Below are 72,089 nucleotides of genomic sequence, written 5' to 3' on the forward strand. Positions count from 1 at the left end.
CCTGTGATCAGGCACACATCCTAACCCTTATGCATATTGATGACTTAGATGTGCAACACACGAAGTAAAGTATATCTTAAATCAATGAAGACATACATTCTAAGTGTGAATACATTAATGTGGAATTTGACTTCGGAGCGCCACGATAATTGTGCGCCGTGTCTGGGTCTAATACTTCCTATACGGTGGGTAACGCCACCACCAAATGTTCTATTTTGAAGTGTTTCACTCATGGCGTTACATTTGTTATGTCTTCACATTTAGCTTGGCTTCAATCTCAACATATCTTCATGATTATCTTCACTATGTTGATTATATAGATATATATATCTACTAGTGTTCTGTCCTCTACAGTATTCACTTATAGCTATGTCTTCTTGTTGAATCTTTTGAACTAAGTGAATGTGATCGGACCCTAACCTCTCTATGCTTTCTATCTCAAATTCTATCTCTCCAAATCATATGCATTCTATTGAAATTGTCGAATGTCTTCTCTGCGTCCTTGTCAGCAGAAGATACAGAGACAACCATTAAGTCCGTTTTCAATGCTCATTCCTCCACATGAAACCCGGAAAAGTAGGAACGACCACCCGACAATTCAGGCGTGCGTGGGACGTGGAACAAACCCCAAAATTCCACATAATGGCCACGTGTTCCTCAGATGCGAATCGCCAGGGGCACCTGTGTAATAACGTAGTGCCGCCCCTGTGCCTATAAATACACACTTCACAGCGGTCATTATCTCTTCTTCCACTCTCACACGAACCCTAGCGCCACCGCTAGCCCTCGACGACGCCGGCGACGAAGCGCTTCGCTGCCGCAACCTCTCCGACGCCGTCTTCACGCCGACCGCGGACATCGTCCTCTCCGCTGTCGCCGTAGGTGTCCTCCGTCGCCAAGTTAGGGCACGGAAGATTGAACTGCTCGGCCTCATCTTCCACTCCGTCTAGCAGTTCTTAATGTGGTAAATAAAACTTCCTTTTTACGGCACCGTTGATCCTATAGCTTTGTCACTTTCTACCACAAGCAGTTTCTATTCACACAAGTTAGATCTCTCTCATACTGCATCTCATAACATGCCTAGTATATTCACTTATGCTTCACAAAGTAGTTAGATTCCTCACTTGTACTGATCTGTGGATTCGTACAAATCTGGAACCAACTCCTTATCTATGAGTGAATGTCTTCGCACGATGAGGTCAATGTCTTCTAAACTGATTTATCTTCAAAATCTTCTGAGAATGCATATGACCTCTTCCCCTCCCCTCGCACCTTAATGCTTTCATAGGTACATGTCCGCGGGAGAATCCTTTGGTTCTCATAGTCTGCATTCATTTGCAGAATTCTTACAGCATCACATAAATTCTCCCGAAGCCAGTTCCTGTTTGACCAGCAAGCGAAAACCTTTGAAGCCTTTGAACGTGTTGAAGCCTTTGTTGGGGAACGTAGCAGAAATTCAAAATTTTCCTATGTGTCACCAAGATCTATCTATGGAGAGACTAGCAACGAGGGGAAGGAGAGTGCATCTACATACCTTGTAGATCGCTAAGCGGAAGCGTTCAAGTGAACGGGGTCGATGGAGTCGTACTCGTCGTGATTCAAATCACCGATGATCAAGTGCCGAACGGACGGCACCTCCGCGTTCAACACACGTACGGAACGGAGACGTCTCCCACGCCTTGATCCAGCAAGGAGGATGGAGAGGTTGATGAAGATCCAGCAGCACGACGGCGTGGTGGTGGATGCAGGGCGTCACAGTAGCAGGGCTTCGCCTATACTACGAGAGAGAGAGACGTAACGGGGAGAGAGGGAGGCGCCAGGGGCTGGTGTCTGAAGTTCCTCCTCTCCCCCACTATATATAGGAGGGCCAAGGGGGGTGGTGCGCCAGCCTAGGAGATCCAATCTCCTAGGTGCGGCGGCCAGGGGAGGTTTCCCTCCCCCCCAAGGCACTTAGGGGTGCCTTCCACTAGCGGGACTCCTCCCATATGGAAACCCTAGGCGCATGGGCCTATAGGGGCTGGTGCCCTTGGCCCATATAGGCCAAGGTGCACCCCCTATAGCCCATGTGGACCCCCGGGGCAGATGGCCCCACCCTGTGGGCCCCCGGGACCCCTCCGGTGGTCCCGGTACAATACCGATAACCCCGAAACTTGTCCCGATGGCCGAAACAGCACTTCCTATATATAATTCTTTACCTCCGGACCATTCCGGAACTCCTCGTGACGTCCGGGATCTCATTCGGGACTCCGAACAACATTCGGGTTTACTGCATATACATATCTTCACAACCCTAGCGTCACCGAACCTTAAGTGTGTAGACCCTACGGGTTCGGGAGACAAGCAGACATGACCGAGACGACTCTCCGGTCAATAACCAACAGTGGGATCTGGATACCCATGTTGGCTCCCACATGTTCCACGATGATCTCATCGGATGAACCACGATGTCAAGGACTCAATCAATCCCGTATACAATTCCCTTTGTCTAGCGGTATTGTACTTGCCCGAGATTCGATCGTCGGTATCCTTATACCTTGTTCAATCTCGTTACCGGCAAGTCTCTTTACTCGTTCCGTAACACATCATCCCGTGATCAACTCCTTGGTCACATTGCGCATATGATGATGTCCTACCGAGTGGGCCCAGAGATACCTCTCCGTTTACACGGAGTGACAAATCCCAGTCTCGATTCGTGCCAACCCAACAGACACTTTCGGAGATACCTGTAATGCACCTTTATAGTCACCCAGTTACGTTGTGACGTTTGATACACCCAAAGCATTCCTACGGTATCCGGGAGTTGCACAATCTCATGGTCTAAGGAAATGATACTTGACATTAGAAAAGCTTTAGCATACGAACTACACGATCTTTGTGCTAGGCTTAGGATTGGGTCTTGTCCATCACATCATTCTCCTAATGATGTGATCCCTTTATCAACGACATCCAATGTCCATGGTTAGGAAACCATAACCATCTATTGATCAACGAGCTAGTCAACTAGAGGCTCACTAGGGACATGGTGTTGTCTATGTATCCACACATGTATCTGAGTTTCCTATCAATACAATTATAGCATGGATAATAAACGATTATCATGAACAAGGAAATATAATAATAACCAATTTATTATTGCCTCTAGGGCATATTTCCAACAGCCTTTCAGTTTAAAGTTTATGGCTTCAGAGAAATCAGCAAGGAAGGGTGGCAGAAAGCGTCATGGAGAAACATCCAGAGATCTGCCAGATGACCTCTCAGAACTGTACAAGACAGATCCTGAAGAGGATTACAATCAGCGCAAGACCCGAATCCAATGGATTCGAAGATATTGGGCAGAACAATGGTTCAAATACCGATTTGTAACCCAGGAATATGCTGAGAAAAACACCATCAAGAGACCATGGGGAGACATCCTATACAAGAATCTTCTACCCAGGTCCAGAGATGAAGCCATTGAACAAGTCTTCTATCCCTGCATGGTCCGTGGGCCACAGCCTGCTGATGCACACCCATCGTCACTACTATGGTGTCGTGACGACAATCTGTTCAAGCGCAACTTCCAGTTTGCCCAGAATTCAACGAAGCAAAACAAGAAGACATTGGGACTAGACTTCAACCCTAGTCCCTCAGTTCCAAGGGCTGATGGCACACGAGATGCAGAACCCAATGTCATCGGTCCTTTCTACAACCTTGAAGGCCTCATCACCCACATCTTGGTTCAAGGGACTGCAGTGAATGATCCTGCAGCTGACGCTGAATCAGATGAAGCGCCTGCAGCGCCGAAGACAAAGAAGCTGAAGAAGCCTAAAGCTTCAAAGCCTGCCCCTTCACCAAAAATCTCACGGGCGAAGCCACTGGCAACTGCACCTCCTGAAGACAGTGTGCAGTCCGAAGACTTATCACGCATCTCCAAGCCCCAGAAGGTCAAGATGCCTCTGTCTCACACCGGCCAAGAGCTAACAGCTGCTGCCATTCTGCGCAATGATGCCATCGATCTGTCAAGTGATGAAGATCTTGCAGATGACGCTCTTGAGCAACTCATCAAGAGTAAAGAAGAAGCAGAAATCTTCAATGATCTGCCTTTCTTTGATGTAACCATCATCCACAACTTCATTGACGAGTGGTTTGACACGCCAAACATCAGCTTTGAAGATCTGCAACTACCCATTGGCCTTAGTGTCGCCTTCCAAGGCGCCATTGCTTCAGAGCTAGCTGTCGCCCAGCGCATTGTTGAACTGAAGCAAAAGATTGACTATGAAAAGGCTCGGTTCAAGAAGCATATGGCCAAGCTCAGCGTGCAAGAAGTGAAAAACTTCAAGATAATGATGCACGAGCTCAAGGAAGCCTTTGTAAAGAAACGTGCAGAAGCTCAGGGTTCGCGTGAGCGCATGAAGGCTCTGGCTGACAGATGTGTGCAAGCCTACAATGAGGCTGAGAAGCGCAAGGCCCTTGGGCGTCCTGGCATCGACCCCAGGATGGCCACAAAGAAGAAGAAGAAGCCTGCTACGGCTGAACCCGACGCACCAAGGCAGGAAGCAGTTCCCATTGTCTTCCCAACTAGACTAACTGACTCGAAGCTAAAAAGCCGGTCAACCGCTTCAGATCTCAAGAAGACGAGGACTGCTGAGGCTGAAGCCAGGAAGAGGAAACATCCTGAAGCCTCTCCTACTGCCCCCTCCAAGAAGAAGAGGAAGACCAAGAAAGATCGGGCTGCTCCCACAGAGCCTTTGATAGTTGAACCTATTTCTATGGTTTATCCTGACGCTGAACGTCAACTGACAATCCATGAGCCTGCTTCCACAGAGGCTCATGAAGCTGAAGATTTTCCAGCAGCTGATCCCATCGCTGTTGAAGACATTGGTCAACATGACCATGTAGAAGATGGTGCAGTCCTTCCTCAGCTCGAGAACAGCGAACTCATCAGCATTGGTCGTCCACTGACGCCAATTACACAGAATGCTTCATGGGCGGATCGCCCACAAGAGGAAGAAGACCTTGAGGCTCAGCCAACTCCAACTCCACAGGCGTCGCCTGCATTGCGCATGCTTCGCAAAGGTCCAAGGCCTCAAGTCTCTGCTGAAGACAATCCGGCTGCATCAGCCGCGGAAGAAGAAGTCCCACAAGTTGCCACTCCCCTATCCCACCAAGAAGCAGTTCTCAAGGAGAACGTGATTGAATATCTTGCGGCTCCCACCACCACCAATGAAGCTAATGTGGAGCCCTCCCCAACAAAAGCATCAGAAGACAGCGAAGCCACTGATCCCGACACTTCTGTTCCTGAGGCTGCTGTCGGTCCCCAGTTCGACTATCATGTTGAGCACAGGCCTCAGGTACAGAAGCCAATCCCAAGATTGCCAAGGTTCCCAGGTCCTGCATCAGCACCTGGCTCCTTCAATACCAATGGCTTTAGAGCAGACAACACATTCTTCAATAGCTCCAGGAACCCCTACTCAAGGGAAAGGATATCATCTGATCGGTTCTGGAGCTATCCGCAGTGAAGCTATTACTCATGCATTCGTCGCATCTTCCCACATAAGCGCCTTGACATTGAAACTATAGCTGGTCTGCCCTGTCTAGAAGAAGCTCTGGATTGCTTCAAGGAAGTTGGACTGCTGCCGTTCGTTACTGACCAAGAGCATTGGAATGAAGAGTTGCTGCTCCAATTCTATGCCACACTTCACATCCGCGGGTATAGCTGAGATCCGAACACTTGGGTCCTGGAGTGGATGACAGGAAACGTTCATCACGAAGCCAATGCCTTTGATATCATTGAGCTCACTGGTTTGCCCACTCCTGGCGATCTCTATGAGCATGGCTGTCAGCTTCATAGTGAAGCTATTGAGAGCATCTTTCAGAAGTCTGAACCTGATATGAGTCAGATGCTCAGCATGATGAAGCCATTGCCCCAAGATGCTGCTTATCCCACGGAGTTCTTTGTTGAAGACCTTGAGTATCTGCCAAGAACCATTTATCACATCATCAGGCGAACTCTCTGGCCCATCAAAGGGCACTCTCCACATGCCAAGCTTGAGGGTGCAATGAAGACCTTGGTCTTCTATATTCTTCATGGAAAATGCTTCAATGCACAAGACTTCTTCATTCGCCAACTTGCTGCATCAGGCTCTGATCTGTTTGGCTTGAAGTTCTACGCCCCATGGGTAATGCGGCTGATCAAACTTCACTCCGCTATCTCATATCAGCCATCTGCTCGCAATCATCGGATTTTTCTGCCTGATGTGGATATGTCAATTGAAGCCATCTATCCTGAGCCTGCCAAAGAACCTCTAAGTCTTCAGAATGCGGCGCATCAGAGTTTCTCTCAGAACATTGAAGGAGTTGAAGTAGTCACTCGTGTGTATCCTTTGGCTGGAACTACACGTGCACCACATCCTGCTTCCACTGAAGCCACTGATAGTACAACTGCTCCACGACCCAAGAAGCGCACTCGTGTTCTCAACAACCGAGAGCTTCTTGTGGCTCTTCATCAGAAACAGGATAGGCATCATGACTGGCTGAAGCGTCAGATGAAAAGCCTCTTGGTGGATGTTAATCGCGTTCACAATCTTGCCACCAAGAATGCCTTTGTTGCCCACGAAACCTCTCGCCGCACATGGAAAGGGCTAACGCTGATGTGTTCTGAAGATGATCTTCAAGAGGATGGCTTCATTGAGCGTTTCAAGTTTGACTCCACACCTCCTCGAAGGGCAGTGCTGGGACGAACTCCATCCCTTGAAGACTCTGAGTTCTCTTCCTCTGCTGCAACTGTGACTGCCAGAGTTATCGAGGATGAAGACGATGCTACTTCACCGCCACCTCCTTCAGCACGCTTCGACTCTGCTCCAAGCTCTTTAGCACCGCCAAACACCACCAACGACCCTGCTACTTCACCTACTCCTCATGGGAACGAGTAGATGCTCTATGTCTTCAAACCTTTTTGGTCCTTACTGACAAAAGGGGGAGAAGCATATGAGGTTGATAGTCTTCAAGCGGGTCCATATGGGCGGGTGCTTTATATTTTGCTTCGTGATTACAACTCTCGTTTTGCTACATTTGGTTCTTTGAGTTGTAACACTTAAACTCGATGGTCGTCTGCTACTTATCTGCCACCTTGTTTTGCGATGATAAATTCCGCATGTGCGACGATAAATTCCGCACTTAGATCATTCTGCAGACGTCCATTTTCCATTATGCATGTCATTATCTTCATATACCTTCACATGCATAGTGGATTGTCATCATAAGTTGAAGTGGATCTCCACAAGTACAACCTGCCATGTGCATTTGCATTCCAAAAGCAAATTACTTATATGCACATCTTCAAGGGGAGCCCTTGCAACTTATAAAGACAATTCCTTATCCTTTACAAGTTCACAGATTATATTCCCCGTTGAAAGCTTCAACTAGTTTGTCATCAATCACCAAAAAGGGGGGAGATTGTAAGTGCATCTAGTGCCACCCCTAGTTGGTTTTGGAGTATTGACGACAAACCTAGTTGAGGGACTAATGTGTTTGTGAGAATTGCAGGATAACACAGGTAGAAGTCCCTCATTGATTCGGTTTTCCTACCAGAGTGTTGTAACGCCCCGAGACCGATGCTCGAGAAGACTTCCATATATTCCGGGTTTCGCCTTTTGTTTCATTTGTGCTTGCCCTTTTATTTTTGCATTGCATCATGTCATCATGCCATCATCTCATAAATCTTTTGCATCTCAACTAAATAAATTGTGTGGATCTTCGATCCATTTAAATCGAGGGAAGAGTGACTTCTCTTTATAACATATCCTCCCAATATTAGGGAGCTATATTAAATATCCCATTAACTTGGAATCACCCATCACACAATTGCATTACTCTTCAACTCTTCTTCTATCTGACTTAACTTCATATATTTTCCTTGTCATCTCTATCCCAATGCCTTTGTCCCATGCATCATCTCCTTCTCTTTTCCTTCTAGTTCCTTTCTTTTGCAAGTGCCATTTTCCCCTTCTCTATTAATGCTCATTCTTTTCCTATAAATTCTCGACCATGCCCTCAACCTCTCTGTCAAATTTCAGATCCTTTGGAGTTGTTTTGGTTAGGTTCAAAAATGTCTCAAGTTTGAATCATATTTAAACTTGTTTTATTTTTCTACCTCTAAAGATATCCAAGGCAATTTTATCAAATAGAGTATAGTTCTAGGAGTTTGAGGATATTTTATATCCGAAAAACTTCTCTTCTAGCTCCCTGACCTTTTTCTTTTATTGAAACTGTTTATTTATATAAACAGAGGGTAATGAAAAGGAAAAGGTTTCCTGGACTGGGCCTCCCTAGGCAATTTTCCGCGCCGGCCCACCTGGATCTCCCGCACCCAGGCCGGCTTCCAAGGCCACTTCTCCTAACCCTAGGCCCAGCCTCTCGCTCCCCATTCCCTTCCCTCGTCTTCCCACCAAGCGCCGCCAGGAGAGGCCCGATCTCCATCTCCTGGCCGATCCCCTCCTGGTTCGGTCGTTCCCACCTGCGCCTCCCTCTCTCTCGCTCGCAGCGCCCTCTCCCTCGATCTCCTCCTTCCATGCTTCACCAGAGAGAGGAGCGAGGCACCACGCCCTGCCGTCCCCGCTCTGCTCCTTCCAGCCCCGCACGCGTCAGGGAGACGCCGCCGTCCTCCATGGCCGCTGCCGCTGCTGCGCCTCGTCGCCGGAGACCCGTTCCTCTACCGTGGCCTCCCTTTGCCAGCGCCGCGCCTCCGTCGCCCGGCGAGCTCCGCCACCAGCCGTGCCAGCGAGCTTGCCGCTATCGTCCGCCTCGTCGTGTTCCCCTCCACCTCCAGCGTGCCAAGTTCATCGTCGTTCTTGCCTGCGACCTCACCACGGCACCGCTGCCTCGCTGTAGCTGCTGCTTCGCTGTTCAGTGTCGCTGCGCCTTCGTTCTGTCACTTGTTGAAGGAGACGAGCAGCAGCCAAGCCCCATCGAGCTCATACACAAGCTGCCCGAGTCCTTGTCTAGAGCCGCCCAAGTCGTCGCCTCTTTGCGCCATGCAGTGTTACCATGGATGCATGCACCCCCGGATCGGAACCGCAAGCACCAAGTACACCACCCGCAAGACCCGGACTCCGAACGCCAAGTACTACTACAAACCCGAAGAACTCGGATGCATCAAGTCCCTGAGGAGACCCATTTTTTCGTCAAGTTCAACTACATTATGACGCGCCAAGTACCTCTACCGCTTTCTTTGGAACCCTAAGATCGCCAAGTACCTCGACACCCGGCGCCTGGAACGACTACCGTCGCCATGAGAACGTCTACTTCCCACAACGAACCGTGAACATCTACTTCCTCTACCGTTGCGAGAATGTCTACTTCCACTACGTCCCCTCGAACCCGAACTGTCTCGTTTGCTCACTTCGAAGGTATAACCGCCGAGACGATGACCCGTGGACCGAATGCATATGTTGTATGAAATGCTCGTGTTTGCTCCGTGTCGGAGTTGTTCGGTGCACGTTGCCCCTCTTTTGCCTTGCCACCAACATGTGGGAACCCCGTAATCGGGAGCACCCCACCATCCTTGCATGACACGCTCCCGTCACTTCCTTTTGCACCGGTATCCCCGTGGGCTACCGGATAACCGATATGTTGTCGTGGCACCATTTTCGGATTCGTCGTCGTGGCACCCTTTTCCTTTCCACCACGATGTCAAATGCTTCATAATAATGTTCTTGTCAAGTTTTAATAAAAAATGCATAAACTTGTTCATGTCATCTGCATCATGATAACAACAATTAAAATGTTTAAATTGTTGTTGCATTAAATTACTAAGGCATATGGGGATTTACCGGATTTGTTATTTGTTATGTCCGGCCCCATTTAAATTGTTTAGATGATATAGTTTTGTTATGCTTCACCTCTTGCCATGCTTAAACAACATTTAAAATTGTTGAGTACCTAACGAGAGAGAACTAAATAAGTCATGTGGTGTTTCGTCAATATGCAACGGAGTTGCATGTTGAGCTCCACTTAATTTGTAGGATTGTTTGTGCATTTTGCCATGCCATGCTTCATTAAACCGGACATGCATCATACTTGGTTGTGCATCATGTCATGTTTATTGTGGTGGATGTTTTACTATGTTGTTTGCTTCTTTCCGGTGTTGCTTCTTCGGGTTGGTTCCGATAACGTCATGTTTGTGAGGAACCGTTCGTCTACGTCCATTTGTCTTCTTCATGGACTCGTTCTTCTTCCTTGCGGGATTTCAGGCAAGATGATCATACCCTCGAAATCACTTCTATCTTTGCTTGCTTAGTTGCTCGCTCTTTTGCTATGCCTATGCTGCGATACCTACCACTTGCTTATCATGCCTCCTATATTGTTGAACCAAGCCTCTAACCCACCTTGTCCTAGCAAACCGTTGTTTGGCTATGTTATCGCTTTACTCAGCCCCTCTTATAGCGGTGTTAGTTGCAGGTGAAGATTGAAGCTTGTTCCATGTTGGAACATGGATATTTTGTTGGGATATCACGATATATCTTATTTAATTAATGCATCTATATACTTGGTAAAGGGTGGAAGGCTCAGCCTTATGCCTGGTGTTTTGTTCCACTCTTGCCGCCCTAGTTTCCGTCATATCAGTGTTATGTTCCCGGATTTTGCGTTCCTTACGCGGTTGGGTTATAATGGGAACCCCTTGACAGTTTGCTTTGAATAAAACTCCTCCAGCAAGGCCCAACCTTGGTTTTACCATTCACCACCTAGCCTTTTTTCCCTTGGGTTAGGCCAGCCCAAGGGTCATCTTTATTTTAACCCCCCGGGCCAGTGCTTGTCTAAGTGTTGGTCCAAAATGGACAGCCTGCGGGGCCACCTCGGGGAAACTTGAGGGCTGGTTTTACTCGTAGCTTGACCTATCCGGTGTTGCCCTGAGAACGAGATATGTGCAGCTCCCATCAGGATGTCGGCATATCGGACGGCTTTGCTGGACTTGTTTTACCATTGTCGAGGATGTCTTGTAGAACCGGGATACCGAGTCTGATCGGAATATCTCGGGAGGAGGTCTATTCCTTCATTGACCGTGAGAGCTTGTCATGGGCTAAGTTGGGACTCCCCTGCAGGGATTTGAACTTTCGAAAGCCGTGCCCGCGGTTATGGGCAGATGGGAATTTGTTAACGTCCGGTTGTAGAAAACCTGAAGTTGACCTTAATTAAAATGAATCAACCGCGTGTGTAACCGTGATGATCTCTTTCCGGCGGAGTCCGGGAAGTGAACACGGTGTTGGAGTTATGCTTGACGTAGGTTGTTCTAGGATCACTTCTTGATCATAGTTTCTCGATCGTGCTTTGCCTTCTCTTCTCGCTCTCTTTTGCGTATGTTAGCCACCATATATGCTAGTCGCTTGCTGCAGCTCCACCTCATACCTTTACCTTACCCATAAGCTTAAATAGTCTTGATCGCGAGGGTGCGAGATTGCTGAGTCCCCGTGACTCACAGATACTTCCAAAACCAGCTTGCAGGTGCCGTTGAACCGTGCAGATGACGCAACCAAGCTCAAGGAGGAGCTCGATGAAGATCGTGTTCGTTATGTTGTTTCCGTTTCCAGTTGATTAGTAGTGGAGCCTAGTTGGGGTCGATCGGGGACCTTGTCGCATTTGGGGTTCTTCTTTTATTTTGGTTCCGTAGCCGGACCTTGATTGTATTTGGATGTTGTAATTGCAGGATAACACAGGTAGAAGTCCCTCATTGATTCGGTTTTCCTACCAGAGATGACCCCTAAAAATGTATGAAGACATTGAAGTCAAAGGTGGCATATGAAGATATTCACATTGAAGACTATGACAAGAGAAGACACCACATGAAGCCTATGGAGCTCGAAGACTTAGATCTTTCGTAGTTCTCTTTCTTTTGTGTCGAGTCATAGGAACCACCGTACTGTTAAGTGGGGTCCAAGAGAACCAGTCAGAATGACTGTAGTGATGCCTTACCAAAACCTATGTCTTCGAGTGAAGACTATGAGAGCGAATCTTGTCCAGAGTCAGACAAGTCAGCTTTGCTTGCAGCCCAAGTAAAGTTGTCGTGTGAGTTTGAAATTTGACCGTTGGAACACGTGTCAGTTCCTTAGTGACCTAGGGTCATTTCGGACAAATCAGGTCGGGTTGCCAAGTGGCTATAAATAGCCCACCCCCTACAACCATAAACGGTTGACTGCTCAGATTGAGAGTACGGCTTTTGTCGTTTGAGAGCAACCCACCTCGAAGCCTTTGAGAGAGAATTCCTTGCGAGGATAAAGCCCTAACCACCCAGAGCTAAAGAGAATTAGGCATCACTTAAGTCTTCTTGTCTGTGTGATCTGAAGACTTATTACACTTGAGGACTGTGCATCCTCCAGCTGGTTAGGCGTCGCGTTCTGAGCATCCAAGAGACATTGTGGATTGCCGGTGAACGAAGTCTGTGAAGGTTTGGGAGTCTACCTTGAAGACTTACCAGAGTGATTGGGCGAGGTCTGTGTGACCTTAGCTCAAGGGGAATACGGTGAGGACTGGGTGTCCTGAGCTGCGTGTTCAGGACTGGGTGTCCGGGACTGTGTGTCCTAAGGTTTAAATACCTAGCCGCCCTAACCAGACGTACAGTTGTCACAGCAACTGGAACTGGTCCAACAAATCATTGTCTTCAGCGAGTCACTGGTTCCATCTTCCCTTCCCTTTACTTACTGTTACTCCTTGTGAAGTCATTGTATGTTCGCACTATATTTTGTCTTCACTGAGTGACTGCATGTTCTGTGTGGCTTCACAATATCTTCCTACCTGATCCTTACTACATTGCTGCTATTAGTCATTGTGCTTTCACTATTGAATACTTGACTATGGCTTGCCTAGTGTAGTCTACCTTCCGCTGCAGGGTAATAGGTTTATTTCTATTGTTTGTCTTCATAACTTCCACGTTTTGAAGACTTTCTTAAAAATCGCCTATTCACCCCCCCTCTAGTCGATATAACGCACTTTCAGTTCCCATTATTACCCAACCGCGTAAGGAACGCAAAATCCGGGAACATAACACCGATATGACGGAAACTAGGGCGGCAAGAGTGGAACAAAACACCAGGCATAAGGCCGAGCCTTCCACCCTTTACCAAGTATATAGATGCATTAATTAAATAAGATATATTGTGATATCCCGATAAGTAACCAATGTTCCAACAAGGAACGAACTCCATGTTCCAACAAGGAACAAACTTCAATCTTCACCTGCAACTAACAACGCTATAAGAGGGGCTGAGCAAAGCGGTAACATAGCCAAACAATGGTTTGCTAGGATAAGGTGGGTTAGAGGCTTGGTTCAACAATATGGGTGGCATGATAAGCAAGTGGTAGGTATCGCAGCATAGGCATAGCAAAAGAGCGAGCATCTAGCAAGCAAAGATAGAAGTGATTTCGAGGGTATGATCATCTTGCCTGAAATCCCGCAAGGAAGAAGAACAAGTCCATGAAGAAGACAAACGGACGTAGACGAACGGATCCTCACAACACGACGTTACCGGATCTAACCCGAAGAAGCAAACACCGGAAAGAAGCACACAACATAGTAAACAACCAACACATGAACATGGTATGATATGCGGGATGCGGTATGCGATGCATATGCATGATTTGCAAAGGAATGATTGAACCTTGCCTCAACATGGAAATCCAAGTGTGCCACTGGAAAGGTGAGATGAAATCGCTTGAAAACAATATAAAGATCACCGGAATCGGAGTTACGGTTTGGAAATGGCAAACGAATCAAATATGACACCGGTCTGCGATTTACAGTAAGTAGCCATCTAGATGCAATAAGATGAACAAGCTACAGCACCCAAACATGGCAACAAAACACATGGCAGGGATCTATTCAAGATTCTTAACAAAAGTCTAGCACTGAGCTACGGCCAATTCATCCATTAACAGGTTCAAACAAGCATGGAAAAAATGCATTTGGCAAACAGATTCCAGACTTAGTGAAATTAACATTTGTCTGGAATTTCAGATCAGATAGCACTCTTCGGAGCAACAAAACTACATGCTACAGGATCTGAACATGGCAAAGCAAGGCATGGCATGGAGCTACTCAAAGAGCTTAACAAAAATCCCTTAGTGACCTTGAGCTAAAAGGGATCAGAAAATACAATTGCAAGCATGTGAACATGGCAAAAACATAATCAGTTCTCAGACTTAGTGAAAACTGGAGCATGCTGAAACAGATATCAAGTAGGCATGTTAACGAGCTCGATGCACTCACTACAGAGCAAGGCATGACAATCTAAGCATACATCCATCAAGAATGCACATTATACAAGCTAGACATGGCAAGAACAATAACATAGCATGCACGGATCAACTACAACATCCTCGGCAAAATCGCTAACAAGTAGACAATCTGCCCAGATTCACGAAATAGCAAAAGTAGAGCTCGATTGACTCAAGCTAGGCTCTCCATAATTGCAAACAAAGACATGGATGGATAGATCACTACAAGATTAACAAAACATCCTTATTGATCATCCTCAAAAGAGGCACGGATCACTAGGAAACAACATGAACATATGGCCATATGAGATAAACAGCTCAAGGACTTAGTGGAAATGCTAAGTCCCTGAAATCAGCATTAACAAATGCCTCACTTAGCAAGCTTGTGCTAGTCACCACACACATCACAAAAATACATGGGTTGCATCTCTGGAAAGATGGCAAAACCCTTAACAAAACATATGTAGAGCACAGGGGGCATATCATGCACACAATAATCATGGCAAAAATGACAAATAGCTATTTGGTGTAGCAGATCTGACAATTATCTCAACTAGCATTCTTCCAACAGCATTTCGGGCATCAAGATGAGCTCAAATGAAAATGATGCAATGAGATGAAATGATGTACTCTCCGAGACAAACATTTTGATATGCTAAATGCATGAATCGGAGCTACGGATGCAAAGTTACGATGCGATGAACATGGGCATTTGAAACATGGCAATCTCGGGGACTTAGTAGAAATTGGACCTCTCCGAGAAAGTCAACGGGACGGAGCGGTGCGGGATGGTTCGGATCCAGGACGGAGGGGCGGCGTTTGGTTCATCTCCCGGTGGATCCGGTCCACCTTATTCTCCGGCGAGGTACGGACTCCGGCGAGGCGGGCTTGAACTCCGGCGATCACCGGAGTGGCAAAGGAGCGGCGGGTCCGGCGGGGCTTGGCTCCCCGGGTCCGGATCTGTCCAAGACGGCGGCGCTCGGGCCCCGTGGTCGAGCAGCGGCGAGAGGCGGAGCTTCAACGAGGGCAGGCCGCGGCGCTCCGGCGAGCGTGAAGCAACTCCGGCGAGGCAGGGAGCCCGTGGCGCGGGCAGGGCGCTGCGCGGGTTGCGGCGCTCCGGCGAGCGGCCGGGCAAGGCGCGAAGGCGGCGGGATGCGGTGGCCGGCGACGAGCAACTCCGACAAAGACGGCGGAGTACGGCGATGCTCTGGCGGCGAAGTCGGTGGCTGATGGCGGCGCGAAGGGAACGAGCGACTCGGGCGCGCGGCGGCGGGGAACGGGCCAGGCGGGCCCGCGGTGGGCTGCGCGGGCCGCAGCGGAGAGAATAGAGAGGCGCGGCTGAGGTGGCATAGTGTGTTTGGCTGTGGCGACGGGGAAGGCGACGTGGCGAGCTCTGGTTGGCCGGAGTGAGCTGGAGGCTGGACGCGTCCGACGGGCGCGGACATGTCCGGCGGCAGAGTGGGAAGAAGCTAGGGTTTGATCTGCGCGAGATTTCGGAGGGGATCACATATTTATAGGTAGATGGAGTTAGGAGAGTCCAAATGAGGTGCGGTTTTCGGCCACGCGATCGTGATCGAACGACCGAGATGATGGAACATGTTTAGGTGGGTTTTGGGCCACTTTGGAAGGATGTTGGGCTGCAACACACACGAAGCCTTCTCGGTCCCTCGGTTAACCGTTGGAGTATCAAACGAAGTCCAAAAGATACGAAACTTGGCAGGCGGTCTACCGGTAGTAAACCAAGGCCGCTTGGCAAGTCTCGGTCCAATCCGGAAATGTTTAATACCCGCACATGAAAAGAAGGTAGAAATGACCCTCAGAGGAGATAGGAGCGCCGGAATGCAAAACGGGCAACGGGGAAAATGCTCGGATGCATGAGACGAACACGTATGCAAATGAAATGCACATGATGACATGATATGCAATGCATGACACGCAAGCAATGACAAGGCAACAACGGCGAATAACTAGAGGACACCTGGCAAATCGGTCTCGGGGCGTTACATATATACTTTATACATGATACATGTGATGACTAAAGTCGGGTTGGCTCGAGGAGTACCCGCGGTTGATTCACGAATTGGGGGCTGGAAGGACATACTTTCCCGACGGCCCTCTGTGTGGATCTTTGTGGCGGAGCGACATGGCAGGTTGAGACCACCTAGGAGAGAGGTAGGCCTGGCCCTAGTCGGCATTCACGCATACTTAATACGCTTAACGAGATCTTGGTATTTGATCTGAGTCTGGCTACTGGCCTATATGCACTAACCAACTACGCAGGGACAGTTATGGGCACTCGACGTCGTGGTATCAGTCGAAGCCTTCGTGACATCAGCGACTGAGCGGCGCGCGCCGGATTGGACTCGAACGCCTGCTAGGCTAGGTTTGCTTCCGGCCGCCCTCGCAACGTGCAGGTGTGCAATGGGCGATGGGTCCAGACCCCTGCGCCATAGGATTTAGACCGGTGTGCTGACCTCTCTGTTGTGCCTAGGTAGGGCTGCGACATGTTGATCTTCCGAGGCCGGGCATGACCCAGAAAAGTGTGTCCGGACAAAGGGGATCGAGCGTGTTGGGAAATGTGGTGCATCTCTGCAGGGAAGTTAATATATTTGAATAGCCGCGATCTTCGGTAAAAGGATGACTTGGAGTTGTACCTTGACCTTATGACAACTAGAACTGGATACTTAATAAAACACACCTTTTCAAGTGCCAGATACAAACTCGGTGATCGCTCTCTAACAGGGCGACGAGGAGAGGATCGCCGGGTAGGATTATGCTACACGATGCTACTTGGTGGACTTACCTTCTGCTCTCTTCTACATGCTGCAAGATGGAGCTGGCAAGAAGCGTAGTCTTCGATAGGACTAGCTATCCCCCTCTTATTCCGGCATTCTGCAGTTCAGTCCACATATGATACCTTATTCCGTTTGATACCAATGCATACATATGTAGTGTAGCTCCTTGCTTGCGAGTACTTTGGATGAGTACTCATGGTTGCTTTGCTCCCTCTTTTCCTCCTTTCTATACCCAATTGCTGCGACCAGACGATGGAGTCCAGGGGCCAGACGCCACCATCGACGATGACTCCTACTACACTGGAGGTGCCTACTACTACGTGCAGCCCGCTGACGGCGACCAGGAGTAGTTTAGGAGGATCCCAGGCAGGAGGCCTGCGCCTCTTTCGATCTGTATCCCAGTTTGTGCTAGCCTTCTTAAGGCAAACTTGTTTACTTATGTCCGTACTCAGATATTGTTGCTTCCGCTGACTCATCTATGATCGAGCTCTTGTATTCGAGCCCTCGAGGCCCCTGGCTTGTAATATGATGCTTGTATGACTTATTTTTATTTGTAGAGTTGTGTTCTGATATCTTCCCGTGAGTCCCTGATTTTGATCGTACACGTTTGCGTGTATGATTAGTGTACAATTGAATCGGGGGCGTCACATCGAATTAGCCTCACTAACTAATCTTTACAATGACAATAATTCCCGTCATGGCCTTATGCGAAAATGTTGAGTGGGGCCCTTCACAACATTCATGAAGATTATTAAACTAAGCATTCAGCAGAGAATCTCATATCCTTATTACCGTTTGAACACTTATACATACCAAGGTTCATCCATATTCCCGAGAACTAGAGGTCTACTCATACATAGAAACATCAATCATCACACCGATGGCGACGGTAAACGTGGATGGATCAAGCGAGTAATACACGCAACAACACACAAGGGTTTGGGATTACAACGAGATGGATGTGGATGATGATTATGATGATGGTTGATGGAGGGTGATGATGCTAACGTCCGCTTGCACGTGGTGGTGAAGATGGCGATCTCCTCCTTACCAATTCTCCATCCGGAGGCTAGAGTTCTATGTTCTGGATGAATTTCTGGTGTCTCTGTGCGTCTGATCTTCGATGTGATATAGAAGGGTGGAAGTAGCCGACTAGGAGAAGGCGAACACACTTGTACGACCGCTGGTATGAGTGCTTGCGCTCATACCAGAGATCATTTTGCGCTCTGGAGGTCCTGCAGTGCCTCCAACTTCTTCTCAGTTGCTTCATTATTTTATGGTAGATAATAATCACTTTAATTGACATGATTTCATCATCATTTTCTGGAGTTCTTTTCTTAATGCTCCAATTGCTTCAGAAGACGTATCCTGAAAAAATCGTTAAAAAACAGTGCGCGAACGCGATAAAATTCCACAAAGCCTACCATGTATGCACAAAATAAAGATTAAAAACATCATATAATTTGGACTCATCACGAGTGCACTACAATTAACCCGAATCAATTTCGAGAGCAATTATCTAACGTGTACCATTTCAAGGGCTTCTGTAGAAGTCACTTTTTGGCCATGGGAGCGCGCCGAACGGTGTGCCAAGCGGCCGTCATATGTCACACGTTGGACATTTTCTTTGGATATTTTGTACGTGTTTTCAAGTTCTAGATGCTCATTTTTTGGTTTTTGCTTGGTTTACCCTGGTTTTGAAAGTAAAAGAAATTATGTCTTGAAGAAGCAGTGCTTTTTCGCGAGAAGCACAACATGTGTTTGTTCGAGATGCATAACTGTGCTTCCTAAAAGAGAAAAACACATCCTATGAGTGCTTCCGCGAGAAGGACAACCTCTGCTTCCATGAGAAGCATAAGTGTTCTTCACAGGGAAAACATAACCGTGCTTTCCAAAGAAAAGAAACATAGTTTGTACTTGTGCTTTCCGATAATGGAAAAGCACAATCTATACTTCCAAAAAAGGGAAAAGCATAGTCATGCTTATTTTCTTTGAAAAAGCACGATTTTGTTTTGGTTCCATTTTTTCCATTGCAATTTTTTTCTTTGGTTCCTTTTCTTGTTTCAACTTCAATTTTTTTGTTTTTGCTTTTCTTTCTTTTCGATTTCTGTTTTTGGTGATTTTTTGTTTAAAATCCATTAGCATGAGATCTAATTTTGAAGATATCGACGCGAGAAATTTAACAGTGAACATAGTTTGTGATTTTGCGCATGGTTCAAGAGATAAACCATTTTGAAAATGAATCTACAAAAATGGCAAATACTCCCAAATTACACCATTTAACGCAAATGCAGTGTGTCACTTGCCAACACTGACCTTCGATCTCGATCAACTTCTGACGGGAGCAACTAGTTAACGAGCGCTCCTTCGGGAGCCTCGCAACGATCAACGTCATTTGGCGCTCTCAGCCATTCGCCACGTGTCGCGCTCTGGACGTTCCCTCCGTTTTTTTTTCGCACGAGTTTTCGGCTTTTTAAACGGATTTTTCCCGGTTTTTTTGACGTTTTGGTTTTCTCCCAGTCTTCCTTAGCTTTTCGATAAAAAAGATTTTTTTTTCTTTCGCGAAAGTCACGGTTTTTTTCCGTGAGAGGCATGGTTGTGCTTTAGCGAGAGTCACGGCCGTGCCTTTCGGAAACGAAAAAAAACGCGTTTTTTCTTTTTTTTCTTTCGCGAGAGTCACGGTTTTGCTTCCACAAGAGGCACGGTTGTGCTTTCACGAGAGTCACGGCCGTGCCTCTCGGAAAGGGAAAAACAAAACACGTTTTTTGTTTTTTTCACAAGAGTCACGGTTTTGCTTCCGCGAGAGTCACGGCCGTGCCTCTCGAAAAGGGAAAAACAAAACACGTTTTCTGTTTTTTCTTTCTTTCGCAAGAGTCACGGCTTTGCTTCTGCGAGAGGCACGGTTGTGCTTTCGCGAGAGTCACGGCCGTGGCTCTTAGAAAGGGAAAAAAATACGCGTTTTCTGTTTTTTCTTTCGCGAGAGTCACGGTTTTGCTTCTGCGAGAGGAACGGTTGTGCTTTCGCGAGAGTCACGGCCGTGCCTCTCGGAAACGAAAAAAACGCGTTTTTGGTTTTTTTCCTTTTACGAGAGTCACGGTTTTGCTTCCACGAGAGGTATGTGTGTGATTTTGCGAGAGGCAAGGACGTGCCTCTTTCGGAAGGGAAAAAACCATGCTCCCGGTTCGGTTTTTTCGCTCGGTTTTTTTCGTCCGGTCTTTTCATGAAAAAAAGTTCGTCAAAACCTATCAACATGGTATCTAGTTTTGAAGATCTCGACGCGAGGAATCCAATGGTAAAAACGATTCAAGATTTGGACGCACAGTTTAGAAGATAAAATGTTTTGAATAAACGAATCTACGAAAAAAAGAGAAAACTCTCAGGTTGCAACAAGTGGCGCGCTGCATGTGCGTCACTTGTCGTGACCTGGGAAAGTGGAGTGTTCTTTGCAACGAGCCTTTCGACTTCTGACTGATTTTTCAGAACTGCTGTAAAGTAGCGAAATCACTAATTAAGGAGTACTCGTTGCAAAGAGCACTCCACTTTCCCAAGTCGTGACAAGTGGCGCACATACAGCGCGTCACTTGTCGCAATCTGGGAGTTTTCCCTTTTTTCGTAGATCTGTTCATTCAAAACGTTTTATCTCTTAAAACGTGCGTCCAAATTTCAAACTGTTTTCATCGTTGGATTTCTCGCGTCGAGATCTTCAAAACTAGATCCCATGTTGATAGGTTTTGATGAACTTTTTTTTTGACGAAAAAACCGGATGAAAAAAACCGGGCGAAAAAACTGGACCGGAAGCATGGTTTTTTTCCTTTCCGAAAGAGGCACGTCCGTACCTCTCGCGAAATCACAACCATGCCTCTCGTGGAAGGAAAACCGTGACTCTCGTGAAAGGAACAAAAAACAGAAAACGCGTTTTTTTTCCGTTTCCGAGAGGCACGGCCGTGACTCTCGCGAAAGCACAAGCGTGCCTCTCACGAAAGCAAAACCGTGACTCACGTGAAAGAAAAAAAACAGAAAATTCGTATTTTTTTCCCTTTCCGAGAGGCACGGTCGTGATTTTCGCGAAAGCACAACCGTGCCTCTCGCGGAAGCAAAACCGTGACTCTCCTGAAAGAAAAAAAAACAAAAAACACGTTTTGTTTTTCCTTTTCCGAGAGGCACGGCCGTGACTCTCGCGAAAGTACAACCGTGCCTCTCGCGGAAGCAAAACCGTGACTCTCGCGAAAGAAAAAAAAATAGAAAACGCGTTTTTTTTCGTTTCCGAAAGGCACGGCCGTGACTCTTGCTAAAGCACAACCGTGCCTCTCGCGGAAGAAAAATCGTGACTTTCGTGAAAGGAAAAAAAAGAAAACGCATTTTTTCGCGCAAAAAACAATTTTTTTTTGATTTTTTTAATCGAAAAGCTAAGAAAGACTAGGGAAAAACCAAAACGTCAAAAAACCCCGAAAAAAACCGTTTAAAAAGCCGAAAATACGTGCGGAAAATAAATAAAATTCGAAGAGAGCGTCCAGAGCGCGACACGTGGCAAATAGCTGAGAGCGCGCCAAGTGGCGCTGATCGTTGTGAGGCTCCCGAAGGAACGCTCGTTAACTAGTTGCTCGCGTAAAGTAGCTGTTGGGTCTTATAGCTTAGTAGAGCCCATTCATCAAAGCCCAGACACGAAGCCCGCGTTAGGTGTGACAGGCCATCTCGTCTTCTTCCCCCCCACCCGTGAAGTGCCTGAACACGTTCTCCTCCAGCAACAAGCGCTTCGTGGTAAGAGCATCCGCTGCGCTTTCGCTCCCCGGCAAATCGAGCTCATGGATGGGTTTTACGGCTGCTAATGAGTGTGGGTTCGTGCAGTTCAAGAGCTTCTCGGAGCGGGTGGGGGACATAGTCATCGATGTGTACCGTAGCATCGATAAGGTTAAGGCGGAGCCCTCGAGCGGTTCCTCGTTTTTCCTCGACGCTCTGATGGAGTGGAGGGTATGCATTTTTCTTTCTTTCTCCTGCTTTTTATTTATTTTGTATGTGCAAGATTCAACTCCTGGAGCAACGGGAAAGCTAATTTGCTGACTAGAACATTGGGAAAGCTTAATCGCCTTAATTAGTTTTTTTTGATAATTCTCATATAGTTTGGTTATTGTGATAGATGCACTTGAATGTTGACAGTTTGCAATTGGGAATATTAGTGGAAACAGAACTCAAAAAATTTAAATCCCACCAGCCAAGACAATTTTTCTTACCTGCTTTGTATGTATTTGACATATATTATGGTATTTCTATTATGTGCCTTGCATATTATTGGTAAAGTTTCGAATCTCAGGATCACAAACCTTGTATGATACATTATGGTGATGTCCAAAGGCTGCAACTACTCATGCCACATCATGATCCTAGATCTACTGCAGAATTTCAGTTACACATAACAATGAAATCCAAACCACTAAAGGAACATAAATTGACAAATGATCATCCCTTTGTTGTTTCAATATCCACAATTAAATATCCACCCAGCAGTTGACTTGTCTGAAAGTTACATCTTTTTGATTCCCAAACACAGGAACCAGTTCAAACTGTTTTCTTCACACAAACTAATAATCCAGGAGAATGGATACATCAAAACGGGAGAAATATATTTATGTACTTCCTCTGTAAACAAATATAAGAGCGTTTAGATCACTATTTTAGTGATCTAAATGCTCTTATATTTCTTTACAGAGGGAGTATACATCTTTACAGAAGCCACAACCATGCATATACTGTCCTAACCATCCCCCAATAATAACAACAGTAATTCACCAACATGCAAAACTCCTTATAGCCACTCGCCCACTCCAACTCATTCGTTGTCCCATTCCACGCTCCTTTAAGCCCACATAATCTGTGGAACAGTTTAATGATTCATCTTACTTTTCAGTCTTCCAGAATACTGATGACACAAAGACTTCGTGGCATAACTAACAAAAACATAACTCACCTTGCATATTACACATAACACATAGTAATAGAAAAACAAAGTAAATGAAGAAGATCACCCATTCAGTCTTCGTTGGTACCATGATTTGCTTATTGCGGTCAGCAGGCTAACATTCCGACTCGTTACAAATTGGAATATTACAACCCCAAACAGCTCTAACCTAAGCCAAGGCGTTAAAAACTCAAGTTGCCAGTTGCCATTATAAAACACTGATCCATGAAAACTGTGGCCAGCGTGTCATTTGTCGATCATTTCAAACTTTCTAAGCACTTGAAGACCTACACCTGAGGATGTGTTAAACTCTACATTGCAAATTGTAGATGACTCCCCAGTCAACTGAGAAGTCCATGCCATTGTGAAACCAAAAAGAACAAACTAAAATAAATATCAATTTAACCCAAATTATCTTCTTATCTGCACTTCATGCACACACCAATTTTTAAGTATACCTTGGCGGAACTATGCTAGTCCCCACACCCCTGTTCAACTCCAGATGACGAAGCTTGGAACTTTAGGAGCAATTGTAGACTTCTGAATTTCAAAGAAGTGTCCTTAGCTTCCTAAGCTTATAATTGTAGACTTCAGGAGTAACTGTTTCAAATTTCACAGGACGTCCTTAATCTTCCAATCAGTCGATGGCAATATTATATTTTAGATTAAGATTCTGCATTTAGGATCTGAAATGCTCTGTCAACATCTATATTTTTCATAGGAGGTTGAGGAACTACTTTTCAGATTTTAGAAGTGGAATGATAAGTGGTGGTCATCACTGAAATTTTTGTCAGCTGTTGGTTGTGATTTTTGAATGTCTGGAGTTTAGGTTTGTATGATTGTGAGACCGTGAGAGTGAGAAGTTGCTGTGACGATGATGTTTGCTCATTCATACCTATTGTGGCTGGTTGTGCAATGACCTGTAGTGATCTAGAATTAAGGTTCCTAACACATGTAGACATTTCTGAGTTTGTATTCTGTCTAGCTTCTGTGGAAGTTTATTCCGTGAATCGTACATCTTTAGTGATTGACAAACATTCTGCTACCCTCTTAATTTTGTCTTGTTCTTGTGATTTAGGAGCTGAATACTGCAGAAGACTTCATCTCGTTTTACGATGAGATGATACCATTGGTGCAGACATTGCCACAAATCGTATTGCACCGTGAGAAAATATTTTCTGGGCTGCTACAACGAGTAAATATGGCGGCACGATTGTCGCTCGAGCCAATATTCATGTAAGTGGGTCATCGTTTCATGAATCTATTTGAATGGAGTGACTTGGTGGTACTTAAAACATGTTATATGCCGTCGTTTGCCTTCCCATGTTTTTTGGATTTGGTTCACAGATAGAATGACTGGTATTACACTGAATATTTTCATTTGGGATCTAAGTTAGATGCCGCGTCCCACATTGTTTCCAAAAGCTTTCATGCAAAGAAAGCTGGAAAGGAACCCAAATTTGACATCCTCTTCGATCATCTGCCAGGACTTGCTGCTTTGGAGTTGTTGTGGACTTGTTTGTATATAGTTGTATGGCTGTTGTATATGCTATATCATGTGTATGTATGCTCTGGTACATAGTTAAATTGAGCTTACTGAACTGAGGCTATGTAATATTTTTGGATCACTTAAACTGTTTTTTGAACATTAACATGTGGGATTTGGGAAAGGTGTGCTGAACTACTCTCTCATGAGTGGATTGGTCGAAATATTGTATCGTCTGCAATCAAACGTACTAACTTATTCCTTGCTTATGATGCCAAGCCTGGCCTTCAAAGATTTCAAATGAGTGTCAGCAGGGCTATACTGAACTGCAATGCGCTGGCCCTTGCATGATGCAATATAATGTTTAAACTTCTTTGTTATGTGATACCTAAAGTAAACTTCCACCTAGAGTATCCCTCATTTAGTTTGCCAGTCCCATATTTCTTTTTTTGATTTTGAAATTTACTGAGGGGATCTTGAATTTCCTTGTTCAGTATTCTGGCGTCATTTTCAAATTTACTGTGGGTATAGTATCTTTAATACATAGCTCTGGACTTCAGTATCATGTACTAGAGTCAGCTTGTTCAAATGTTACGTTTGTTTTCTACATTCTTGTGTCTTGTTGGTGTTAATTACTATTTTAGCTATTATTGGAGGTCTAAAGTGATTTTTTGTTTACATGCAGGTTAATTGCAGAATTCGCCAGGGATATTCTAGAGGAATTTTTGCCGTGAGTTTCCTAATTCAAATAGTATTAATATTCATCTAGCATGATTGTTTACTTATGGCTTCATACTTCCTTGTTCACTTTGGTGGCCATTCTTATTTGGTTCTTTTTCTTAAGAGGGTTTAAACTTCTTCCCATTTTGTTGATTGCAGGTTTCTAGCAAGACACGCTAGTGCTATTTTGGCTCTCCTTAGTGATGGGGGTGATCGTGACCCTGAAATCCTGGAGCAGGTAGAATATCTTATTATTCTGATTTTAACATATTGTGGTTCAGTAAGACATAATGATGTGTTGCATTTCAGGTCTTCACATCTTGGTCACGCATAATGATGTACTTGCAGAAGTATCTAGTAAAAGATGTTGTTCAGATTCTCAGGTTAGTTTTTGCCTGCAAGAAATGAGATCTACGCACGTTTTTAAAACTCGAACCCATTTTATTATCTCTTCACCAGGATAGAGTAAACAACTTGCGTGTATCATATTTTTCCACCATCAAACTTACTGCAAATTCCTTATCATCTCTGAAGGATCACATCTCCGCTGAGATTTTTCCCAAAGGATTATGTGAGAGAATTTATGGCTGAATCTGTTTCATTTTTGCTGAGGAATGCACGTAATGATCAACTAACACAAGGTATTGTTCTATTTTTTTTTCTGTCCTTCTCTGAACTGGATAGCATGTTTAACCGTGGGAATAGTCCCGCCTTTGCTCGATTAGAGAAGAGTGGTGATGCTTCTGCCTGCCTACTGTGCGATGATATTGTAAATCTTGTCTCCAATTTGGTGGATTACCAGACTTCTGAGTTTAATCTTTCTTAGCATTAGCTTCATATTGTATGCAAGTACTCAGCAATTCAGTGGCTTATTTTTGTTGAGGCACATTATTTTATGTAAGAGTCATATCTAGAACACTTCCTTTGTGAAATACATATTGTTTGCTTCAGCCCCACCAGTTAAGCCAGACACTCTAAACTCAGCCTCCAAGTATTTATATTTTTGGGTTGGGAAGCGCAGGTGTGGGGAATGCTGCTATGATGCCAGACCTTGTTATGAGGTATATTATCTTCTGTTATATTAACTACCTTTACCCCCCCTTTTGTTTTTTAGGTTTAATGAAAGCTCTGTTTGAGGCTGCTAAAAAATCGTCACCTATACGGATAGACGGGGTGACTGCGTTGTTGTGGCACGTAATGAGAGGAACTTACACAAAGCTTCACTCAAGAGCTGGAAATGTCATGGAGTTCTTGTTGAGCAAGTCAATATGTACCACTATCGACAATAAATTCCCAGATGGTCAGATAACATCTTGTAGACGATGTACTGTTGTAATTTTTATGCCCATTAGCTGCATTGCCTTGTACTTTCACTGATCCTATATGTTGATTTTTTTTGTTGGATACCTCATTATCGTCTCAGTTTAATTGAACTGTACGCATCTATTGTTGATTCACTGAGTTAGATTTGTCTACCGTTCTAACCATGATTTAGTAACTGAAAATATCCTTTGTGAATTATACGAATGGCGATGTTTGTATTGCAAATGGCTATTTTCGTTTATATTGTCATCATTATTCAGTAATGTAATCATTGGATTAATACAATATGCAGGGTCTTCTACTACTCGTGAGGTCATAACTGGTGTTATCCATAGATTATGCAACGAAGTGGATCAGAAAGAGTTGACGTTGATATATACTTGCTTGTTTAAAGAAATCAAAAGCTGCATTAAGGATGACTGTTTGGGGCACTTGAAACACATGATTGATTTTCTTACATTTGCTCTAGAAAACAGCAAGCAGAGTGATATGCTTGGTAAGAGCTTGTCTCACCATCCATATGCTTTTTATTGTTTCGAGTTCTGTTGGTAGTTTTAATTAGAATATCTTTCTGTATTTTCCCCCTTTTCAGACAAGGCTGATGTTCTTGAACTTGTTAAGTTGCTGATCCATAAGTATGTTAGGCCTGGTAGCAGGACAGGAGAAGCTTCTTCATCTGAGTTTCTTGGGAGTATCTTGGACTTTCTTCTTTGTGTTTTGGATGTTCCAGTTATTTCTTGCAATTTATCCATCATATACGCCCCTGTATTTGAACTAACCAATTTGAGGTAAATTATGCCTGTAGAACCCATGGTCATATTATTTATATATTCCAAAAGCAATCTAGCACAGCTCACGGTTTAATTCTGACATTTCAGCGCGGTTGCCTTTCTGAAAAAGCTTTGCATGAAAGGCCCACAAATTATAAAAGCTTTTGAGAGTCAGATACTGAGGTATGCACTAGTAATTGTTGTTATACTTCAAATAGTACTTGTACAATTCCACACATGAAGATTTGACCCTGCAATTTTATGCCTTGCAGTGCAATGGATAATATTCTTGAGACTTCACCCGAGGAAGTTCTCTTTATCCTTCTGCATTTATTTAAGAAAGCAACAGATGGAGTAACTCCTCATGACATTGATGGTAGTCATCTTGATCGGGAGAAGAAAGTGTACAAGTTCTGTGATTCAAATGTCCGTTTATGGATAGAGGTTGTAGATGATATAGTCAAGACAGGCAATCATTCGAGTAATCTGGTCAGTGTAAAGGAAGCTGCTATACTATGGGGATCTGTTCGCTGCTACTCAAATGTTAAAGACGCCCCTCAAGATAGTTTAGCAATGCTGAATAAGTTTATTCGCAGCCTTGATCTGTTACTTGAGGTGCAAGAAGGTGATTGTACTTGACGATTTATGTACTTTGTTACATTAACCATCTGCAGTCTTCTGAAAAGGCACAATTTTTGTCGACATGCAGATAGCATTAGTGGTCTTCCGAAGAATACCTGGAGAAGTCTACTTGGTGCAGCATTATTATCGTACCATGAAATACTGCTGGTTAACGTCGGTAAAAAATCAGAATTAAGTTTCTTCCTATCTCTTGCCAAGAGGCACAGCACATGTCCGCAAGTACTCTCTGCTGTAGCCGAATATTTGGATTCCCTACATGGGTAAAGTTGTTTCTGCTCTAACTTTCTACTCCCTCTGTCTCAAAATATAAGACGTTTTTTGACACTTATATTTTGAGACAGAGGGAGTACTTATTTTGATCAATTTTCACGGTTATTCAATTCTCTATGTTTGTTTCTGTGAGCAGAGCAACTTCCCTGGGGATGACGGAAGAATTCGATCCACAGAATATCTTGAATTCATTCTGTATCTTTGGTGCTAGCTTGAGCAGTCCAAATAAGAATGTCCGGGTTTTGACATTGAGGATTTTATCTTATTATGCAAAGATGGATCAACGCCTAGGCTCAGATGATGAGCGGCCACATAAGAGGCGAAAAGCAGAAGATTCTGCAGAGGAAACTCTTGAACCTAAATACACTAATGTACGTTCTGGCAGCTAATATTTCACTTGCTATTTGCTGTTTTTATTCTAACATCTCCCTTGAAATCAGGTTGTCGATACTCTTCTCGCTGTTGAATCAACTCCAGTTTCAGTATCTACTAGCCGCAAAATTGCTATCTTTGTTTCTCGGATACAAATGAGTCTATCTTCTAATACGGTTCATGATGATTACATACCTCTTCTCTTTCATGGGATTATTGGCATCTTATACAATCGATTTAGTGATCTGTGGCCACCAGCACTGGATTGTCTTGCTGTCCTTGTTAGCAAACACAAGGATCTTGTCTGGAGTCGGTTTATTCAGTTTATTGCAGTTTATGAGTCAAAGGGTCTAACCGTGAGAAACCAAGAGAAGCTGCAAGCTGTGTCCCACCCAGAATGTATGTCTCATCCATCTGTAATTTTCTGTTTGTATTTTCTTCTATGTAAACCCACCCCTATGCTCCATTTACCTTTGTTCTCATTCACTGCATGTTTCATTTTGAGTTTCTCCTGTCCATCTCTTGTATTGCTGTATTTCTGACTCTATTTATGTTAAAGAGGACAAATAGAAAGAAATAATTTTTGTTGCTCTATATGGGAGTTGATGAGTATGTTGAGACACTGTGGCTTTGCATCCCATTGTGTTGAGACTGTTGTGCTTGTGCCTCTGTCTTGGTAAACTGCACATATAGCTTTTCAAGCTTTCACCAAGTTTTTATTTCCTACTAATTGGCCTTAGGAGACCCAAACTTGTGAGACGATGCTTGGTGGATTGATTAAGTGTTATGGTATTTGGATGTCAATAAGCATGCAACAGTAGTGACTGCAGACCTTTTGTTTGTTATGGACTTATGGTTAAGTACTTGAAGTCAAGTTTATGTGCTTAAGTGCTTTTACCATTTCTTATTTCAATCTTTGATTTTTGCAGCTATTATTGACTGCTTCAGCTTATATCTTGCTACGGATTTTGATTATACACCCCTTGAGACGATTGCTACACTATTGCTTCAAGCCCTCCAAAAGATACCTGATGTTGCTGAGTCTTGCTCTCGACATGTTGTTCCATTATTTCTAAACTTCATGGGCTATACCGATGGCAGCATCACTAGGTATTTATGGATGACATTATTTATGCAGCTCAGACTTGAATACTGAATCTCCAATCCTTAATGCCCTTTTTAATCTTGATTTTGACAGTGTCGATTCATATATGTCTGACAAGTGTAAAGGCAAACAATGGAAAATGATTCTAAAAGAATGGCTGAACTTGTTGCGAGCAATGCGCAATGCTCGATCACTGTCCCAGAGCAAGATTATTCAGGAAATATTAACTGAAAGGTTTGTGAATTTTGTAATGTTGCTAATATGAATTTCCTGCGTGTGAGGTGCTGCATGGAAATTTATGACTAATTAACATTTATTGCCAGGGTCCTCGATGAGAGTGATCCTGATATACAGGCAAAAGCATTGGATTGCATTCTGAACTGGAAGGATGAATTCCTAATCCCATACATTCAAAACCTTAAGAATCTGATCGGCTTGAAAACTCTCCGTGAAGAACTCACCACGTGGGCAGTTTCACATGACTCTTTGTCTATCCAGAAATGTCACAGAAGTCATGTTGTTCCTTTGGTTATTCGTGTGTTAACACCTAAAGTAAGAAAACTGAAGCTGCTTGGTTCTCGAAAGGTTGGTATCTTTAGTTAGCAAAAGAAATATTTGTATTTCAGTTCACCTGAAAGCTAACTTCTATACGTTTTGTATTGTTGTGCAGCACACGGGGGTTAGCCATCGAAAGGCCATTCTCCGTTTCCTTCTGCAGTTTGATGCAAAGGAGCTTCAGCTCTTTTTCTCGTTACTACTAAAGTCCTTGATCCCTGGGAGCCTTCAACTTGAAATGTTCTCTTGTCAGTCTGACAACCTACTTGAAAGTATTTCTGATGCCGTGGGAACTTCGTCCAGCATCTGTCTAGAGAGTCTTACATGGAAAAGGGCAAATGGTTTTCTTCATTTAGTTGAAGAGATTTTTGGTACTTTCGGCATGACACATATAGGTCCATTTCTTAATGCTCTATTGATCATTGTTGTTCGGTTGCTGGAGAGTTGCATGCGGAATCTTGGAAACAGCAGCGATGAGAAAGATCCTTGTAAACAATCAAATCACCCTGATAATGGTTGTTCCAATGACCAGGAAGCTGACAATTCCATAGATCTGAATGAATGCCCAAATGAGATGACAGTAGCCGACGATACTGAGGTGTGTCACGTTATATAAACATCACCTGCAAAAATATGCAGTGCTGTCACCTTTAATATTGGTTTAGTTATTACAGATCTGTACCATGTTGTTTGGCAGAACTACCAAATAGCTGTTCTGTTCTTCCTGGAAAAAATTTGTTGATGATTTGCCCAATTTAATCTAGAAGTATCTGATATTTTAGGGAAAAACTAGTTAAACATATTTTATAGCATATAACAAGTGTAATTACTGTTTGATATGACGGTTCTGTCAGTCTTACTTGAATTTATCGTATGTGTACCCGTCATTATTTCTCCGATCAAAGTAGCGTACACTGTGTTGACAAATCATGAATATCTTCTCTGTTACTGTTTGTTATGATGGTTCTGTCAGTCTTACTCAAAGTTATCGTGTGTACCCGTCATTATTTCTTCGATCAAAGTAGCGTACACTGTGTTGACAAATCATGAATATCTTCTCTGAACTAATCCCTGTCTCACTCTTTTATGCAGGCAAGTGCCTCAGTCAAGCAGTTAAAGGATCTTAGGTCCTTATGTATTCGAATCGTTTCCTTGGCACTTGGTCAGTATGAAAGTCATGACTTTGGAGAATACTTCTGGAGTACTTTTTTTGCTTCTGTGAAACCTCTGATTGACTGCTTCAGACAAGAGGCTGGCAGTAGTGAGAAACCGAGCTCTTTATTTTCTTGCTTCATGGTTATGAGTCAGAGCCCAAAATTAGCACCACTATTAGGGACTAATAACCTTGTACCGGCTATATTTTCTATTTTGACTGTGAGGACTGCATCAGAATCTATCACCTCCTATGCACTTGAGTTTATTGAGAATCTATTGAGGCTCGATAATGATTTGGAGCAGCAAGAAGATCACTCGGTGAAGAAAATTCTTGCTCAACATATGGATGTTCTTCTCAACAGTCTCCATGATTTTGTTAATTATCGCAAAGAACTTCACAGGTATATGCTTTTGTTTGTGTGGAGTCTGACAAATGGCACTGAAGTGCTCATGTCTTCTTATTATTGTATTGATCTATATTTTATGGTCAAGCATCTCTTATGAGTAGTCAGGGCCTTAAAGTTGTCTTCTTACTAACTCACATACCATCATTCCCTTGATGCGATGCATGTTTTTTTCTTTTGAAAACTCTGCTTGGATCTTATCCATATTGTTTGGAGAGAAACTATGAACTTCAAGAAAAAGAACTCACTACACCACTAAAGTTATTTTGGTTCGAGCACTTCTCTCGAGTTCAGTTGAACATGTTAGTGGAAGATACAAATTAGTGACATCAATTGTGCATTGTTCGGGGCATTCTGTTTCTTGCCTGGAGGTGCCTCACATTGAAGTTATTACTCATTTTTGGAGCTTATGTTCAGAATGTTCCTTTTGATTTGTACAGGAGATCTGGGAGATGGCTTGGGCAACGTGAACTTAGGTTGTTTAAACTATTGCTAAATTACATCACAGATCCTTCAGCTGCAGAGCATGTTGTAGATCTCGTCCTTCCGTTTTTTAGTAAGAAGGATTTGAACTCTGGTAAGCCTATCTTCAAGTCAAGTTTATCCTGTGCACACATCTGATTTGTATTCAACATGCACAAATGGGACATGAGATCATTCATTATTTTTCACCTCACTTGCAACATTCTAGGCTTCTAGCACCCTTGACATGTTTTGCCCTCTTCTGTATCATGTCTTTTATTCAACAGATGAGTGTCTGGAAGCTCTACATGTTGTAAGGGGAATAATACAAAATCTACGACACGGTGTGTGTGTAAAAATTGTAAATGCGCTCAATCCATTGCTTGCGACTGTTGGACTCGAGCAGCGGCTATGTATCTGTGATATTTATGATGGGCTTTCATTGCATGAGTCTTCAATGTCCTCTCTGGTAATTATTGCTTTTCTTGTGATGTAATGTCATCTGAGTCAGCTTTGCCCCAGTACCTGTTCCTTTCCTATTTACAGTCTTAGTTGTGATAGTTGGTCCTTCTTACAGGCTCGGTTACTGCGAGATCTGAATGCGGTTTCAACCTCAGAACTAGGTGAACTAGATTATGACATGAGAATCAGAGCATATGATACGGTTCAGCCGCAGTTATTTCACGGCATGCAAGAAGAACATATAGGTGCCATATTATCTCACTGCGTGTATGATATGTCATCCGACGAGCTAATTTTCCGGCAAAGTGCATCCAGGGCTCTTCAATCATTCCTGGGATTCTCTGCATCAGTTATGAACAGTGACCCCGGCGGCTCTGTTGAAACAGCCACTGTTAAACCTGGAGACAACAATTCCAGAAACATTTGCACAAAAGGCCGTATTCAACAAATATTAGAGAGAACTTACCTTCATAATATGGGAACAGCGATGTCTAAAGACATATCAGTTCAAAAGGTCTAAATTCTGGCTACCTTTTGTATAAACTATATGATTTTACTAACTGAAAAGAAGAAATTAATGCTTTTGTAATTTCAGGAGTGGATCATTTTACTTCGGGAGATGGTCTATAATTTTGATCATGTACCATCCTTAAACTCCTTCAGGCCTCTCTGTAAAGACGATCTGGATGAAGATTTTTTCCACAACATAATTCATTTACAGGTAATTTTACTCAATTCGTTCACCTCAAGAGTCTAAAGTTCCAAACAAATAACAGTAGTTCTTATTTGTATGGTCGTATCCATTAATGCAGGCTGGTAAAAGATCCAAAGCGTTATCTCTTTTCAGGCAGGCAATGAAAGATACCAACTTTTCGGAGGTAAATATTAAATATTGCCAAGTTTTAATTGGTGGAATACGTATCAGATGAAATCTATGTTTTTAAGGCGACGCTTCACTTTAAGGCGCTGGGGGGGGGGGCCTAAAGTGGGCATATTTGCAAAGCGCTGGGGGGGCGCCTAGGCGTCGCCTTACGGACGCCTTAAAAAACATAGGATGAAATGAATAGCTGCCACAGATGACTGCCTATTTGTTTGAATGTTTAGTTCAAAGTTCAGTCTGTCAATGACTATATCTTTTGCTATTGATTGCCATAATGGGTGTTTGTGGGGTGCATCTCACCCCATTTAGTATGAAATAGCACATTAACCATGGTGCAATGTGCACTATCTTGCTTGGCTGCAGGATTATTTCTTCTTGGCTTTATGAAGCTAATATTGCTCATTAGTTCTCACACAATATTAGCTGGCACAACAAATTCATATGGATGAATCTTCTGATTCATGTTGTCTCCTTTTTTAATCCACTAACTTCAATTCTTTTGCTTTTGGTTTAGGACGTGACTATGAAAGTCTTTGTTCCACTGTTTTTCAATATGTTTTTTGATGTCAAAGCTGGGAAGGGTGAACATGTAAGAGATGTATGTTTGGATACACTTTCTTCTGTTGCTGCCAAAGTGCAGTGGGAGCATTACAGAACAATATTGATGAGATGCTTCCGTGAGTTGAGTCTCAAGCCTGATAAGCATAAAGTCATTTTGAGGCTAATATGTGCTGTGTTAGATGTGTTTCATTTCATGAAACCCGCAACTGATATCTCGAGTAATTCTGATGGTATGATTGGAGATTCTCATTCTTCCGTTACATTCTCCTCAACCATAGTCTCTTTGGAGAAGCAACAATACCTGCGAAAGGTAGTATTTCCACAGGTCCATAAGTTATTAGGAGCCGATCCAGAGAAAGTCAATGTAAGCATAAACCTGGTAGCACTCAAAATACTCAAGTTACTACCGGTTGATTATTTTGAGTCACAACTTTCAAGCATCATACATCGAATCTGCAATTTTCTCAAGAATCGTCTTGAAAGCGTACGTGATGAAGCAAGGTCAGCTTTAGCTGCATCGCTTAAGGAACTTGGGATTGGTTACCTGCAGTTTGTGGTCAAGATATTGAGGGCGATACTGAAAAGGGGTTACGAGCTACATGTTCTGGGCTACACCCTTCATTTTTTATTATCAAAAACTGTGACTGCTGAGATGAATGGTAGTCTTGACTATTGCTTACAAGATTTGTTGTCTGTAGTTGAGAGTGATATACTTGGAGATATTGCGGAACAAAAGGAAGTTGAAAAGATTGCCTCCAAAATGAAGGAGACAAAGAAGAGAATGTCATTTGAGACTCTTAAGTTGATTGCTCAGAGTATTACATTCAGGACACATTCTTCGAAATTAATCTTGCCAATTTCTGCACATCTTCGGAAGCACCTTACTCCAAAATTAAGAACGAAACTTGAGGCGATGTTACACAGTATAGCCTTGGGGGTTGAGTGCAACCCATCAACTGAAACTTCAAACTTATTTATATTTGTTTACGGCCTTGTTGAGGATACCATTGAAGGGAATGAATCTCAGCGCAAAAAGAATATGGAATCTGGTCCTGGTCAAAAAAACATTCTCAGAATGAATTTCCTAGAACTTGGCGAGAGTGGGTTACAAAATTCCTATATATTTACCAGGTTTGCACTTTCTTTGCTGCGCAATCGGTTGAAGAGCATCAAGCTGCACAAGGAAGATGAGCAACTATTGTCTATGTTAGATCCTTTTGTCAACCTTCTGGGAAAATGCCTGAGTTCCAAGTATGAAAGTGTCCTTTCTGTCACTTTTAGATGTCTTGCCATGTTGGTGAAACTTCCTTTGCCATCTCTCAAGGACAATGCAAATTCTATCAAGAGTGTACTAATGGAGATTGCTCAGAGAACTGGAAATTCTAATGGCCATTTGGTCACATCTTGTTTGAAACTACTTGCTCATTTGCTTAGAGGATTTAGGATTTCACTTTCAGATGATCAACTCCAGATGCTTGTCCGTTTCCCTATTTTTGTTGATCTCCAGACAAACCCATCACCTGTTGCCTTGTCGCTTCTGAAAGCAATTGTCAAAAGAAAATTGGTTTCCCCTGAGATTTATGATATTGTAGTTGGGATAGGAGAATTGATGGTTACAACTCAAACAGAGTCTATACGTCAGCAATGTATGCAAATTCTGCTACAGTTTTTTCTAAATTACCCACTCTCAGGGAAGCGTTTACAACAGCATATTGATTTTTTCCTGACAAACCTGAGGTATGCATGAATCCCCAACAGCTACTACTACTTGCCTTTGGCACTGCATGTGTGACGTACTAACTCTATGAAAATTTGCAGTTATGAGCATGCATCAGGAAGAGAAGCGGTGCTCCAAATGCTCCACGATATTCTTACCAGATTCCCTCAGAGGATTATTGATGACCAGGGTCAAACTATTTTTCTTCATCTGGTAGTTGCCTTGGCAAATGAACAGCACCAGAAGGTGTCTTCTTTGATTGTCGCAGCAATCAAGAAGCTGTTAGGGCGCATTGGTGATCAGGGAAAGAATTCTATTTTTGAGTACTCTCTTTCCTGGTACACTGGTGAAAAACAGAATTTGTGGAGCGCTTCAGCCCAGGTTAATGATTATTACCTTTATGATCTCTCAAACACTATATGCAACGAATTTGAAATCGTCTTGCAAATGGTGCTCTCAATTCGTTTTCACATATTTGGAGGGCATAGAAGTACTTCAATCTGTGATTATTGCATTTATTTAGTTTTTCTTTTTCATGAACTGAAGAAATCTCATTGTATTTTACAGGTTATTAGTCTACTTGTTGGGAATCGCTCATTAGGAATTGGTAAACATCTTGAAAATATTTTGGCTGTTGCGAAGCGAATAATGGAATCTTCTTGCACCGCTTCTGGAGGAGTACAACTAGACTTAACTGGGGAAACTGATCTGCCATTTTGGAAAGAGGCTTACTGTTCTATTCTAATGATGGATAACTTACTTGAACACTTTCCAGAGTTGTATTTCAAACAAAATACAGAGGTATGTATGATTACCTTTTGAGCACTACTAGATGTTATCATGTGTTCTTTTTACTAGCTGTTGCAGTGCTCTTAATAGTTTATTTCCAGAAATATCATGTTTTGCTATTTCCAGAAATATCATGTTTTGCTATTGATGTAATGATATATTCCTTGACTGAAAGCAAACCCTTTAATTGCATACGTTGCACGGATACTTTGATACGTATCGGATACGCGATACGGGGATATGCCTGATACGCCAATTTTCTAAAAACATGGATACGGGGATACGTTTATATATAGATGTATTTATTATTTATTACAAATATGTAAAAAGAATTAAGGAGCTTCTAGGTCAAAGCATGCCTCAATATGATTTCCTATTTCTTTCCTTCTGCTTAGTCCACTTCCATTAATTGGCAGTGAGATTTGCCTAGGTTTGCTGTTTCATCAATCAATGCATCGACTCTCTCTTGCTCACCTTTTAATTGAACAAAAACATTGACAGACATGTTTTCACATGAACTCACGCTGATGTTGGGAATCTTCAAAAGGTGCGCCTTTATTATTGAGGGGATTTCACGTCGAACGAGGGGTTTCAGGTATCCAAAACGTATCGCAGAAGTATCCTAGGTGTATCAAACATTTTTTTTTAAATCAATATATCAAGGGATACTTACGGGACACGTATCGGGTAGTATCGGGGCAGTATCCGGCTGGATACGTGCACTTTCTGAAGTATCCGCGCAACGTTTGCTTAGTACAGCGTTGACAAGATATAGACAGAAAGAATGCTTAGTACAGCTTAGTACAGCTTTAACATCAAAGGAATATAGCATTACATCAATATCATGACAAGATATAGACAGATAGAATGCTTAGTACAGCTCTATATTCCCTGTTTATGCGGAACTGGGTAGTTCCTCGAAAACGAGCAGACGACGCGGAACCACCTCTATATCATAACAAGATATAGACAGAAAATGCTTGGTACAGCTTTAATTGCAGCGTCGTCCGCTTGTTTTCGAGGAACTACCCGGTTCCGCATAAACAGGGAATATGCCGTTCTCTGGAACGTATGGGTTCCGGTTCCTTCGACGAACTAAACACGGGAATGGGCTCTGTGGACGAACCGGCCCATTACATTCCACCCCATGACAGAAACTAAACACACCCTAAGATTGCTACCCCTTGACTGCCCATACATTTTTGTGCTACCATGACACACTTTACTTGCAGGCGATATGGATGACAATTTGCAAGCTGCTGATACATCCCCATTCGAAGTTACGCTATTATTCTAGCGCTCTGGTATTCAAGTATTTTGCTTCAGTAGAGCAGAGGAAAAAAGCGAAGTTGGATGTCACCTCATCGTTCCTTGTCCAACCAAGCAGGCTATTCCTAATTGCTACTGCTTTCTTGAAACAGTTGAGGATGGAGCTAAGTGATACTGCAGAAAATAAGAAAATTGTACAAAATCTTGCATACTCAATCTGTAACTTGCATGTGTTGGTTAAGCAAACAACTTCATCGCATCAGTTTTGGTCTAGCCTTGGTTCTTGTGATCATGGTGCCTTCCTCGAGGGTTTTGAATTGCTTGGTTCAAGAAAAGCAAAGAACACATTTCTCCTCTGCACTGCCTCTTGCACTGACGTAGATGGATCTGGCCTTGACAGCAGTGAAGAACTTGCATCTTTCTTTGTTTCTTGTCTCCTGAAGAAAATGGGAAAAATTGCAATGCAGATGGAGGACATATATGTAAGCACGGGATCATCATCACACAAGTCAATAAGTCATTGGCCGTTGCAAATATTATTCCTGCGATTGCATATGATATTTAATACTTCCTGTATATTTTCTGTGTTTGCAGATGAAGATCGTGTTCAGTTGTTTCAGTACAATTTCACCAAAACTAAACACTGAAGCTGAATTTTCAACCTATGCTGTTCACATGTTGGCCCCATTGTACAAAGTTGCTGAAGGATTTGCTGGGAAAGTCATCAGTGGTATGATCCTTTTCTTCTTTCATATAAATGGGGGGATGTTGCGTATTTTTGTACCAATTTCCTGTTTTTCTGTTCCCTTTGCTTTTGAGGTTAACTTTCTTAGCCAAAACTTGTGCTACCGCCAAATGAGACATGCCAATAATAACATTTTGCTGTGTTGCTTTATAGATGAAGGTAAGCAGTCAGCAGAGTTGACCAGGGACAAACTACGTGATCTCATTGGTGTTGAGAAATTTGTGGAAATTTACAACAGTGTCCGGAAGGACCTGAAAGCAAAGAGGGAGAGCAGAAAGCAGGCTGAGAAGCTTGTTGCAGCCGTCGACCCAGCGCGGCACGCCAAGAGGAAGTTGCGTATGTCTGCCAAGCACCGAGAACACAAGAAGCGGAAGATAACGGCGATGAAGATGGGAAGGTGGTTGAGGTAGTTTTTGTTGGTGCTAGCTTCAAGCAGAAGCAAGTTGTACAGCGTTCACTTCTGTGCGGCAATGCTGTTCTGCTTTTGGACTTTGAAAATTTGGGCTAGACGGCTGGCAGAAAATTTTGTATGCTTGATGTATACATGCATATATCAATCAAGTTATGCTATACGATTGCAGTTTTGTTGACGACCTGTAGAATCCAGTGAATGAATATTGATGAAACTTTCATTACAAGTTTTACTGAACTGGATTTGCTTACCTGAATGCACAACATGGCGAAGCTACTTCTGGGCTTTGGTTGAGGGAGGTGTGTCAGAAATCCAATTCGACTCTTGGGAGCATATGCTCCTGTTAATCAAAAATGTTTTCTGCAATTTATTTCTGAAAAAAGAATATATGTGTTCATTGTTACAACCAAGCACTATCTGCAAATTTTTATGGGAGAGCTTAACATTTTGACCTGTTACCTCAAGTATTACACTTAATCTTGTTTTTTTAACCGATGTTACCTCCCGAATTTTTAAAGTGCACCTTCTATTTTTATAAGAGGTAAAACCTATGGGTAAAAGTCAAAGAACTTGCACGTGGAAACTTATCCATGTCTGTTACACTAAAAGAACTAAAAATCTGAATTTTTAAAGTGCACCTTCTATTTTTTATAGGGGCTAAATACACATGGAGTTATATAGAACTTCACGCGGAAAAATGTCAAAGCATTGCCTGTTACACTAACAAGAACTTCTAATTTTTTTTTTGATTTTTGAAGTGTGCCTACTATTTTTGTTTTCTACTATGTTTTTTTTGTGGGTGAAAAAAGATCTTCATAAGCTCACGAGGGCAGCCCCAACCAAGTTTACAACAAAGTTCATACCGGTAGCAAGCCATACTGCCATACACGGTGTATTACGGCCATAGGCGGCCAACTCATGACTAACAATGTTCTGAGAGCGACTACAGTAAATAAAAGAAATCTCCCTGGTAGCGAGATTTATGGATGTTGCAGTCGGTAGGAAGACACACTGCAAATGATGAGACAAAATGTGCGAGAGCCGCTGGACGATGCTCTGTCTAGCACGAATCTCCATGCACTCGACTGAGACTTAATACTAGATACCGTAAGCTAAGGACATCGAGCTTAAATTAGAATTAATTAAGCATAAAAAAGAAAAGAAAAAAAAGAAAATACCCACACCAATCTTCATGCAAGACCAATGATATAAGACTTAGATGTGCAATACTTATGACACATCTAGATGTGCTTTAGCAAAACTGTTTAAATTACCCATGAAAAGGATGAGGAACACGTGGTCAGGTTCGTAACCAAATTCCGTGATCCTTCCGAGCATCCAAGACCAGTCGGTGTTGGCTGCCACCGGGAGCACGGCGTCGCTCTTGTCCGCGCGCCTTTTGGCCTTCGCACTGCCACGCGAACAGACTCCGCCGTCAAAGTCATCGGTCCACGGCGACGACTTGCCTGAGTTGGTACCTTCGCAGATGGATCCCACATCATACAGCTATGCCTGGACAGAAAGCTAGAAGCCGTCCCGTACGTCTTGGTCGTTGTCGCGTATCCGGAGACGCGCGGCAGCGATCGAGTTTTCCAGGCAAAGTCTTGGCTCGTGTGCTCCCACTGAGCTTCGTGCGTCATCTGTTTGAACACGGACCGGCTCGGTGTGCGTCATCTGGTTGCCGTTTATAGCTTTGTGCTCGTCAACCGAACACGAGTTGCCATGCTCTCACCACTTGCGCATGCTCAAGAAGGCGAGTCTGTCTGGTTTGTGGGCTTGTCGCAATGTCCTCCTACTCGTCCCTCCTCTCCGTGAGCCCCGGCGAGCAGATCGGTGGGTATGCGGACGGAGGTGACCACGACGACATGGCGGCCGCCGCCAACTACCTATCATCATTCTGCTTTGATTTCGGCGAGGAGTATTATTCCCTGGCGGAGGCAGCAACAGCCTCCTACCCCTTGCACGCACAGCAGCAGCAGCAGCCGCCAACCCAGGCCGACAGCCACCACAGCGGCAAAGCAGCAAGTACTACTAGTAGTTCACAAGGACTCGACAATATCAACACGTAAGTATTTGTTAGATCGAAACTGTCTCCCTTCATTATCATTACTAGTGCGTGGCTCTCAAGTCTGAACCTCGTTATCCTGTCGTCCAATTGTCCAGGAGCTTGACCAGCAGCGACGCGAGGAGCAAAGGCAGCAAGATCGCGTTCAAGACGAGGTCGGAGGTGGAGGTGCTGGACGACGGGTACCGCTGGAGGAAGTACGGCAAGAAGATGGTCAAGAACAGCCCAAACCCAAGGTACGCACGCACGCACGCACGGCATGCAGCCCAAGCCCAGCCGCGCTGATACGCATTTTAATCCTCTTCTCTGACGAGACGGCGGGCGATGATGGCGAGCAGGAACTACTACCGTTGCTCCAGCGAGGGGTGCCGCGTGAAGAAGCGGGTGGAGCGGGATCGCGATGACGAGCGCTTCGTCATCACCACCTACGACGGCGTCCACAACCACCTTGCGCCACTGCCGCCGCGGGGATGCGCCGGATACTCGCTATCGCTCGCGCAGACGCGCGTGGACGAGGGGTCGTCGCCGCTACCCGTGCAAGGCCGCCGTTGCTTTCTTGACACCATGAAGATGCAGGCCGCCGGTAGCGTGATATCTGACAATTGACATGTTCAGGATATTATGTGAGACTTTTTTCTCGAGAACAGGATATTATGTGATACTGATTAATGTACTTTACTTGTAATTAATACCGCAATCTTTATCTTTTTTGGTATGAGGCACCTTATTACTTAGGCCTAATTGGTAACAAGGGTTCCAGAGGAATTTTTTCCTACAAATGCATTCGGTTCGTAGGAAATGCATACATGAATTTCACAGGAATACTATTTATTTCCTGTGTTTTAGAGGAAACTACGCATCCACTCAAAGATTGTTTTACGCGTAGAAATGATGCAAGTCAGTTCCTTATAATGGCAAGTGTCAATTCTATCAAATTCCTATACTACTCCCAATTCTAACGTCTTGGTTTCCTCTAAACCGAATGAGACTTTAAAAGATTTAATCATTACACCTGGCATCTGCATTACTGAGATGCACATAACCAAACGATGTTCACTCTGAAAACAGAATATTAAAAAAGGCGAGAATACAAGTAAACATGTAGAGTCTGTATAGCGCCTAAACCCAAGGGGGGGGGGGAGGGTCAATCCTAAGATCATGTTGTCATCCATACTGGGCAAAGTTATCCTCACCATAGCCTGCAATCGTGTACATACCTTCGTAAACGGGTCTTAGTTCTCCACACGTTGTAGAGACAACCATAAATAAAGTGTCACGATACTCTGTAGATAACCTGCATAAGAGAAGTACTTTTACCTTTAAAAACCTTATCATTTCAAATAGCCAAAGCGACCAGATAACGTCAAGCGCTCCACCCTAAGAAGAATTCTAAACCTGTAATTCATTCCATGCAACCAATTGCCAAATATACTAACAACACTAAAAGGAGGATACAAGCCAGAAACTATTTGGATGACTCACCATATATAATGAGCCAATTTGCATTGGAACAACAAGTGTTTTATTGTCCCATCATGCTGACAAAAAATAGTTGCGTACTTCCATGCCAATTCCTCTTAATAAGCTTTATCTTTAGTAAGAATGACTTTGCGACGAAGATATCATGCAAATATTTTATTCTCTAGTGGTATCTTCATCTTACAGATCTTATTATTATCAACTGGCACATTTGACTGGAGCAAAGCTCTATACATTGACTCAACTGAGAATTTCCACTACCATGTAGTTTCCTAAGCATTGGATTGGTGAAGCACACTTATCGAAATAACCACAAACCGAAACGGAAAATTGTGCGGTTGCGCTAGGTACCGACAAGGTGGCCTCTAATAGGGAGCAGTCATCTAGCACTATGTGGGCCAAATATCTTTGTATTGCATTTTTTTGGATTTCCCACCTTCGTATTTCTACTCTCTAATAGTGGTTGCCCTCCACCAATGTACTTTACATGTATGCATGCATGACAGTGTGATTGTAAGCTCTAGTGCATCTGTTGCATGGAAATCCCTAATTCACGCATTGATATCGATTGTATGGCCTCTCCATTGCCTAACAATCCGCCGAGTTGATGCGATCCTTTCTTCCTTTTTTACTTCTCCTATATATCTCTAGCACTGCATGTTATTCCACCCATAGTGCTAATGTCCATGATCCACGCTCATGTATTGAGTGGAGTTGAAAATGCTAAAGCGCGTTAAAAACTATAATCCAATTGCTTGGTTTGGCATCAATGTGCTCATGATTTATCTTAATGCGGTGAAGGTAGAGTCATGCCATGCTTACATAATTCAATGAGTAGGGATAACATTTGTTGAGCATCGTATATTTTGAAAAAGTGATGATTATGTTCTTCTATTCATGAATATTATTATGTTGATATCAATTACTTCATCGTTTCTCAATATTTTTACCATAAAGAGATTACATGATTGACATGTTAATAGCATTCAACATCAAAAATTCTATTTTTATCGTTTACCTACTCGAGGACAAGCAGGAATTAAGCTTGGGGATGCTGATACGTCTCCAACGTATCTATAATTTTTGATTGTTTCATGCTATTATATTACCAATCTTAGATACTTTATATGCAATTTTATGTCATTTTGGAGGGACTAACCTGTTAACCTAGTCTCCAGTGCCAGTTGTTGTTTTTTTTTGCATGTTTTTGGCTTTTCAGAGTATCAATACCAGTGAAGTCCAAACACGATGAAACTTTACGGTGATTTTTTCTTAACCAGAAGGGATCCTGGAACATTCGTGAGGTGGCCAGAAGATCTACGGGAGAGCCACAAGCTCACACGGCGCGAGCGCACTGCCTGAGCTTGTGGATCCCATGCAGCTCTGTTTGACCTAATTCCACTTCCATATATTCCCATAAATCCCCAAATCAACAAAGAGCCATTGGAAACAATTTTTCCACCACTACAAGCTTCCGTTCTTCCGTGATCCCATCTGGAGGCATTTTCCGGTACTCTGCCAGAGGGGGAATCGACCACGGAGGCCTTCTACGTCATCCTTGCTACACCACCATGATGTGTGAGTAGTCTACCACGGACCTACGGGTCCATAGTGATTAGATAGATGGCTTCTTCTTTCTCTCTGATCTTCAATACAATGTTCTCCTCGGCGATCTATTCGATGTAATCTTATTTTGCGGTGTGTTTGTTGGGATCCGATGAATTGTAGATTTATGATCAGATTATTCATTGAAAGTAATTGAGTCTTTGTTGAACCTTATTATGCATGATTGTTATAGCTTTGTATTTCCTCTAATCTATCCGTTTGGTTTGGCCAACAAGATTAATTTATCTTCAGTGGAAGAGATGCTTTGTAGTGGGTTCAATTTTGCGGTGTCCTCATGTTGGGGAACGTAGTAATTTCAAAATTTCCTACGCACACATAAGATCATGGTGATGCATAGCAACGAGAGGGGAGAGTGTTGTCCACGTACCCTTGTAGACCGAAAGCGGAAGCGTTAGTGCAACGCGGTTGATGTAGTCGTACGTCTTCACGATCCGACCGATCAAGTACCGAACGCACGGCACCTCTGAGTTCTGCACACGTTCAACTCGATGACGTCCCTCGAACTCCGATCCAGCCGAGCTTTGAGGGAGAGTTCCGTCAGCACGACGACATGATGATGATGATGATGTTCTATCGACGCAGGGCTTCGCCTAAGCACCGCTACGATATGATCGAGGTAGATTATGGTGGAGGGGCACCACACATGGCTAAGAGATTAAGAGATCAATTGTTGTGTCTTTGGGGTGCTCCCTGCCCCCGTATATAAAGGAGTGGAGGAGGGGGAGGGCCGGCCCTCTCTATGGCGCGCCCTAGGGGAGTCCTACTCCCACCGGGAGTAGGATTCCCCCTTTCCTAGTAGAACTAGGAGCCCTTCCAAGTAGTAGGAGTATGAGGAAAGGAAAGGGAAGGGAAAAGGAGAAGGAAGGAAGGGGGCGCCCCCCTCCCTAGTCCAATTCGGACCAGCCCATGGGGAGGGGTGCAGCCACCCTTTGAGGCCTTTCTCTCCTTTCCCGTATGGCCCATTAAGGCCCAATACGAATTCCTGTAACTCCCCGGTACTCCCGAAAATACCAGAATCATTCGGAACCTTTCCGATGTCCGAATATAGTCGTACAATATATCGATCTTTACGTCTCGATCATTTCGAGACTCCTCGTCATGTCCCCGATCTCATCTGGGACTCCGAACTCCTTCGGTACATCAAAACACATAAACTCATAATATAACCGTCATCGAACTTTAAGCGTGCGGACCCTATGGGTTCGAGAACTATGTAGACATGACCGAGACACGTCTCTGGTCAATAACCAATAGCGGAACCTGGATGCTCATATTGGCTCCTACATATTCTACGAAGATCTTTATCGGTCAAACCGCATAACAACATACGTTGTTCCCTTTGTCATCGGTATGTTACTTGCCCGAGATTCGATCGTCGGTATCTCAATACCTAGTTCAATCTCGTTACCGGCAAGTCTCTTTACTCGTTCCGTAACACATCATCCCGCAACTAACTCATTAGTTGCAATGCTTGCAAGGCTTATAGTGATGTGCATTACCGAGTGGGCCCAAAGATACCTCTCCGACAATTGGAGTGACAAATCCTAATCTCGAAATACGCCAACCCAACAAGTACCTTCGAAGACACCTGTAGAGCACCTTTATAATCACCCAGTTACGTTGTGACGTTTGGTGGCACACAAAGTGTTCCTCCGGTAAACGGGAGTTGCATAATCTCATAGTCATAGGAACATGTATAAGTCATGAAGAAAGCAATAGCAACAAACTAAACGATCAAGTGCTATGCTAACGGATTGGGTCAAGTCAATCACATCATTCTCTAATGATGTGATCCCGTTAATCAAATGACAACTCATGTCTATGGCTAGGAAACTTAACCATCTTTGATTCAACGAGCTAGTCAAGTAGAGGCGTACTAGTGACATACTGTTTGCCTATGTATTCACACATGTATTATGTTTCCGGTTAATACAATTCTAGCATGAATAATAAATATTTATCATGATATAAGGAAATAAATAATAATTTTATTATTGCCTCTAGGGCATATTTCCTTCTGTCTCCCACTTGCACTAGAGTCAATAATCTAGTTCACATCGCCATGTGATTTAACATCAATAGTTCACATCACCATGTGATTAACACCCATAGTTCACATCGTCATGTGACCAACACCCAAACGGTTTACTAGAGTCAATAATCTAGTTCACACCGCTATGTGATTAATACCCAAAGAGTACTAAGCTGTGATCATGTTTTGCTTGTGAGGGAAGTTTAGTCAATGGGTCTGCTAAATTCAGATTCGTATGTATTTTGCAAATTTCTATGTCAACAATGCTCTGCACAGAGATAATCTAGCTAATTGCTCCCACTTTCAATATGTATCCAGATTGAGATTTAGAGTCATCTGGATCAGTGTCAAAATTTGCATCGACGTAACCCTTTACGACGAACCTTTTGTCACTTCCATAATCGAGAAACATATCCTTATTCCACTAAGGATAATTTTGACCAATGTCCAGTGATCTACTCCTAGATCACTATTGTACTCCTTTGCCAAACTCAGGGCAGGGTATACAATAGGTCTGGTACACAGCATGGCATACTTTATAGAACCTATGGCTGAGGCATAGGGAATGACTTTCATTCTCTCTCTATCTTCTGCTGTGGTCGGGTTTTGAGTCTTACTCAACTTCACACCTTGTAACACAGGCAAGAACTCCTTCTTTGACTGTTCCATTTTAAACTACTTCAAAATCTTGTCAAGGTATGTACTCATTGAAAAACTTATCAAGCGTCTTGATCTATCTCTATAGATCTTGATGCTCAATATGTAAGTAGCTTCACCGAGGTCTTTCTTTGAAAAAACTCCTTTCAAACATTCCTTTATGCTTTGCAGAATAATTCTACACCATCTCCGATCAACAATATGTCATACATATACTTATCAGAAATGCTGTAGTGCTCCCACTCACTTTCTTGTAAATACAGGCTTCACCGCAAGTCTGTATAAAACTATATGCTTTGATCAACTTATCAAAGCATATATTCCAACTCCGAGATGCTTGCACCAGTCCATAGATGGATCGCTGGAGCTTGCATATTTTGTTAGTACCTTTAGGATCGACAAAACCTTCTGGTTGCATCATATACAACTCTTCTTTAATAAATCCTATTAAGGAATGCAGTTTTGTTTATCCATTTGCCAGATTTCATAAAATGCGGCAATAGCTAACATGATTCGGACAGACTTAAGCATAGATACGAGTGAGAAATTCTCATCATGGTCAACACCTTGAACTTGTCGAAAACCCTTTTGCGACAATTCTAGCTTTGTAGATAGTAACACTACTATCAGTGTCCGTCTTCCTCTTGAAGATCCATTTAATCTCAATGGCTCGCCGATCTTTGGGCAAGTCAATCAAAGTCCATACTTTGTTCTTATACATGGATCTCATCTCAGATTTCATGGCCTCAAGCCATTTCGCGGAATCTGGGCTCATCATCGCTTCCTCATAGTTTGTAGGTTCGTCATGGTCAAGTAACATGACCTCCAGAACAGGATTACCGTACCACTCTGGTGCGGATCTCACTCTGGTTTACCTACGAGGTTCGGTAGTAACTTGATCTGAAGTTACATGATCATCATCATTAGCTTACTCACTAATTGGTGTAGTAGTCACAGGAACAGATTTCTGTGATGAACTACTTTCCAATAAGGGAGCAAGTACAGTTACCTCATCAAGTTCTACTTTTCTCCCACTCACTTCTTTCGAGAGAAACTCCTTCTCTAGAAAGGATCCATTCTCAGCAATGAATGTCTTGCCTTCGAGTCTGTGATAGAAGGTGTACCCAACATTTTCTTTTGGGTATCCTATGAAGACGCACTTCTCCGATTTGGGTTTGAGCTTCTCAGGTTGAAATTTTTCCACATAAGCATTGCAACCTCAAACTTTAAGAAACGACAGCTTAGGTTTCTTGCCAAACCATAGTTCATATGGTGTCGTCTCAACGGATTTAGATGGTGCCCTATTTAATGTGAATGCAGTTGTCTCTAATGCATAACCTCAAAACTATAGTGGTTAATCGGTAAGAAACATCATAGATTGCACTATATCCAATAATAGTACGGTTATGAAGTTCGGACACACCATTATGCTGTGGTGTTCCAGGTGGCACGATTTTGTGAAACTATTCCACATTGTTTTAATTGAAGACCAAACTCGTAACTCAAATATTTGTCTCTGCGATCAGATCGTAGAAACTTTATTTTCTTGTCATGATGATTTTCCACTTCACTCTGAAGTTTTTGAACTTTTCAAATGTTTCAGACTTATGTTTCATCAAGTAGATATACCCATATCTGCTCAAATCATTTGTGAAGGTCAGAAAATAACGATACCTGCCGCGAGCCTCAACATTCATCGGTCTGCATACATCAGTATGTATTATTTCCAATAAGTCAGTTGCTTGCTCAATTGTTCCGGAGAACGGAGTCTTAGTCATCTTGCCCATGAGGCACGGTTCACAAGCATCAACTGATTCATAATCAAGTGATTCCAAAAGCCCATCAGCATGGATTTTCTTCATGCGCTTTACACCAATATGACCTAAACGGTAGTGCCACAAATAAGTTGCACTATCATTATTAACTTTGCATCTTTTGGCTTCAATATTATGAGAATGTGTATCACCACAATCAAGATCCAACAAACCATTTTCATTGGGTGTATGACCATAGAAGGTTTTATTCATGTAAACAGAACAACAATTTATTCTCTTACTTAAATGAATATTCGTATTGCAATAAACATGATCAAATCATATTCATGCTCAACGCAAACACCAAATAACACCTATTTAGGTTCAACACTAATCCCGAAAGTATGGGGAGTGTGCGATGATGATCATATCAATCTTGAAACCACTTCCAACACACATCGTCACTTCACCCTTAACTAGTCTCTGTTCATTCCGCAACTCCCGTTTTGAGTTACTACTCTTAGCAACTGAACCAGTATCAAATACCGAGGGGTTGCTACGAACACTAGTAAAATACATATCAATAATCTGTATATCAAATATACCTTTGTTCCCTTTGCCATCCTTCTTATCCGCCAAATACTTGGGGCAGTTCCGCTTCCAGTGACCAGTCCCTTTGCAGTAGAAGCACTTAGTCTCAGGCTTAGGACCAAACTTGGGCTTCTTCACTTGAGCAGCAACTTGCTTGCCGTTCTTCTTGAAGTTCCCCTTCTTCCCTTTGCCCTTTTCTTGAAACTAGTGGTCTTGTCTACCATCAACACTTGATATTTTTCTTGATTTCTACCTTCGTTGATTTCAGCATTACGAAGAGCTTGGGAATCGTTTCCGTTATCCCTTGCATATCATAGTTCATCACGAAGTTCTACTAACTTGGTGATGGTGACTAGAGAATTCTGTCAATCACTATCTTATCTGGAAGATTAACTCCCACTTGATTCAAGCGATTGTAATACCAGACAATCTGAGCACATGCTCACTGCTTGAGCTATTCTCCTCCATCTTTTTAGCTATAGAACTTGTTGGAGACTTCATATCTCTCAACTCGGGTATTTGCTTGAAATATTAACTTCAACTCCTGGAACATCTCATATGGTCCATGACATTCAAAACATCTTTGAAGTCCCAATTCTAAGCCGTTAAGCATGATGCACTAAACTATCAAGTAGTCATCATATTGAGCTAGCCAAACGTTCATAACGTCTGCCTCTACTCCTGCAATAGGTCTGTCACCTAGCGGTGCATCAAAGACATAATTCTCTTGTGCAACAATGAGGATAATCCTCAGATCACGGATCCAATCCACATCATTGCTACTAACATTTTTCAACATAATTTTTCTCGAGGAACACAATAAACTGGGAGCAACATCGCGAGCTATTGATCTACAACATAGATATGCTAATACTACCACGACTAAGTTCATGATAAATTAAAGTTCAATTAATCATATTACTTAAGAACTCCCACTTAGACAGACATCCCTCTAATCTTCTAAGTGATCACGTGATCCATATCAACTAAACCATGTCCGATCATCACGTGAGATGGAGTAGTTTCAATGGTGAACATCACTATGTTGATCATATCTACTATATGATTCACGCTCGACCTTTCGGTCTCCGTGTTCCGTGGCCATCTCTGTTATATGCTAGGCTCGTCAAGTTTAACCTGAGTATTCCATGTGTGCAACTGTTTTGCACCCGTTGTATTTGAACTAGAGCCTATCACACCCGATCATCACGTGGTGTCTCAGCACGAAGAACTTTCGCAACAGTGCATACTCAGGGAGAACACTTGTACCTTGATAATTTAGTGAGAGATTATCTTATAAAGCTACCGCCGAACTAAGCAAAATAAGATGTATAAAAGATAAACATCACATGCAATCATAATACGTGACATGATATGGCAATCATCATCTTGTGCCTTTGATCTCCATCTCCAAAGCATCGTCATGATTTCCATCGTCACCGGCATGACACCATGATCTCCATCATCTTGATCTATATCAATGTGTCGTCACATGGTTGTCTCGCCAACAATTGCTCTTGCAACTATTGCTATCGCATAGCGATAAAGTAAGCAATTATTTGGCGCTTGCATCTTATGCAATAGAGAGATAACCATAAGGCTTTTGCCAGTTGCCGATAACTTCAACAAAACATGATCATCTCATACAACAACTTATATCTCATCACGTCTTAACCATATCACATCACAACATGCCCTGCAAAAACAAGTTAGACGTCCTCTACTTTGTTGTTGCAAGTTTTACATGGTTGCTACGGGCTGAGCAAGAACAGTTCTTACCTACGCATCAAAACCACAACGATAGTTTGTCAAGTTGGTGTTGTTTTAACTTTCGCAAGGACCGGGCATAGCCACACTTGGTTCAACTAAAGTTGGAGAAACTGACACCCGCCAGCCACCTGTCTGCAAAGCACGTCGGTAGAACCAATCTCACGTAAGCGTACGCGTAATGTCGGTCCGGGCCGCTTCATCCAACAATACCGCCGAACCAAAGTATGACATTCTGGTAAGCAGTATGACTTATATCGCCCACAACTCACTTGTGTTCTACTCGTGCATATGACATCTACGCATAAAACCTGGCTCGGATGCCACTGTTGGGGAACATAGTAATTTCAAAATTTCCTACGCACACGTAAGATCATGGTGATGCGTAGCAACGAGAGGGGAGAGTGTTGTCCACGTACCCTTGTAGACCGAAAGCAGAAGCATTAGCACAACGCGGTTGATGTAGTCGTACGTCTTCACGATCCGACTGATCAAGTACCGAACGCATGGCAACTCCGAGTTCTGCACACGTTCAACTCGATGACGTCCCTCGAACTCCGATCCAGCCGAGCTTTGAGGGAGAGTTCCGTCAGCACGACGGCGTGGTGATGACGATGATGTTCTATCGACGCAGGGCTTTGCCTAAGCACCGCTATGATATGACCGAGGTGGATTATGGTGGAGAGGGGCACCGCACACGGCTAAGAGATCAAGAGATCAATTATTGTGTCTTTGGGGTGCCCCTGCCCCCGTATATAAAGGAGTGGAGGAGGGGGAGGGCCGGCCCTCTCTATGGCGCGCCCTAGGGGAGTCCTACTCCCACCGGGAGTAGGATTCCCCCTTTCCTAGTAGAACTAGGAGCCCTTCCAAGTAGTAGGAGTATGAGGGAAGGAAAGGGAAGGGAAAAGGAGAAGGAAGGAAGGGGGCACCCCCCTCCCTAGTCCAATTCGGACCAGCCCATGGGGAGGGGTGCGACCACCCTTTGAGGCCTTTCTCTCCTTTCCCGTATGGCCCATTAAGGCCCAATACGAATTCCCGTAACTCCCCGGTACTCCCGAAAATACCAGAATCACTCGGAACCTTTCCGATGTCCGAATATAGTCGTCCAATATATCGATCTTTACGTCTCGACCATTTCGAGACTCCTCGTCATGTCCCCGATCTCATCTGGGACCCCGAACTCCTTCGGTACATCAAAACACATAAACTCATAATATAACCGTCATCGAACTTTAAGCGTGCGGACCCTACGGGTTCGAGAACTATGTAGACATGACCGAGACACGTCTCCGGTCAATAACCAATAGCGGAACCTGGATGCTCATATTGGCTCCTACATATTCTACGAAGATCTTTATCGGTCAAACCGCATAACAACATACGTTGTTCCCTTTGTCATCAGTATGTTACTTGCCCGAGATTCGATCATGGGTATCTCAATACCTAGTTCAATCTCGTTACCGGCAAGTCTCTTTACTCGTTCCGTAACACATCATCCCGCAACTAACTCATTAGTTGCAATGCTTGCAAGGCTTATAGTGATGTGCATTACCGAGTGGGCCCAGAGATACCTCTCCGACAATCGGAGTGACAAATCCTAATCTCGAAATACGCCAACCCAACAAGTACCTTTGGAGACACCTGTAGAGCACCTTTATAATCACCCAATTACGTTGTGACGTTTGGTGGCAGACAAAGTGTTCCTCCGGTAAACGGGAGTTGCATAATCTCATAGTCATAGGAACATGTATAAGTCATGAAGAAAGCAATAGCAACAAACTAAACGATCAAGTGCTATGCTAACGGAATGGGTCAAGTCAATCACATCATTCTCTAATGATGTGATCCCGTTAATCAAATGACAACTCATGTCTATGGCTAGGAAACTTAACCATCTTCGATTCAACGAGCTAGTCAAGTAGAGGCGTACTAGTGACATACTGTTTGCCTATGTATTCACACATGTATTATGTTTCCGGTTAATACAATTCTAGCATGAATAATAAACATTTATCATGATATAAGGAAATAAATAATAATTTTATTATTGCCTCTAGGGCATATTTCCTTCACCTCACCTCATGACAGAAGTGGTAGCGAGGCACATATTTGTATTGTTTCTACCAAGGTTAAAACAACGGGGTTCAGTCATATTGCTTGGTTTTATTTTGTGTACATTATGTCATCATACTTCATGCATTACTCCGTTTGTTACGAACTTAATACATAGAGGTAAGCATAGAAGCGCTCTTGAAGCGGGGTTATAATAGTAGATGCAGAATCGTTTTGGTCTACTTGTCACAGACGTAATTCCTATATACATGATCATTACCATGAATAACATCACAACTTTGAGCTTTTCTATCAATTGCCCAACAGTAATTTGTCTATCCACCATATGCTATCTTTATGAGAGAGAAGCCTCTAGTGAAAACATGACCCCTGTGTTTACTTTTATCATATTACAAAAACCAAAAGTACCTTCCTGCAATTTTACTCTCTTTATTTTACTTTTCAATTTATCTATCTACCATTATCAGATTTAATCCTTGCAAGTAACGAGTTCAAGGGGATTGACAACCCTCTTGCCGCGTTGGGTGCAAGTATTTTCTCTTGTGTGTATAGGTACTGCTTAATAGGAATTTGCTTGATTCTCCTATTGGTTCCATAACCTTGGTTCTCATTGAGGGAAATACTATCCGCTACCATATTGCTTTACCCTTCCTCTTCGGGATAAATCCCAACGCAGCTCACAAGTAGGAGCCCTAAATGGGCGAGCCTGCTAACTTTGACTGGGGGACCTTTTTATGAAAATGAGCCACTGTTGGGTCGTGCCACGTGTCAACGTAGCATCTCTCGCCCATTGAATGGATGACATCTGTAGCAACTTAGAACTGGCACGTGGTTCCTTTAGCGAATGAGAATTTTACACGTGGAAAATCGCCATTGGTCCTGGCTATTAACAGGTTAATAGATCCAAACCTACACCCGATAGCTTAACATCGACTCGTTACGGTGGATGCCACATGTCGGTTACTCTTGACGAAAACACTTGCATGACGTGCCATTTATCGTCGTGAAAGTGGACGCTTCTGCGATGATAATTTTAGTATTGTCATGGAACACTTGTACGATAGCATAGGTATGACTATCTTCATTCTGTCATAAATTCGCCACGGATGTACATGCATAACAGAAAATGTGACCTACAATGACAAACATGTATCATCATGAAAGTGTTTTTTGTAGTGCTCAAGATGGGATCGAGGAAGAACAGAGGCTTGCGGCGGTGGATTATTGTTTCGGGTATAGCTCTGGGGGTTTTGGAATATTTGGGAATATATGGAGCTAGAATTAGGCCAAACAGAGCCACGAGGGGCCAACAAGACATCAGGGCGCACCTACTCCCATAGGCACGCCATGTTGCCTTATCATATCCTTGTCTGGCTTCTGGTCCTCCCCCGAAGCTTCTAGGGCCCCTCCTGTTCCAGAAAAATCATGAAAAGTTTCACCGTGTTTGGACTTCGTTTGGTAGGGATTTTCTGTAAAACAAAAAACATGCAGAAAACGACAACTGGAACTAGGCACTGGGTTAATAGGTTAGTTTCCAAAAATGATATAAAATTGCATATCAGAAATAATTTGCTACCCATGGTGGTAGCTACGCGCGGTCCTAATTTTGATCTCTAATTTTCTTCATAAATTATTTTGGACTATGAAAAATAACTCTATAAATAAAATATCGTGACTTTGGACCAACCAGGCAAGCAAACATGCAATTATGATAAAAAGGCAAGCACAAATACCGAGAGAAGTGAGAAAAGGCCCTTTCTACACAATGAAAAGGCACTTGTGTCAAAAAGAAAATAAAACAGACAAAGAGAAGTGACAAAAGTCATTTCTATACAACAAAAATGCACTTGTGCCAATGCCAAAAGAAACCCGGCATCCCATATATATAAAAAGGCACTTATGCCAAAGGTTGTGTAGGTGCCACCATGTGTGCGCAGCTACCACCATCCATAGGGAATTGCCTCTCCATTGCATATAAAGCGTACAAGATTGATGATATAATAGCATGAAACAATCAAAAATTATAGATATGTCGGAGAAATATCAAGACGCCACACAGTCTCTTAATCGTATATCCATATGCTATTACATATTGCTGCTCTTTACCCCGCCATACTTTTAGGTTCAAACATTTTGAAATGCACTATTGTGAACTCTTCAACTAGTATAATTTTCCTTCACACTCTATCATAGTTGATATTTTCTTAAAACATAATTCATAAATCAAGAAGTGCAATATAATTCCAATACTGTCTTTGCTACCCACTCACCTTCACTATCTCGTACGCAATTCATTGTTGCAAACAATGTTGCTCTAGAAGCTTAGTTTTTAACCGTTGACTTACACGTTTCTTTGGACCCGCAAACCATAGCACAATTGTTATATGGTAAGTTTCCATGCATAAATAGTATGTTACAATGGCGATGAGGAAAGAGAAAAAAAGAAAAAGAAACAAAAAAGCATGTTGCTTAACTAATGCCAGTTCTCAAAAAATAGGAAAACATCATTACATGTTATTGGCTACCCATAGTTCAAAACTCGCTGCATGTTTGTCCTTAATCATTTGCTTAATAGTGTCGAACCCAACGAGGAGCAGAAGGAAATGACAAGTGGTTTTCAGCAAGGTAATGTCTGCAAGTGCTGAAATTGTAAGTAGCAGAGTAGTTTGATAGCAAAGTAATTTGTAACGAGCAAATAATGATAGTAGTAACAAAAGTGCAGCAAGGTAGCCCAATCCTTTTGAGGCGAAGGACAGGCCAAAACGGTCTCTTATGATAAGCAAAGCGTTCTTGAGGGTACACGAGAATTTCATCTAGTCACTTTCACTATGTTGGTTCGATTTGTGTTCGCTACTTTGATAATTTGATATGTGGGTGGACCGGTGCTTAGGTGCTATTCTTACCTGAATGAACCTCCTACTTATGGTTAACCCTCCCGCAAGTATCCGCAACTACGAGAAAAGTATTAAGAATAAATTCTAATCATAGCATTAAACTTTTGGATCCAATCGGTCCCTTACGGAATAGCGCATAAACTAGGGTTTAAACTGAAGGAAATATGCCCTAGAGGCAATAATAAAGTTATTATTTATTTCCTTATATCATGATAAAAGTTTATTATTCATGCTAGAATTGTATTAACTGGAAACATAATACATGTGTGAATACATAGACAAACAGAGTGTCACTAGTATGCCTCTACTTGACTAGCTCGTTAATCAAAGATGGTTATGTTTCCTAACCATGGACAAAGAGTTGTTATTTGATTAACGGGATCACATCATTAGTTGAATGATCTGATTGACATGACCCATTCCATTAGCTTAGCACCCGATCGTTTAGTATGTTGCTATTGCTTTCTTCATGACTTATACATGTTCCTATGACTATGAGATTATGCAACTCCCGTTTGCCAGAGGAACACTTTGTGTGCTACCAAACATCACAACGTAACTGGGTGATTATAAAGGAGCTCTACAGTTGTCTCCAAAGGTACATGTTGGGTTGGCGTATTTCGAGATTAGGATTTGTCACTCCGATTGTCGGAGAGGTATCTCTGGGCCCACTCGGTAATGCACATCACTTAAGCCTTGCAAGCATTGCAACTAATGAGTTAGTTGCGGGATGATGTATTACAGAACGAGTAAAGAGACTTGCCGGTAACGAGATTGAACTAGGTATAGGATACCGACGATCGAATCTCGGGCAAGTAACATACCGATGACAAAGGGAACAACGTATGTTGTTATGCGGTCTGACCGATAAAAGATCTTCGTAGAATATGTAGGAGCCAATATGAGCATCCAGGTTCCGCTATTGGTTATTGACCGGAGACGTGTCTCGGTCATGTCTACATTGTTCTCGAACCCGTAGGGTCCGCACGCTTAAGGTTACGATGACAGTTATATTATGAGTTTATGCATTTTGATGTACCGAAGGTTGTTCGAAGTCCCGGATGTGATCACGGACATGACGAGGAGTCTCGAAATGGTCGAGACATAAAGATTGATATATTGGAAGCCTATGTTTGGATATCGGAAGTGTTCCTGGTCAAATCGGGATTTTACCGGAGTACCGGGAGGTTACCGGAACCCCCCGGGAGGTATATGGGCCTTAGTGGGCCTTAGTGGAAGAGAGGAGAGGTGGCCAGAGATGGGCCGCGCGCCCCTCCCCCCCTTGGTCCGAATTGGACAAGGAGAGGGGGCGCGCCACACCTTGGCCGGCCGGCCCCCCTCCCTTGAACCTTTATATACGGAGGCAGGGGCACCCCTAGAGACACAAGTTGATCCACGTGATCATATTCTTAGCCGTGTGCGGTGCCCCCTTCCACCATAGTCCTCGATAATATTGTAGCAGTGCTTAGGCGAAGCCCTGCGACGGTAGTACATCAAGATCGTCACCACGCCGTCGTGCTGACGGAACTCTTCCCCGACACTTTGCTGGATTGGAGTCCGGGGATCGTCATCGAGCTGAACGTGTGCTAGAACTCGGAGGTGCCGTAGTTTCAGTGCTTGATCGGTTGGGCCATGGAGACATACGACTACATCAACCAAACGCTTCCGTTGTCGATCTACAAGGGTACGTAGATCATACTCTCCCCTCTCGTTGCTATGCATCACCATGATCTTGCGTGCGCGTAGGAATTTTTTTGAAATTACTACGAAACCCTACATAAGATTCTATCACTCTCGCAACCCATCATCTAATTGCTACTCCACAACGCATTCCCTTAGGCCCAAATATGGTGAAGTGTCATGTAGTCGACGTTCACATGACACCACTAAAGGAATCACAACATACATACTATCAAAATATCGAACACATATCAAGTTCACATGATTACTTGCAATATAATTTCTCCCGTGACCGCATGAACAAAAGTAACTACTCACAAATGATAATCATGCTCAAGATCAGAGGGGTATTATATACCATATTGGATCTGAACATATAATCTTCCACCAAATAAACCAGATAGTAATCAACTACAAGATGTAATCAACACTACTAGTCACTCACAAGCACCAATCTATAGTTCCGGTAACAAGATTGAACAAAAGAGATGAACTAGGGTTTGAAAAGAGATGGTGCTGTTGAAGATGTTGATGGAGATTGCCCTCCCCAAGATGGGAGAGTTGTTGGTGATGATGATGACGATGATTTCCCCCTCCGGGAGGGAAGTTCCCCCGGCGGAATCGCTCCGCCTGAGGGCAAAAGTGCTCCTGCCCAATTTCCGCCTCGAGACGGAGGCGCTCCGTCTCGAAAGTCCTCCCCTATTTTTTCTAGGTCAAAAATGACTTATATATATATATCAGAAGACGGGCACCGGAGGTGGGCTTGGGTGAGCACAACCCACCAGGCATGATTGGTTGTGCCCACCTGGTGGGCCCCTTCTGGTAGTTATTTGTTCCAATATTATTCATTTATTTGAGAAAAAATCCCCATGAAGTTTCAGCTTGTTTGGAGTTGTGCAGAATAGGTAGCCTGACGTAGCTTTTCCAGGTCCAGATTTCCAGCTACCAGAATTCTTCCTCTTTGTGTATACCTTGCATATTATGAGAGAAAAGGCATTAGAATTACTCCAAAAATCATTATTATGGATAAAAACATCATAAATAATAGTAAGAAAACATGATGCAAAATGAACGTATCAACTTCCCCAAGCTTAGACCTCGCTTGTCCTCAAGAGAAAACCGAAACCGAAAAACATGTCCACATGCTTAGAGAGAGAGAGGTGTCGATAAAAACAAAATACGGACATAGAAGCATCATTTTCATTATTATAACAACAACAGACTTAAGCATAAAACTTTTATCATAGACTTCTCATGAATAAGTGACAATTCATCACACTATTGAAGTATAAAGCAAAAACTCTAGTAAAAACCAACAAACCATGTTCTCAGTCAACTTTGCAACTACAATTCACCATCTTTTCAGGAAGGGTCACGTATCGGAGCCTTTAGGCAAGTCCACATACTCAACCATCATATAGTCTTCTATGATTGTTAACACTCACTGCGTACACATGAGCAAAACGTTTCAACCGGACACATAGAAAGATAGGGGCTTATAGTTTCGCCTCCCAACATATTCACCTCAAGGGTGATGTCAACAATAATAACTCATGCTATATATATTAAACTGGAAATATGTGCCTAGATCTTTCCTCACCACATGATCACTACTGGAATCAGCAGATTTGCCGTCCGCCGCCTCTTTGTCGTCAGCTAGCGGACGACAAAGGAAGGCTTTGCCATCAGCCACCAGAAAGCGGATGGCAAAGGTAGGCTTTGCCATCAGCCAGTTCTTTGCCATCCGCTAGCTGACGGCAAAGAGGGCGGGTGGCAGGCTTACGAGGATGACTTAACGGCTAGTTTCTTTGCCGTCTACTAGCAGACGGCAAAGATTCTTTGCTATCTGCCAGCAAACGGCAAAGAAACTAACCGTTTTAATGGCCGTTTCCCCCGGCCCAACCCCACTAGGTACGCTCTTTGCCATCTGCTAGCAGACGGCAAAGAGCTGTGACCTACTAGCAGAAAAGGGGCTGCACCCGCGCCCCCACCCCTATCTCTTTCCCTTCTATCTCTCTCAATCTCCTGGCCTTCACCACTCGCGCCACCCCCGACTGTTGCCCCGCCCCGCAGCCACGCCGCCCTGCCCCATCGCCCTGGTGCCCCCCCCGCCACGCCCCATCACCCACTGCCCCGCCGCCACGCCGCCCCGCCCCACCGCCTCACCCCCACCGCCCCGCCCCAGCGCGCCGCCTGGCCTGGCTTGTCGCCCCGCCCCCGCCCAGCGCCCGACCCGCCCCAGCTCGCCGCCCCGCCACGGCCGCCCCTGCGCCCCAGCGGCGCCCGGCCCCTGCTGATACGTCCATTTTGCATCATGTTTTCTTACTGTTATTTATAATGTTTTTATCCATAATAATGCTTTTTGGAGTAATTCTAATGCCTTTTCTCTCATAACTTGCAAGGAGCACACAAAGAGGGAGAATTCCGGCAGCTGGAAAAGCTACGTCAGGCCACCTATTTTGCACAACTCCAAATGAGCTAAAACCTTACGGAGATTTTTATGGATTATTTAAGAAATACTGGAGCCAATAAACACTAGAGGGGGGCCACCAGGTGGGCACAACCCACCTGGGAGCGCCAGCCCCCCCAGGCGCGCCCTGGTGGGTTGTGGCCTCGTCGGCCCACCTACGGTGCCCATCTTTTGGTATATAAGTGGTTTTGACCTAGAAAAATAAGAGGAGGACTTTCGGGATGAAGCGTCGCCGCCTCGAGGTGGAACTTGGGCAAGAGCACTTTTTCCCTCCGGCGGAGCGATTCTGCCAGGGAAACTCCCCCCCCCCCCCGAGGGAGAAATCATCGTCATCATCATCACCAACAACTCTCCCATCTTGGGGATGGCAATCTCCATCAACATCTTCAACAACACCATCTCCTCTCAAACCCTAGTTCATCTCTTGTGTTCAATCTTGTTACTAGAACTATAGATTGGTACTTGTGGGTGACTAGTAGTGTTGATTACATCTTGTAGTTGATTACTATATGGTTTATTTGGTGGAAGATTATATGTTCAGATCCATTATGCTATTTAATACTCCTATGATCATGAACATGTTTATCATTTGTGAGTAGTTACTTTTGTTCTTGAGGTCATGAGAGAAATCATGTTGCAAGTAATCATGTGAACTTGATATGTGTTTGATATTTTGATAGTATGTATGTAGTTATTCCCTTACCGGTGTCATGTGAACATCGACTACATGATACTTCACCATATTTGGGCCTAAGGGAATTCATTGTGGAGTAGCAATTAGATAGTGGGTTGCGAGAGTGACAGAAGCTTAAACCCCAGTTTATGCACTATTCCGTAAGGGACCGATTGGATCCAAAAGTTTAATGCTATGGTTATAATTTATTCTTAATACTTTTCTCATACTTGCGGATGCTTGCGGGAGGGTTAATCATAAGTAGGAGGTTTGTTCAAGTAAGAACAACACCTAAGCACCGGTTCATCCACATATAAAATTATCAAAGTAGCAAACACAAATCAAACCAACATGATGAAAGTGACCAGATGAAAATCCCGTGTACCTTCAAGAACGCTTTGCTTATCATAAGAGACCGTTTGGCCTGTCCATTGCCTCAAAACTATTGGGCTACCTTGCTGCACTTTTTTTTACTATTATCGTTACTTGCTCGTTACAAATTATCTTCCTATCAAACTACTCGCTACTTACAATTTCAGCACTTGTAGACAATACCTTACCGGAAACTACTTGTCATTTCCTTCTGCTCCTCGTTGGGTTCGACACTCTTACTTATTGAAAAGAGCTTCAATTGATCCCCTATACTTGTGGGTCATCAAGGCTATTTTCTGGCGCCGTTGCCGGGGAGTGAAGCGCCTTTGGTAAGTGGAATTTGGTAGTGAAGCGCCGGGGAGTGAAGCGCCTTTGGTAAGTGGAATTTGGTAAGGAAACATTTATATAGTGTGCTGAAATTTATTGTCACTTTCTATGTAAAACAATCCTTTGAGGAGTTTGTTCGGGGTATCTTCACCTCGTCCGGAACCACAATTAGCAACCCCTCAACCTACTGCACCTACTAAAAATATTGAATATGAAATTCCTTCTGGTATGATAGAACAACTGCTAGCTAATCCTTATGCAGGAGATGGAACCGAACATCCTGATATGCACTTAATATATGTGGAACAAATCTGTGGATTGTTTAAGCTTGCAGGTTTACCCAAAGATGAAGTTATGAGAAAGGTTTTCTCTTTATCTTTGAAGGAAAAAACATTGGCATGGTATAGGCTATGTGATGATATTGGATCATGGAATTGGAATCGTTTGAAATTGGAGTTTCACCAAAAAAATTACCCTATGCATCTAGTTCATCATGATTGGAATTATATATATAATTTTTGGCCTCGTGAAGGAGAAAGTATCGCTCTAGCTTGGGGGAGGCTTAAGTCAATGTTATATTCATGCCCCAATCATGAGCTCTCAAGAGAAATTATTATCCAGAATTTTTATGCTCAGCTTTCTCGTAATGATAAAACCATGCTTGATACTTCTTGTGTTGGTTCATTTATGAAGAAGACTATTGAATTCTGGTGGGATCTTTTGGAAAGAATTAAATGCAACTCTGAAGATTGGGAACTCGATGAAGGTAAAGAGTCAGGTACTAAATTTAAGTATGATTGTGTTAAATCTTTTATGGATACCGATGCTTTTCAAAAGTTTAGCACTAAATATGGGCTTGACTCTGAGATAGTAGCCTCCTTTTGTGAATCATTTGCTACTCATTTTGAACTCCCTAAGGAGAAGTGGTTTAAATATCACCCACCTATTAAGGAAGAAATTAAAGAATCAATACCAGTTAAAGAAGAAACTATACTTTATAATGTTGATCCAATTGTTCCTTCTGCTTATATTGAGAAACCACCTTTCCCTATTAGGATAAAGGAACATGTTAAGTTTCAATTGTGGTTAAAAAAGCTATATTAGAACACCTAAACCTGATGAACAAATTAAAGTTGAACCTAGTATTGCTATGGTTAAAGATCTCCTGGAAGAAGATATGGATGTGCATGTTATTTACTTCTGTGAAGAAGCTGCTAGAATTGCTAAACTTGATAAAAGAGATACACATAGACCTGCTATTGGCATGCATGTTATTTCAGTTAAAATAGGAGATCACTATTATCATGGTTTATGTGACATGGGTGCTAGTGTGAGTGCTATTCCTTACACTTTATATGAAGAAATCATGAAAGACATAGCACCTGCTGAGATAGAAGAAATAGAGGTTACTATTAAACTTGCTAATAGAGACACCATATCACCAGTTGGGATTATTATAGGTGTTGAAGTCTTGTGTGGGAAAATAAAATACCCTACTGATTTTCTTGTTCTTGGTTCCCCACAAGATGACTTTTGTCCCATTATCTTTGGTAGACCTTTCTTGAATACAGTTAGTGCTAAGATAGATTGTAAGAAACAAACTATTGGTGTTAGCTTTGGTGATGAGTCTCATGAGTTTAATTTTTCCAAGTTTAGTAGAAATCATCATGAAAAAGAATTGCCTAGTAAGGATGAATTAATTGGTCTTGCTTCTATTGCTGTTCCACCTACTGATCCTTTAGAACAATATTTGCTAGACCATGAAAATGATTTACATATGCATGAAAGAAATGAAATAGATAAGGTTTTCTTTGAACAACGTCCTCTTCTTACACACAATTTTCCTATTGAAACTATAGGAGGTCCTCCTCCACCTAAAGGTGATATTGTGTTTGAATTAAAACAATTGCCAGACACTTTGAAATATGCTTATCTCGATGAAAAGAAGATATATCCTGTTATATTAGTGCTAACCTTTCAGAACATGAATAAGAAAGATTATTGGAAGTTCTAAGGAAGCACCGAGCTGCTATTGGATATACTCTTGATGATTTAAAGGGCATTAGTCCCACTCTATGTCAGCACAAAATTAATATGGAACCTGATGCTAAACCCGTTGTTGATCACCAACGTCGGTTGAATCCGAAAATGAAGGAAGTGGTAAGAACAGGAATCTTAAAACTTCTAGAAGAAAGTATAATCTATCCTATAGCTGATAGTAGATGGGTAAGTCCTGTTCATTGTGTCCCTAATAAAGGAGGTATTAGTGTTGTTCCTAATGATAAGAATGAACTTATTCCACAAAGAATTGTTACAGGCTATAGAATGATAATTGATTACAGAAAATTAAACAAAGCAACTAGAAAAGATCATTACCCCTTGCCTTTTATTGATCAAATGCTTGAAATATTATCTAAGCACACACACTTTTGCTTTCTAGATGGATACTCTGGTTTTTCACAAATACTTGTTTCTCAACCTGATCAAGAAAAGACTACTTTTACTTGCCCCTTTGGAACTTATGCTTATAAACGTATGCCTTTTGGTTTATGTAATGCACCTGCTACCTTTCAAAGATGTATGACTGCTATATTCGCTGACTTTTGTGAAAAGATTGTTGAGGTTTTCATGGATGACTTTTCTATTTATGGGAAGTCTTTTGATGATTGTTTAAGCAATCTTGAGCGAGTTTTGCAGAGATGCGAACAATCAAATCTTGTCTTGAATTGGGAGAAGTGCCACTTTATGGTTAATGAAGGTATTGTCTTGGGTCATAAAATTTCTAAAAGAGGTATTGAAGTGGAGCAAGCTAAGGTTGATGCAATTGAGAAAATTCCATGTCCTAAGGACATCAAAGGTATCGTAGTTTCCTAGGTCATGCTGGTTTCTATAGGAGATTTATCAAAGACTTTTCTAAAATTTCTAGGCCTATTACTAATCTTTTAGAAAAGTATATTCCTTTTGTTTTTGATGATGATTGTTTAGAACCTTTAAAACACTCAAGAAAGCCTTAATATTTGCACCTATTGTTCAACCACCTGATTGGAACTTGCCTTTTGAAATTATGTGTGATGCTAGTGATTATGCTGTTGGTGTTATTCTAGGACAAAGAGTTGATAAGAAACTAAATGTTATTCATTATGATAGTAAAACTCTAGACAATGCTCAAAGAAATTATGCTACTACTGAAAAATAATTCTTAGCAGTAGTGTTTGCTTGTGATAAATATAGACCTTATATTGTTGATTCCAAAGTAACTGTTCACACAGACCATCCTGCTATTAAATATCTTATGGAAAAGAAAGATGCTAAACCTAGACTTATTCGTTGGGTTCTCTTGTTACAAGAATTTGATTTACATATCATTGATAGAAAAGGAGCTGAGAGCCCCGTAGCTGATAATTTGTCTAGGCTTGAAAATGTGCTTGATGACCCGCTACCTATTGATGATAGTTTTCCTGATGAGTAGTTAGCTGCAATAATTGTTGCTAATAGTACTCCTTGGTATGCTGACTATGCTAATTACATTGTTGCTAAATATTTACCACCTAGCTTTACATACCAGCAAAAGAAAAAAAATCGTCTACGACTTAAGACATTACTTTTGGGATGACCCACATCTTTATAAACAAGGAGTAGATGGTATTATTAGACATTGTGTACCTGAGCATGAACAGGGACAAATCCTACGAAAATGTCACTCTGAGGCTTATGGAGGGCATCATGCTGGAGATAGAACTACTCACAAGTTATTGCAATCTGGATTTTATTGGCCTACTCTCTTCAAGGATGCCCGTAAGTTTGTCTCTTCTTGTGATGAATGTCAAAGAATAGGTAATATCACTAAGCGTCAAGAAATGCCTATGAATTATTCACTTGCTGTCGAACCATTTAATGTTTGGGATTTGATTACATGGGACCTTTTCCTTCCTCTACTGGGTATACACATATTTTGGTTGATGTTGATTATGTTACTAAATGGGTAGAAGCTATTCCAACTAGTAGTGCTGATCACAACACCTCTATTAAAATGCTTAAGGAAGTTATTTTCCCAAGGTTTGGAGTCCCTAGATATTTAATGACTGATGGTGGTTCACACTTTATTCATGGTGCTTTCCGTAAGATGCTAGCTAAGTATGATGTTAACCATAGAATTGCATCATCCTATCATCCTTAGTCAAGTGGTCAAGTTTAACTTAGCAATAGAGAAATAAAATTAATTTTGCAAAAGACTGTTAATAGGTCCAGGAAGAATTGGTCTAAGAAATTAGATGATGCCCTTTGGGCTTATAGAACAACATATAAGAATCCTATGGGTATGTCTCCTTATAAAATGTTTATGGAAAAGCTTGTCATTTGCCTCTTGAGCTAGAACATAAAGCATATTGGGCAGTTAAAGAACTCAATTATGATTTCAAACTTGCTGGTGAAAAGAGGTTATTTGATATAAGCTCCTTAGATGAATGGAGAACCCAAACTTATGAGAATGCAAAATTATTCAAAGAAAAAGTTAAAAGATGGCATGACAAAATAATTCAAAAGCATGAGTTTAAAGTTGGAGAATATGTTCTTTTGTACAACGCTCGTTTAGATTTTTTGCAGGAAATCTCCTCTCGAAATGGGAAGGCCCATATGTCATCGAGGAGGTTTACCGGTCTGGAGCCATCAAAATAATTAACTCCGAAGGTACTAACCCGAAGGTTGTCAATGGGCAACGAATAAAGCATTATATCTCAGGTACGCCTATCAATGTTGAAAGTAATATTATCCAAACCATGACACCGGAAGAACACATAAAAGAGTCCTTATGGAACACTCCAGAATCGTGAAAATAAAGAGGTACGTGATACGGTAAGTAAACGGACTCCGAAAAATCCGCAAAAATATTTTTTATCAGTTTTGGAATATTTTAAAATTTTGGAAATAAAGAAACTTCTAGGAAGCGTCCCCTGGTGAGCACAAGACACCAGGGCATGCCAGGCTTGCCTGGCGCGCCCAGGTGGGTTGTGCCCACCTGGGACATCTTCCATACTCTGTTTTCCGTCTGTATACTTGTCCTCCAAGATAAAAAATCTATATATACTTCCCGAACCTGTTGATCACCGTATCGCGGAGAAATTCTCTGTTCTCTCTTCTTGTTGTTTTCTGTTTAGATCTGACAATATGTCCTTCGAATACTCTGAGGTTGAGAGCTATGTTGTTGATCTCATCGCAAACCCTAAGTTCTATGGGGATGAGGAGCACTATAGCTGGACCTCCAAGGAAGAAGAAGATGAATCGGTTCCTTCCCGATTCAAGGATGAGAGCATGGATGCGTTATGCAAGAGGATAATAAAACTCGAGATAGATAATTGTGAGTTGATGATGGAAAATTTTATTCCCCGTCAGAAGATGGAGGAAGCAAAAGGGAAACCCCGCACTTTCTCACCACCACCACTGCCAGGGAAATCCGAGGACAAAATCTCTCCTTCATCACCACCATCATCTTCTTCACCACCTAAAGAGAATTGAGTATCGGGTATGGGCACTCCCCTTGGATTCCGCCAAGCTTGGGGGAGGTGCCCCGGTATCGTATCATCCCACTATCTTTTTTCTTTTACTTATTTTAGTTTGATATTTCGCTTTAGATGAATAAAAGTTTAGTTTGATCCTTTCTTCTTTGAGAGTTTGCTTAGTGATCTATCCTTGTAATCATGTGCAAGTTATATAATAAAGTTTGAGTTTTTGCTTTCTTTACTTTCATGTTGCAAATAAAGAAAATAAATAAATAAAGAAAAAGAGAAAGGAAATAAATGAAGAAAGGAAATAAATAATGAAAAGATTATATACTAATCCCATGGTAGGTGATAGCATCACATAAGGAAAAGTATAAGTAGAAATTTTTATTAGAGATTGACAAACATAGGATTAGTCAATGATGCAACTCATGAAAGAATTAATAAGGGAAGGAAGATTCACATATAGATATACTATCCTAGAAACCTTTTGTGATTGTGAGCCCTCATCAAAATATTATATGCCAAAATTGTTGACGTTGGAAAAGGAAGACAACTTAATGGTTTATGTTTGTTTATATTCACATAGAAGTGGTCATATTGTGATAGATCCTTTAACATGTGATGCTTTCCCCTATCTTTGCTAGCCAAAAATTCTGTACTAAGTAGAGATACTACTTGTGCATCCAAAAACCCTTAAACCCAAATCTTTTTCAAGTGTCCACCATACCTACCTAGGGATTGAGCAAGATCCCTCAAGTAAGTTGTCATCAGTGCAAAAAGGCAATAAAAATTGCTTCTAAAAGTGTGAGATCATTTAGTGTAAGAGAAAATTGAGCGTTGTACAAACTTAGATGACAAAGAATAAAAGCGACAGACTGCATAATAAAGGTTGTCTTATTAAGGGGCAATACAACGTGACGTTCTCTTTCACTAAGGGATTGAGCATACAAACAAATAAGCGCATGGCAACCTCTACTTCCCTCTACGAAGGGCCTATATTTCACTTTTGTGCAAAGAGTCAAAGTTTTTCTCTCTATTTCTTTTATTTTTCTCTTTTGTCAAGCATCATGTGGTGAGGAAAGATATAGGCACATATGTCCAGCTGAATATAGATAACATGAGTTATTATTGTTGACATCACCCTTAAGGTGAGTATGTTGGGAGGCGAAACTATAAGCCCCTGTATTTCTATGTGTCCGGTTGAAACGTTTTGTTCATGGGTACGAGGTGAGTGTTAGCAATCATAGAAGACTATATGATGGTTGAGTATGTGGACTTGCCTAAAGGCTCCAACATGTGACCCTTCCTGAAAAGATGATGAATTGTAGTTGCAAAGTTGACTGAGAACATAGTTTGTTGGTTTCTAATAGAGCTTTTGCTTTATACTTCGATTGTGTGATGAAGAATTACTTATTCATGAGAAGTATATGATAAAAGTCCTATGTTAAATTTTGTTGTTGTTATAATAATCAACATGATGCTTCTATGTCCATATTTTGTTTTTGTCATCACCTCTCTCTCTCAAAGCATGTGGACATGTTTTTCGATTTCGGTTTTCGCTTGAGGACAAGCGAGGTCTAAGCTTGGGGAAGTTGATACGTCCATTTTGCATCATGTTTTCTTACTATTATTTATAATGTTTTTATCCATAATAATGCTTTTTAGAGTAATTATAATGCCTTTTCTCTCATAATTTGCAAGGAACACACCAAGAGGGAGAATTTCGGCAGCTGGAAATCTGGACCAGGAAAAGCTACATCATGCCACATATTCTGCACAACTCCAACTAAGATGAAACCTTACGGAGATTTTTTATGGATTATTTGAGAAATACTGGAGCCAATAAACACCATAGGGGGGCCACCAAGTGGGCACAACCCACCTAGACGTGCTAGGCCCCCCAAGCACGCCCTGGTGGGTTGTGGCCTCCTTGGCCCACCTCTGGTGCCCATCTTTTGGTATATAAGTGGTTTTGACCTAGAAAAAAAATAAGAGGAGGACTTTCGGGACGAAGCGCCTCCGCCTCGAGGTGGAACTTGGGCAAGAGCACTTTTGCCCTCCGGCGGAGCGATTCTGCCGGGGGAACTTCCCTCCTGGAGGGGGAAATCATCGTCATCATCATCACCAACAACTCTCCCATCTTGGGGAGGGCAATCTCCATCAACATATTCAACAGCACCATCTCCTCTCAAACCCTAGTCCATCTCTTGTGTTCAATCTTGTTACCGGAACTATAGATTGGTAATTGTGCGTGACTAGTAGTGTTGATTACATCTTTTAGTTGATTACTATATGGTTTATTTGGTGGAAGATTATATGTTCAGACCCATTATGCTATTTAATACTCCTCTGATCATGAACATGTTTATCATTTGTGAGTAGTTACTTTTGTTCTTGAGGTCACGGGAGAAATCATGTTGCAAGTAATCATGTGAACTTGATATGTGTTTGATATTTTGATAGTTTGTATGTTGTTATTGTTGGAAATATGCCCTAGAGGCAATAATAAAATGGTTATTATTATATTTCCTTGTTCATGATAATTTTCTATTGTTCATGCTATAATTGTGTTATCCGGAATTCGTAATACATGTGTGAATACATAGACCACAACATGTCCCTAGTGAGCCTCTAGTTGACTAGCTCGTTGATCAATAGATGGTTACAGTTTCCTAACCATGGACATTGGATGTCGTTGATAATGGGATCACATCATTGGGAGAATGATGTGATGGACAAGACCCAATCCTGAGCGTAGCAAAAGATCATGTAGTTCGTCTGCTAAAGCTTTTCTAATGTCAAGTAAAATTTCCTTAGACCATGAGATTGTGCAACTCCCGGATACCGTAGGAATGCTTTGGGTGTGCCAAACGTCACAACGTAACTGGGTGGCTATAAAGGAACACTACGGGTATCTCCGAAAGTGTCTGTTGAGTTGGCACGAATCGAGACTGGGATTTGTCACTCCATGTGACGGAGAGGTATCTCTGGGCCCACTCGGTAAGACATCATCAAAATGAGCTCAATGTGATCAAGGAGTTGATCATGGGATGATGTGTTACGGAATGAGTAAAGAGACTTGCCGGTAACGAGATTGAACAAGGTATAGGGATACCGACGATCGAATCTCGGGCAAGTATCATACCAATAGACAAAGGGAATTGTATACGGGATTGATTGAATCCCCGACATCGTGGTTCATGCAATGAGATCATTGTGGAACATGTGGGAGCCAACATGGGTATCCAGATCCCGTTGTTGGTTATTGGCCGGAGAGATGTCTCGGTCATGTTTGCATGATTCCCGAACCCGTAGGGTCTACACACTTAAGGTTCAGTGACGCTAGAGTTGTTATGGGAAATAGTATGCAGTTACCGAATGTTGTTCGGAGTCCCGGATGAGATCTCAGATGTCACGAGGAGTTCTAGAATGGTCTGGAGGTGAATATTTATATATGGGAAGTCATCATACGGTCACCGGAAGTGTTCGGGGGTTTATCGGTATTGTACCAGGACCACCGAAGGGGTTCCGGGGGTCCACCGGGAGGGTCCACCTGCCCCGGAGGGCCCTATGGGCTGTATGTGGAAGGGAACCAGCCCCTAAGTGGGCTAGGCGCCATCCCCCCTAGGGCCCATGCGCCTAGGGTTGGGGGAACCCTAAAGGGGGCGCCCCCCTTGGCTTGGGGGGCAGCCCCCTCCCCTTGGCCGCCGCCCCCTCCTAGATCTCATCTAGAGGGGCTGGCCCCCTTCCCCCTTCACCCTATAAATAGAGGGGTGGAGGGAGGGCAGCAACACCACATCCAAGGCGCAACCCTCCCTCTCCCAACACCTCCTCCTCTTCCATTGAGCTTGGCGAAGCCCTGCCGGAGAACTGCGAGCTCCACCACCACGCCGTCGTGCTGCCAAAGCTCTTCCCCAACTTCTCCTTCCCCCTTGCTGGATCAAGAAGAAGGAGACGTCCCCGGGATGTACGTGCATTGAATGCAGAGGCACCATTGTTCGGCGCTTAGATCGGAATCAACCGTGATCTGAATCTCTACGAGTACGACTCCTTCATCCGCGTTCTTGTAACGCTTCCGTTTCGCGATCTTCAAGGGTATGAAGATACACTCCCTTCTCTCTCGTTGCTAGTCTCTCCATAGATTGATCTTGGTGATGCCTAGAAATTTTTTAATTTCTACAACGATCCCCAACAGTGGCATCATGAGCGAGGTCTATGCGTAGTTTCTATGCACGAGTAGAACACAAGTTTTTGTGGGCGTCGATTTTGTCAATTTACTTGCCGTTACTAGTCTTATCTTGATTCGGCGGCATCGTGGGATGAAGCGGCCTAGACCGACCTTACACGTACGGTTACGTGAGACAGGTTCCACCGACTGACATGCACTAGTTGCATAAGGTGGCTAGCGGGTGTCTGTCTCTCCCACTTTAGTCGGATCAGATTCGATGAAAAGGGTCCTTATGAAGGGTAAATAGAAATTGGCATATCACGTTGTGGTTTTGGCGTAGGTAAGAAATGTTCTTGCTAGAAACCTATAGCAGCCACGTAAAAACTTGCAACAACAACTAGAGAACGTCTAACTTGTTTTTGCAGCATATGTCGTGTGATGTGATATGCCCAAAAGGATGTGATGAATGATATATGTGATGTATGAGATTGATCATGTTCTTGTAATAGGAATCATGAATTGCATGTCGATGAGTATGACAACCGGCAGGAGCCATAGGAGTTGTCTTAATTTATTAATGACCTGCGTGTCAACTTATACGCCATGTAATTACTTTACTTTATTGCTAACCGTTAGCCATAGTAGTAGAAGTAATAGTTGATGAGACAACATCACGAAGACACGATGATGTAGATCATGGTTTCATGCCGGTGACGACGATGATCATGGCGCCCCGAAGATGGAGATCAAAAAGGAGCAAAATGATATTGGCCGTATCATGTCACTATTTGATTGCATGTGATGTTTATCATGTTTTACATCTTATTTGCTTAGAACGATGGTAGCATAAATAAGATGATCCCTCATAATAA

The 72,089-nt window shown here is 42.9% G+C and overlaps 2 protein-coding genes across 2 annotated transcripts; both read left to right on the plus strand.

Annotated features, from left to right (window-relative positions):
• Positions 1 to 17,919: 17,919 nt before the first annotated feature.
• On the plus strand, positions 17,920 to 39,323 carry LOC125546832 (U3 small nucleolar RNA-associated protein 20). The gene is made up of 32 exons (XM_048710950.1): positions 17,920 to 17,928; positions 21,726 to 21,797; positions 21,885 to 22,007; positions 24,071 to 24,228; positions 25,164 to 25,208; positions 25,358 to 25,436; positions 25,508 to 25,581; positions 25,733 to 25,839; positions 26,313 to 26,498; positions 26,814 to 27,017; positions 27,114 to 27,309; positions 27,400 to 27,474; positions 27,564 to 27,916; positions 28,001 to 28,193; positions 28,340 to 28,574; positions 28,644 to 28,974; positions 29,505 to 29,685; positions 29,774 to 29,914; positions 30,004 to 30,265; positions 30,351 to 30,833; positions 31,328 to 31,791; positions 32,235 to 32,371; positions 32,544 to 32,725; positions 32,834 to 33,232; positions 33,314 to 33,439; positions 33,531 to 33,596; positions 34,113 to 35,896; positions 35,978 to 36,257; positions 36,444 to 36,677; positions 37,898 to 38,416; positions 38,529 to 38,664; positions 38,833 to 39,323. Exons 1-32 carry the CDS (start codon positions 17,920 to 17,922, stop codon positions 39,087 to 39,089), a joined length of 8,091 nt encoding a protein of 2,696 aa, XP_048566907.1. The 3' UTR covers positions 39,090 to 39,323.
• A 1,461-nt stretch (positions 39,324 to 40,784) lies between these two features.
• On the plus strand, positions 40,785 to 41,883 carry LOC125548389 (probable WRKY transcription factor 56). The gene is made up of 3 exons (XM_048711998.1): positions 40,785 to 41,156; positions 41,255 to 41,392; positions 41,495 to 41,883. The coding sequence occupies exons 1-3, from the start codon at positions 40,876 to 40,878 to the stop codon at positions 41,760 to 41,762; spliced, it is 687 nt and encodes a 228-aa protein (XP_048567955.1). The 5' UTR covers positions 40,785 to 40,875; the 3' UTR covers positions 41,763 to 41,883.
• Positions 41,884 to 72,089: the final 30,206 nt, after the last annotated feature.

This window comes from Triticum urartu, chromosome 3 (genome assembly GCF_003073215.2).
Source record: "Triticum urartu cultivar G1812 chromosome 3, Tu2.1, whole genome shotgun sequence".
NCBI classification, from domain to species: Eukaryota; Viridiplantae; Streptophyta; class Magnoliopsida; order Poales; family Poaceae; genus Triticum; species Triticum urartu.

Coding starts and splice junctions, on each gene's coding strand:
- LOC125546832 (XM_048710950.1), top strand. Junction 26,499..26,813: donor CGACAATAAATTCCCAGATG/GTCAGATAACAT, acceptor TACAATATGCAG/GGTCTTCTACTACTCGTGAG. Junction 27,917..28,000: donor GTTACTTGAGGTGCAAGAAG/GTGATTGTACTT, acceptor GTCGACATGCAG/ATAGCATTAGTGGTCTTCCG.
- LOC125548389 (XM_048711998.1), top strand. CDS start 40,876: ATGTCCTCCTACTCGTCCCTCCTCTCCGTGAGCCCCGGCGAGCAGATC. Junction 41,157..41,254: donor GGACTCGACAATATCAACAC/GTAAGTATTTGT, acceptor CCAATTGTCCAG/GAGCTTGACCAGCAGCGACG. Junction 41,393..41,494: donor AAGAACAGCCCAAACCCAAG/GTACGCACGCAC, acceptor GATGGCGAGCAG/GAACTACTACCGTTGCTCCA.